At 39.6% G+C, this 72,089-nt stretch overlaps 1 long non-coding RNA gene across 1 annotated transcript; it reads right to left on the reverse strand.

The window, feature by feature from the left end:
- Positions 1 to 33,552: 33,552 nt before the first annotated feature.
- LOC123367041 lies at positions 33,553 to 51,887 on the reverse strand. Its single transcript, XR_006578273.1, has 3 exons — positions 51,757 to 51,887; positions 46,714 to 46,782; positions 33,553 to 33,639 (listed from the first exon to the last, which is right to left on the reverse strand). It is a non-coding gene; the product is annotated as an uncharacterized LOC123367041 (long non-coding RNA).
- Between the last annotated feature and the right edge of the window lie 20,202 nt (positions 51,888 to 72,089).

Below are 72,089 nucleotides of genomic sequence, written 5' to 3' on the forward strand. Positions count from 1 at the left end.
CATTACTCTGCATTGTCAGCAAACTTTAGTGTGACCACAGTGAGGGAGATGCTAAAATGTCAATTCATGGACAACGTTATGTGCTGCTTACGATTAATATTCTGGCCATGGTTTATTACATTTTTGATAAATTGTAACTTCTTAGACAAAAATTTGGTTAGTTTATCTCTAACATTATTTAATGATCTTTAAAAGACTGAATCTGCCCCAAAGATGTAATCATCATTCAGCAGCAGTCTGTAACCATGTGGTACTAATTTAAATTACTGTAGCAATGGACAAATCTCTTTCCAGAAATTAATAAATGCAATTTATAAGGAATGTTAAGTAACAACTAACAATTTAATGCTTTGCGAGTTTCAGCCAAACTGATTAAACAATTAAAGCAGATTTCTAGGGTTAGGAAAGAGGCTTCACCATAGAAAGAAAGCAACAATTTGTGAATTGCATGCATTCTTTCAGACGTTCAGCATGATTAAACTCCAAAACTATGTTAAAATAACACTAACTATTTAAACCAACAAAGGAAGTTTCAGAGTAAACTCCAGCCTTGCACAGCCCATTTTGACAAAGGATTGCAGAGATCTTTGAATGTTGGGTCATTTCATTTGCGGCATAATACAATACCTAGGCACAATAAAGTTGGCTGTAAGTAGAACTTCTGCCAAAAAGTTGCCACAAATACATGTTTAGGTATTTGAATAAACTCGCTTTGATTTTGTGCCCTTTTGTGTTTACTGTCTGTGAATATTCCAGCAAATGAGGTTTCTGGAGGAATCTGAAAAACAGAAAATTTTAAGCAAATGTTGGAGAATATTTGTTAGAAGTTCATTTTAAATTGTAAGCAGGAGAATTTGCAACAGAAACCTGATTCAGAGTGATGCATATCTTGTAAACAGAAACGTTCCATGTGACATATATGTTCAATCAGAACTAACTTACACAGATCCAAGAAGACAACATCAGAAAGGAAGGAAGTGGGGCTGTGTGTGGCAAGGGAGGGATCTGAATTTTTTGGGAGTTAATTTGTTATAGTCAAGGGTCATGTGATCCTAGATGAGTGCTCTGACCACCAGGCTTATTAATTATTCAGGTGGGTGGTTGGCAGGGAGGGAAGCATCTTTCTCTGGTTTTCCATAGAAAAAACTTCAAAAGGATTCAGTTTCATCCTGACCCAGCATGGGAACATTTTCAAAATCTTGAAAATGGTCATGGGTCCCAAAAACTATTTCCCATTCAGTTCTAGTAATAAGTAGCATTGGTTACAGCTTTGAAGTACAGTGTTTATCTCTGAGATTTTGTAGGTCCTCCATCTAGGAAGTTGCAGAAAACTATATTCTGTTGTGGATATTAGCTTGATTTCTACTGGAATTCACTGAAGGGGAATTCTGTTGGTTTTTTTAAGTGTCACCACTATAACTGAAAAGTTGTTTCCTGGCACTATTGTATTTCCAAGGTTGAATAGGATACTCTTTCCTGTCAGAATAGGTCTGCTCAGTGGCAAGGTTACAAATATGAATATTTTTTTCTACTTTGTCTTGTGTATTTCTGGTGACTCAGTTACAAAACTTGTTAATTGAGCTATAAAGGTAGCTACAGCCTTTGCCTTTCAGTAAGGCAGTGTGTTAATTTGTGTTTGTCATGTTGGCAGGGGAAGGGTGCAAGCTGCCAATGTTATGTTAGGATTAGTAACGTGCAGTACATTTTAACATGCTCAACTTTTGTGTCATGCTTTCTATGTCTGTTTATTATCTTTTCAAATTGAGAATGCGGGGGTGGGGGGAGAGAAGCAAACTCATCACTAGAAGGTTTCTTCTGTTAGGCTGTTTATGACCAGATGTGTTTTTCACTCCTGCAATCTCCATATGTGTGGAGAGTTAGAAAGATAAATGAAGAAAATCATGCACACAAGATCACAGAGTTCAACAACAGAAATCTTCAACATGACTCACATAACCATACCTAGCAGTGGGAATTTTGTTATCCTCTTTTTAAAAAATGAAACTAACCAATATTCAGGGCTCTCTATTAATGCTTTGAAATATAACCCCCCTTCAGAATTTACACATTCAATTTTATATATACTATTTTTGCATTGAATACAACTATATATTGAGCTTAGAGGTCTATCCAAAAAACTTGGGCTACTGGTACAGTGCTTTGGCACAGTAATCTCATTGATGAATATTAGAAGACCAAAATGTGACAAAGGGAAAGTACTGTGTTTTGTGTTAAAGATGGATGAAACGTCTTCATTTTGTGGTAAACCTGATAATGTTTACAAATAAGACTGATTGTCACATGCCAGGTACGTTTTATCCAATTTCATAAATGAACTGGAAGTCTTTATGGAATTTTACTGAAAGCTTGTGAATGTCACTGAAAATGTAGATATTCTGCCCAAGTTTTTCAAAATTAAAACTGTATACACCAGTGGTGGGCAACCTGCGGCCCGGCCCATCAGGATAATCTGATTGTGGGCAGCGAGACATTTTGCTGACGTAGACCATCTGCAAGCATGCCCCCCTGCAGCTCCCAGCAGTCGCGGTTCACCATTTTCGGCCAATGGGAGGAGAGGAGCATCTACCGGCAAAACCAAAAGTCAGCTGCTGTGCCACTGACCCTGAATTATGATGATAGGGCAGTAGAAACAGGAGGTGTACTATATTATGGGCAGCAGATGTTTCTGGAGATGTTGAGATGTTGGGAAGAGGCCTGCTGATGTCAGTAAGTACCAGAGGGGAAAGGAGAGGAAGATGCTGCTACTTGTACTCTAAAGTTGACTGATTTATGTATGTGATTTCACAATCACTTAGTTATTTTGAGCTTCAAAGTATCTTCCTATTACTTCATAGCTGTCAACGATCAATAGATTTTAAAAAAGTGGAGGAACCTCACTACTCAGTGGTGTCAATCTGGAGAAACATAAAGAGATGCTGAAAGAAAATTGTGTCATTTTGAGCACACTCCTCTTTGATGAAAGGAGACAGTCTTCCCAAATAGTATTACAAAAAATCCTCACCAAAAGCAACAAAGGAACAAAACATGAAGCATAGGTCCTCCGTAGAAGCAGAAATCATTTCCATTAAAATCCTCCTCCAAAACTAGGGCCCTGTATTTTGACAGCCTTTCTCTTGCACCTCTACCAATACCTTTATTTAAGTAAACAACATTCATCACTGTTTTGTAAGGGAATTTGTCCATTTGGAAATAACCAGGCAGAAATATCCGTTCTCTTTCAACATCCTAATAAAATGTGGATAACAATATTGGCTTGTTCCTTTCCAGAGGAAGGCCAAAAAGACTCAACAGAGTTTAACATGGATGGGGAAAGTAAGAAAAGGAAATGAATAGGGTGCTTTTGGGAGGGCACTGAGCAAAGGATTCCACATTGTGAAGCTATTTAATATCCACTAGTTCAAAAAAAGTCTATGGAGCCAGGAGTTGGTGGGGTTCAAACTTTACATGCTAAAAAACACCGCCCTGAGCGCAGCAAGTTTCAGCGCTGTAAAGTGGCAGTGTAGACAGTGCACCAGCCCTGGGAGCTACACCCCTCATGGAGGTGGGTTCTTTTAGAGTGTTGGGAGAGGTCTCTCCCAGCGCTATGCCATGACTACACAAGCCACGTTAAAGCGCTGCCATAGCAGCTGCCCGCTTTAGTGGTACCAGTGTAGACTAGCCCTAAGTACAGTGAGAAACATCAGAAACATGACGTCACAGTGGAAGTGAGCAACCCCTGCAAACTTCTGCTTACAACCATAATCTTCAACACCACAAATCTGGTCCCATCTTGTTCCACACTGTACACCCATCTTTTACAATAAATCTTTGGAGTCAGTGACCGCAACCCTTTTCACTGAATAGTGGTATTGAATAGGTAAGCATACGGTCTATGTCAAGCCCTTCTCTTGACAGCGGTCAGCGTTATACTGTCAGTGTTGATATTGAGAGAGATTAGATAGATGTAGCTATCTGGCACAAATTATAAGGATTAATAAAACACAGACACTGCATATGTTCTATTTACTTATAATGGCCCAAATTCATCTGTCTGTCTACCAACCTGTCTCGGTTTTCATACTTTCCTCCTCACTATTGTGTCTGAGCATTCTTTCCCTCATTGACTTCCAGACAATTTCAGTGGAGGTGGATAGAGCTAACCGATAGCAAAATCTGGCCCCGAAATTGGAGACTGACATATATTAAAAGAACACATGTCAAATATAGGATTTCATTTATTAAAATATATTTCACTGGGAAATAATTTCCTTATGTTTCCCTTCCATATGGGAATCTCAGACCCTCTTTCTCCAGCTCTTGGATAGTTATAGCCATACATTGCCTTCTGAGTTTGATTTTTTTCTATTTGTCTTCTCTGTTGTTTTTTTTTCATTCTGTACATAGAAATTGGAGAGCTGGGATGAAGCAGTTAAGAGACTTTGTGCTAGCTACTGTCAGATAAGACTGCCATGGTTGTAACAGTTAGGAGAGCAGTCTGCCAAGAAACTTAAAATTCTGTTTTCACTTCCCTTTGATATAGAAATTGATCAGATTGTGGCTAGGCACAGTTACAAACTGAATTTTTCTAGACTGGGTCCCTGGAATTAGAATAAGGACACAGATACATGCGTACTGATTGTGTATGTGTGTTTTTGTGAGGCTCTGTGGACAGCAGAGCTTTTAAAGTGCCAAGTCAAACATAAAGCCCTGTAGCCTATGGTACAATTTTCTAAGTTGAGACCTTTACAATATTGATGTGTCACTAGAGAAAATGTAGCCACATAGTTGCACCTGTTTCAGGATGGTGCTGAAGCAACACCTGTGTGCATGTGAGTTCCCTGCTGACTAACAAGTCTCTCTCTCTAGTTTCTGCTCAATTTGGTGCTCAAATCAGCTTGCATTCTCAAGCAGCTTGTAGATCAACATCTGCATTTCACCTGGTATGAAACTTTGCAACAAAGCAGTATTGAGTCTATACTTTGAAAGACCTTTAGTTTTTCAAGCTGTCTCAGAATCCTGCACCAGAGCAGCAGTTTTGGGATGCACTGTAAAGCATGCTGGACTTTGGAACCAAAGGCAGATTTGGGTTAAAATGTAATAAGCCCCAGGTCAAATGTCAGGGCGTACCCCCACACTCAGTACCCTTCTAGAGGATTTATTTTCACCCCATTTCACTTCCTTTCCAGTTTAGGTCCTACCTCACCCAGCCTCCTTTTCTGCATCATGAACCATGATAGCTAGCCCTAATAGCTCAATCCATCCCATTTCCCCAGCTGCCAAACTTCTCATTGCTAACAAAAAACTCCTGGGGGAATTCTGCACCAAAACATTAAAAATTCTGCGCACAATATTTTAAAATGCTGCAAAATTCTGCACGTTTTATTTGTCAAAATAACATAGTATAATCAAACCAGTTTCAATTATTTTGGTAATTTATTTCAAAATACCTGTCAGCAAGTACGTCTGTAACAATACAGACAACAAACGAAGATTCAGGATATGTTTTTTGACAGATTCCTTACTAGACATATTAACACAGAATTTGAGTAATAATTCATTTCCTAAACACATGGAAGTTAAGTTACAAATACTTGGTAACCAATACCCTGCATTTCAGTTACAATCCTGGATTTTCATTTAAATTACATTATAGAAGACCAAATAGCAAAATAAAAATAAAGTAGAATGTCATTTTAAATTGCTCATTTTAATTACTATCAAACAAAACTGTAGTTAAAATTCTCAGTTCTTCCTACAAAAGATGCTGCACACAAAGCATATTAGTGCACTTTACATGAAGTGCTGTATACACATTATAGATCTGACCCGTGCCCTCATGGATCCTCACTGCAGGATCCAGGTACAAGTTACTCTAAAGTAGGAGAAATGGGGAGGAAGGCAGAGAGCAGATTAGTCAGTTGAGAGAATGCATTAGCTTAGTGGGGTCTGTCCCCAGTCTCTTTTCCCGGGGAAAGGTGAGGATGCTCCCTGCTCTCCGAGGGTTAATGGACCCCAAGACCCACTTAGCTACTCTGAACCCCTCTCACTTCTTCAGTTCCCCCTCCTTCAGGATCTTTGCCACAGGGACTCTTCCCCCTCAGCTGCTCCTCCCACGCTCACTGCCCCCTCCCTCAGGGCACAGCCCTATGCCCTCCCCTCTCCATTCCCCTGGAGATTGACTCTCCTTCCCCCGACTCCAACATCCCTCCTGCTCCTGGGGATCCTGTGTTCCCTTTGCTTCCCACCACCAATAGGGACCCTCTGCTCACCCCTCCTACCCTGACTGACCCCTTTCTTGCCTGCCCTACTCCCAGATGCCCTAGTGCAGCAGAAGAAACTGGCCACAGGAGCTGCAGCCGGAGAACCCTGGCTCCTGGAGGAGGAGACCTGGCTGCACTCTGTTGTAGGTAAGAGTGCCCCTGCCTGGGATATTAAACTCAAAGGGGACTGGTGCCCCCCTTCCCAACTTAAATGGCATCCCCAGCCAAGGTCCCCATGGCTGCCCCACAGCTGCTTGTGTCATAGAATCACGAACAATTAGGGTTCAAAGAGACCTTAGGAGGTCATCTAGTCCAGCCCCCTGCTGAAAGCAGGACCAACACCAACTTAATCATCCCAGCCAGGGCTTTGTCAAGCTGGGCCTTAAAAACCTAAGGATAGAGATTCTACCACTTCCCTAGGTAACCCATTCCAGTCCTTCACCACCCTCCTAGTGAACTAGTGTTTCCTAATATCCAACCTAGATCTCTCACACTGCAACTAGAGACCATTGCTCCTAGTTCTGTCATCTGCCACCACTGAGAACAGCCTAGCTCCATCCTGTTTTGAACCCCTCTTCAGGTAGTTGGAGCCTGCTATCAAATCCCCTCTCACTCTTCTCTTCTACAGACTAAATAATCCCAGTTCCCTCAGCCTCTCCTCATAAATCATGTGCCCCAGCCCCCTAATCACTTTCATTGCCCTCTGCTGGACTCTCTCCAATTTTTCCACATCCTTTCTGTAGTGGGGGGACCAAAACTGGACACAGTGCTCCAGATGAGGCCTCACCAATGTCGAATAGAGAGGAATGATCACATCCCTCACGGCACCTGATCCATGATTTTTCCAGAGACTGAGGTGAATTCCCCAGGTTCTCCTTCTTTCCTTTTTTAATGATGGGCACTATATTTGCCTTTTTCCAATCGTGTGCAAGGCGGACACAAAGACAGGCAAGGGGCATGCACTTGGGCTGCATCCCAGTGGGGAGCGCAGGCCACTGCCTGCACAGAGGTGGAGCATTACCCTGCATCCCCCCTCCTCTTAGGACACAGATTTGGCAGCGAGGCTGCACCCAACCTTGACATATGCCCCATGTCTACCCAAGAAACATCCTGGGGCCCTAACCCTCTGCGCTAGGTGCACTGGGATAGTGAGCAAGAGAGACAGAGTCTCACATGCATGCACAGCACCACCCCATGAAGGGGTGATTTGTGTCTCCCCTGGCTGCCCCCAATGCCTGAACTAACATGCCCACTTGGGATCATTGCCGGGTAGGGGCACGTGACCTCTCTTGTGGCTTCCCTTTACTTCCCCATCAGAATCTATTATTCTGTGGGGAAACAAAAATATCTGCAGGGGGACATGAATTCTGCACATGTGCAGTAGCGCAGAATTCCCTTAGGAGTAACACAAGTACCCCACAGCATCCTCCAACCTCCCCCTTAACTGGTTCTCTCCCCTTCTTCTCTAATTCTCTCATCCAATATTCTCTCCCCCTAGTATTTCAGATTTGTAACGTGGGAGTTAGTGATACCCTAGCAAAATCCTGCAGGAGTTGAGCACTTCCTTTCCTCTAGGCCACACGTGGGACTGTATTTAATTGACTCTCTGGCCCTTTTTGAATCCCATTTCTCTTCCTTAGTTTATGACGTCAAGGCCTTTCCAGTAATAAAACAAGAAAATCCTGCGCCACGGGCCTCTTATTTTCTCTGAATCATGGTCTTTGCATTTGATGTATTTATTCATCTTTCTATTGCTTTTCTATGTCCATCACCATAGTATCTAAATGCCTCACAAACCTTTACAAAACCCCTCTGAAGTAAAGAAGCATTGTTATCCCTATTTTGCAGCTGAGGCATATGACTTGACTAAAGTCACATAGGAAGTTTAACACAGCTGAGATTAGAAACCAGATTTTCCAATTCCCAGACTATTTGCTTTGGTCCATTATCTTCGACTCTTCTTCACCTCTGTTCTTGCAGATCAGAAGACACTATCTGCATGAGATATTGATACCTACATGCTTTCCTAGTGTGTTCTGAGACCAGATGTGAAATGTTTTGTGTTAACCTGTGAAAGACAATATTAATACAACCTATTTATTTCAGCTCTATATAGTAAATTAGAAAATATTGCAGTGTAAGAGACAGAGGAACATGCAGCATCATGTTCTACTGAACCTTTTAGGCCCTTTGAGCCAAATTCTGGTCTGTTAGTTACCTACCATCCTTTGAAGCTAGCGTGTTTAAAGGAGAACAAACTTTGACCCTGTGGTTTTAATGAGCAAAATGAGATGCTTTTTTATTGTTAATATTTCAGTCAAATTAAGAAAAATTGAATCTATTGTTATATAGGAATGCAGTTTGTGAAAGGTACCACCTTTCTCAGCTACTGCATTACTATCAGGAAACAGCTCTGGAAGATATTTTTGCCCCAAAAAATCATAAGGATAATATAATAGAAATTCTATATTCGATTCCAGGGATAGGCAACCTATGGCACGTGTGCCGAAGGTGGCACGCAAGCTGGTTTTCAGTGGCACTCACACTGCCCAGGTCCTGGCCACCGGTCCAGGGGGCTCCGCATTTTAATTTAATTTTAAATGAAGCTTCTTAAACATTTTACAAACCTAATTTACTTTACATACAACAATAGTTTCGTTATATATTATAGACATATAGAAAGAGACCTTCTAAAAACGTTAAAATGTATGACTGGCACGTGAAACCTTAAATTAGAGTGAGTAAATGAAGACTCGGCGCAGCACTTCTGAGACGTTGCCGACCCCTGTTCTATTCTAATACCTATAATACTGTGTGTGTGTGTGTTTGTGTTCATTTAAGTGTGATGTCTTGGTGAAATTGCTTTGGGCTATATAATAAGAAACCATTGTTTCCATAATGCACAGGATCCAATGTAATATGGCAAGTGTCATTAGTGAATTTCACTGCTGTATCTATTATTATTGCACTGAGTAGTGCCTGGAAGCCTTAGTCATGACTGAGGTTTCATTGTGCCAGGTGTTGTGCAAATAGCTGTACAAACAGATGGGGCTGGATTTGGCAAAGTGATTTGTGATGCCTCCATTTTTATAGTTGTACAATTTGAGACACCATAAAGGGGCCTAATTTTTAGAGTGTCCCGTGAATATTTGAAAATAAAGCCCCTAAAGGTGATTCCTACCCTGAAGAATATACAGTGTAGGAAGATAAATGGCACAGGAAGGGCAGGAGGATAAGGATACAGTTAAATCTGGATAGCAGTAAGATGTTCACCAACCATTCTAGCTCCAGAAAACAAGCCCTTCTAAGTTACACTAGTTCATTAGGACAGTGCTGTTCTTCAGAGTCATTAGATTTCCATTGAAGGGTGAACCTAAAAACATTTGTTTCCCACATCAGCCAGTTGCATTATACAGTAGAACCTCAGAGTTATGATCACCAGATTTACAAACTGACTGGTCAACCACACACCTCATTTGGAACCAGAAATATGCAATCAGGCAGCAGCAGAGACAAAAAAAAATTAAAAAAAGCAAATATAGTAGAGCATCATGTTTAATGTATACTACTAAAAATAAATGGAAAGGGGTTTTTTTTTTTAAAGAGTTGCCAAGCTAAGGAAACTGTTTCTGTGCTTGTTTCATTTAAATTAAGATGGTTAAAAGCAGCATTTTTCTTCTGCATAGTAAAGTTTCAAAGCTGTATTAAGTCAGTTGTAAACTTTTGAAAGAATAGTGTTTTGTTCAGAGTTATGAACATTTCAGAGTTATGAACAACCTCCATTCCTGAAGTGTTCATAACTCTGAAGTTCTACTGTACTATGAAGACTGCTTCTTCTATTGGTTGCCGTGATACATTGCCAGCATTTCCTTCTTCTCCGTGTCTTGGTTTTCTCCCTTGCAGCATCCTCCCCTCTGTATGGTCTACACCTGTGGTGGGCAACCTATGGCCCGTCAGGGTAATCCTCTGGTGGGCCGCGAGACAGTTTGTTTACATTGACCGTCCACAGGCATGGCCTCCCGCAGCTCCCAGTGGCCATGGTTCACCATTCCCAGCCAATGGGAGCTACGGGAAGCGGTGGTCAGCATGAGCCTGCGGACCGCGCCACTTCCCACAGCACCCATTGTCCGGGAACGGTGAACCATGGCCACTGGGAGCTGTGGTCGGTCAATGTAAACAAACTGTCTTGCAGCCCACCAGCGGGTTACCCTGTGTGTGTGGCCCACGGGCCGCAGGTTGCCCTACACACTTCAACAGGGGGATGGGACATTCTAACTTGCTTTTTCTTGCTCCTTCCCAGTGTTGATTTCTGCATTGGCCACTCATTGGTGATGTCACTCTCTATAATTAAAGAATGGTTTTGCTGTTCCTTCTGCAGGCTTTGCCTGGTACCTTTGGCGGTGGTGGGCAGATTAATCCCAGAAGAACCACATTGTATCAGCATTTAAGGCAATCTGAAAAAATCAGTAGTAATAGCATTGATTAGTGCCCAAGGCTCCATTATTCCTTTGTACTGTACATAGTTTAACGGACCAACATCTGTTGCAAGGATAAAAAGAAACAAAGAAGTTGTAAGAGCTCTGTGTATAGGCAGAGTGCAATACAGTACTACAGTACAATCCTGCTTACAGTAATTCAGGCAAAGCAATCTTCCTTCGCTGTCCACTGTAATTGATTCTTCAGTGTGATAAAAGTAGGAGGGTTGCCAGAGTCTGCTTGGGAGAAAGGTTGAGAAAGTACTGTTGTCTAAGATTTACCTAGTACAGTGTAACTGTTTCAGTAGAGACTTGAATGTCAGTGTGAAGTACTGCTTGAAGCATTGTAATTAAGAAAGCATGTATGGACTAAAAACTAATCAGTGCTATCCCTTTGTAAGCTGGAGAAAAAATATCTTTCCTTGTCAGCATGGGAAATTTCCACATTTGCATTTCTTTACAAATTGTCACTCTCTATACATATTGACTTTTGAACTATGGGCCTTGCAAGCAGGAAAATGCCTTTATTTTGTCACGTATGCATGAAATTAGTACATAAATAACAGAGACTATATTTGTAACTTAATTGATCTATGGGATTGTCAGATGCTATTTGAATGTTTAGAGCAGAATAGGTGGCAAAGGATTTTTCTTTCTGGTAATAGACTAGAAATGGAAATGCCTCATAAAAAGCTGGTGTTAAATGGTCATTTCTCAAGATGCAACACAGTGAGCACACTCCTGCAAAGTGTTGAGGATCTACTGGAAGATTCTCATAGAAGCTAATAAGAGAGTGCTCAGTATAAAAAGGATCAGGCCCGGAGGACAAAAATAACTTTTTTGTTTTTCCCTTTAACTGTTTAATGTTGTGAAATGCATATCACCTAATCGAGGTCAGATCTCACTGTGTGAGATGATTTGTTGCCTTCCACTGGTTTTTATATTTATTTTAGAGACTTTATTCTCTTTAACTAAGATTGCTTGTTCTCCTTTCCTGAACAATGTGGTTTTATTCATGATCATGGTCTAATAAATATATGTAAGGCCAAAGTTTATTTTCATTATGGAGATGCCATGTATTTTAATGGGTAACTAAGTAAGCTGACTAATAGCTAGAAAATTGGAAGTGTATTCAGAATTGTGAGGTTTTTGTTTTTTAAGCATTGCAGCCTGAATATGGAGAACTTAACCTAGGCTGAATAAAAGCAAAAACGGTGTTGTAAGCAGAGGATACTATTGTATAAAATTTACTGCAAAGACGAGTGATATGAATAGAATATGTATACAGTAGCTTACTGCATGCTAGCAGGTCTTTTCTAGGCTCCTAAATGTTAACTGGATAGTAATGTAAGTTATTACACTCATTAAATTAGGCCACAAACAAGTCAACAATGATTCAGCAAAATGGGTTTGTTTGTATAGTGCGAGGAAGTCTGATAGATATCCAGTCAAACATTTATGGCTAAATGGATGAAGATTTTAACATTACAGCCTAATAAAAACCCCATACTGTGTGATTAAATAAGAGGGAAAGCAGTAAAAAAGAGAAAGCATAATGATGGTAACATGTAGGTCAGTTACAATTTAATTGTCATTGCACTTCATTGCTAACATATCAATTCTCTGCTGCTTAGCTGAGCAGAAAACAACAACTTAACATGTACAGTGGGCCCACTGACTACTCGTCAAACCCCACTTCCATCACCTGCTTTTGACTACTTCCTTAACAACCACATGAAGTCTTCCTGCTTTAATAGGATAATCTTGCTGAAAGCTCCTGCTGATTGTGTCCTCCCTACGTTCAATGCATCAGTGATCAGTAAATTTACTTCACACTCTACATAGATGCTAAAATTAGATTGTTTGCATTACAACTTTCAATACTCCCGGAACACGAACACCTGCTTGCAGATTTATATTGTTTTGTTTAATGATTTAAAATAAAGATAGCCTTACAGTGGCAATACTCTGATGTACTATATTGGAATAACACAATGGCTGATCATTTTTCTTACTTATCCCATTTATACTATATCTCCTTGCCATATAAGGTTTAGCTTCATTATCATTAATTGCAGCTTTAGAGACACCATAGACATTTATTCCTGCCAACTTTTCCAGAATTTTATTTTTCAATGTTACTGAGTAAAGCCAAGCGGTTTAAAAGAGAAAGAGTGAGAGAGAAGAAAAAAAAATTGGTGTCTATTTATTTATGTATTTTAATCTGTATAATTCATAGAGATTTCAAACAGATTTTGGATTTGGCACCTTTTAAAAATGTTAGCTCTAAAGGACTGTCTATCTAGCACACTTATGCTGATCTATAGTAAAGATTCAACAGAGTACATACCCAAACTATTAATTCAGGCGCCTAAGGTGACATTTTTAATCCAGCTTTGCACAGCCTATTTTTATATAGAATAGAGCACTGCTCTCAGCTTTTTTTTTTAAGTGATCGAGCAGGAGCTACAGAACTTTATTAGGATGATTAGAAATGTCTGTTCAAAGCGTCATTTCATGTAAGTTTGCTGGGAAGCAAGACCACCGCAAAAGCATTAGTTCAAAATGTTGCTAGGGTTCATTTCCTCCCCCTTCCCTCCCCCCAAAAAAGTTTTCTTTTTTTTTATCGTAATGATTAAGTGACCATGGCTTTCAGAGCTATGGAAACCTTGGAGCAGCAAGGCTAATGGCTCTGTGTTGGGACAAAAAATGTGTGAAATTAATTAATTTATATTTCACTTTCTGTTGACGAGTGCAGAGTGCTCAATTTTCAATCGTGAGCACTTAGAGTATCTGGTTCCATATATGTGCACTCATTTTGGCATCTAATTTCTCAAATATCCATTTTTAGCATAGTAGTTTTACACATCCTAACACAGAAACAAGTGACCTAGCGTAGATGCCTACATTTGAAAATTAGAGTCCACATCTGGTTTCAGACAAAATACGCTCATCTAATAAGACACCATGTTACAAAACAAAAAAAATCCAGGCTTTCCCATAAAAACAAGTCCCGTAAAAGTGCAGATACCAAGACTTCTAAAGCAACATAGTAACATTCCATTACTGCAGTCACCTCAATGGCTTTTCCCGCATTATTGTCCTAAATATCTCATTTTACTCATCTCACTCTTTTTAACCTATCTAGAAATGTTATCTCGAGGGAAGTCTGATGTTTAAAAAAAATTGTGAGAGCTTAAAGAGAGATTTGTGGCCTGTTCCAATGATCATTGCTGTTAATGGCAGTCTGTCCAGTGATTTCAACAGGCATTGGTTTAGGACCTTGATTAATTTCAAGAAATGTATGCCTAAAAGGGATGCCTCAATACTAGATAACTCATGGCAATATATTTGCTTCTTAAAAGTCACTGTGCTGGGTAGGTGTAACTGGCTACTCGATGGGCAGTTTTATAAATATCATTTCTTTAGGTCATTGTCTGACAGTCTGTTAGTGCACAAGGACCCTCTTATCATCACTTGCACTCTGCACACCATCCTGTTACAACTGCAGCCCTTACGCTCTATGGAACACCGGGATTGTTTCTTGTGGTCATGCATCATCCCAAAAGGAAGAGAGCTCTAGACTCTTTGCTCCTTTGCACGGATCTGTAGAGCAGAACTAGCCAACCTAGCGTAATGTGCTGCATCCTGTGCAGGGCTGCCCAGAGGATTCAGGGGGTCTGGGACAAACAAATTTCGGGGGCCCTTTCCATAAAAAAAGTTGCAATACTATAGAATACTATATTCTCATGGGGGCCACTGCAGGGCCTGGGGCAAATTGCCCCATTTCCCCCCCTGGGCAGCCCTGATCCTGTGAAGGGGTTTAAGAGCAGACACATGCCCGTGTGCACTTAGGAACTCAAGGAAGCGTTCTGTCTTCCAGTACCAGAATGTCTCCTATAGCCTTATGCTGCAGTATGCCTCTACACAACTGCTCAACATATCCACTGCCTACTGGGCACAAGAGAGCCCTACAGAAATAATGCATACTGGTAGCTTTAGAGTAAGTGGCTTACAAAAGCCAGGCTAGCTAAAATGGCCAGATGTTGTGCTCAGAAGGTTTATTGGGAGTCAATAAGGGCAGCAAAGGCCCATTTTCTGAGTATGCTCTTGAGGGTTTAGTAAGATTAATACTTATGGTGCAGGACTATAAGGGACCAATCCTGTATTGCCCATAGTGGTTTGTTACAAATGGGATAAAAGATGAGGCAGGACCTAGTGCTTGATTCACTCCCGCTAGTGTAGGGGAAGGCAGTTTGTACCCCACTGTGCTGTCGGTGACAGCTGCACCCAAAGAGGATTCAAGCCTCTGAACACAATAGCAGGATGGTGGCGGCCCACTTTCTGCCCACCAGAAAGCCACTTCTGGACCTCCCCAGGAGTTAAGTATTGTGGGTTGTTTAAACATGACATCTCTGGTTTAGATAGACTTTCCACTGCTGCAGGCCGGCAGCCCATGTTCCTCTGGTCGCTGCTAATGTATTCCCAGGGTAAATCAAGCCCGCAAGTTGGTTTTGGACAATGTCTGTAATCATGGCTCAGCAGCCGCAAGAAACACAACAACAAAGGATTTGTCACAAAGTTCCTCCTCAAGTTTATTGAGGTTTTTAGGAGAGCAGTGCTTATAAGAAGAGGAAAAACTAGCTGTTCTTACTGAGAAAACAAAGAGAATTCCCAGCCTGAGTGACAGCACAGCCATGTAACAGCTGTTGTGAAGTTCTGCCTGCTCGAAAGCCTCCCCTTCATTCTGATTACCAAGAAGTAATTTTATAATTGTATTTCCTTTTGGGGCTATCACTCTCTAGCCCTATTGTGTGACTCTGCCCTGGTTGCTTGTTATCCAGTAAGGATTTTTTAACATCTCTCAATGGTGTAATGAGTAACTAGACCCCTTGGGTCTAGGTATTTTGGAAAGAAGAAGAGCACCTGAATTTTCCTATTAAGTGAAACTACCCACCATGACACAAACTTGCAGCAACTTTGACCTTCTTAGGCATATGATCCTCCGTTAAAAAGTTTGGCTAATGGGACTGATGCAAAGCTGATAAGCTAGAAGAAACAGCATTTTAGGCTAAGAAAAATGTGGTTTTTCCAAGTAGCAGGTAATATTTTCACAATTTGTAAACTTATTGCCTGCTGACTGAAGGGATGCCAGGCTTGGTTATAGTCACTCTTATATTCAGCATCATGGGAGACCAGAACAGTAATGTTCTAAACTCTGTACCTGTGTACATACCCCACCGCACATCATGCTTCTCCTGAGAAGGTGGATTCAACCTGCATTACCTGGTTTGCAAGTAGGGCACATGCTTCCTTAACCAGTGTGCTTGGTAGTTTTTCATATCTATGTGAAACTGTGACACAATTTTAGGTAGCTTATTAGATTGATGATTGATGACAGACAAAAAAGGATGTACAGTACTCACTGACATTCATGCTTGCTTTTTAAATATCATACTATATTGTTTCAGATCTTGATTTTACACTCAAGTGCTTAAGCTCCACATTAGCACACCTCTTCCACCTCCTCTAAATGAACACATCCATTTTAATAGACTAAGTATTCCAGTGTTTTTGAACAACTTCTGTATTTTCCTCCACTTCTTTTTCCTCTTCATTGCATACCTCTCACCCACACATTAACAACACTTTTATCCATTAATTGTAAGTATTTCCCTCTCCGTTATGTTGGACCCCAGCTATTTCTTTATTTCTTTCCTTATTAAATTATGTTTACCTGAACACATCAGGTTCATTTCACCAAGGCAGGATGTCCCATTAAGCATGACAAGTGGAAGGTTGTGAGATTAATGCCTTTCTTGAGCTTGAATTAGTGTGTCAGCATCTTTTCAGACCTGGGACCACAGAACATAGGAAGCATGCCATAATGGACCTTAGCCTTTAACTGAACTGCTCTAATATTATTCCTATAACAAGACTACTTTTAAAGAGGCTCATTATTGGCTTCATTAGATATGTTACTTGCATCAGTGGCTGTAGTTACTCGTATAATATGGAAGAGGTTAACATAGCATATTTTTTATGTATTATATGGCATATAGCTTGAAGTAGCCAAAAGGTTTATGGCGATGTAATTGGTAGTTAGTGTGAAATTTGTAAGACAAATAGACAATACCTAGGGTAACCCCTATAATCCTCTCCTTTCAGTTTTTTACAGCCACCAAAGGGCCTCATTAAAACAGCAGTCAGCACCTTAGTGAAAAGATACAGTGCTTATAGTGCCCAAATGTGACAGAAAATCTGCATTTTGTAAATCTGACACCTTTGATAGATTATACAGTGTGAAGCCATTGCTTCTAAGCATTATGATAACGCTTAAGGTTCTCTTCTGAAACCAACCGTGCTATATTCACTGGATATAACAATGTGAAAAAAGAACTAGTTGAATAAAATAAAGCAGGGAAGATGGAGATGGGCCTCTTTCTTTGATACAAAGCTCATCTCATGTAATGCGACTGGAAAGCAATAGTGGTATTCCCAAACATTACTTATATATGGGGATATGTACTTGTTAATATGGGCAAAATGACTGTTAAATGTATTAATGCAAAATATATGATAATTAAACAAAATTCTAGATCCTTGAATGGCTATTTTAAAAAAAAATCATATGTATAATAGTGGTTGGAATGAGATTTTTTTTTCATTTTAGAGGCCAAATTCTGCTCTCATTTACACTCTGTGTAAATACAGAGAGACTCCATAGACTTTAGTAAATTCACTTCTCTGTCACACTGGTGTAAATCTGGAGCAACTCTGTTGATTTAAACGGAATTATGTCAGATAGTTACCAGTATAAATCAAGGCTGCCCAGAGGATTCAGGAGGTCTGGGGTCTTCAGCGGCAGGGGGCCCCTGCTTCGGCGGTAATTTGACGGCGGGGGGGGTCCTTCTGCTCCGGGACCCGCCACCGAAGTGCCCCGAAGACCCGCAGCGGGGGCCCCCCGCCGCCGAATTACCGCCGAAGACCCGGCACTTAGGCGGCAGGTCCCGGGCAGAAGGACCCCCCGCCGCCGAAGACCCGGAGCGGAAGAAGGTCCAGGGGCTCGGGCCCCGCAAGAGTTTTCCAGGGCCCCTGGAGTGAGTGAAGGACCATAAAAATGCATAATCCAGGCTCCACATATCATGTATGTGGTATGTGAAAGCTCAATTCTTTAAATACATAATCTAGTTAGTTCTTTTTAACTATGTACAAATATATTTTGTAGAGAGGGCCATGTGGAACTGAACAAAAATGAGTTGTAAACATTATTCTAGGTGCCTTGGTTACAGCAAAATAGTTTAATCACAAAAAGCAACCTCAAACAACTTGAGCTCCAAAGTTGTAACTATGCTTCTCCTTTCCATTTAAGAGCTGGTGCCAACATTTAGAACTGCAAAAAGTGAAGAACTGATCAAAAATAAAATGAAAACTACTATTAATGTACTAATTCCCTCTAATCAGTTATAGTACAGGGGGTTCTTCAACATCTTGTTTGCTCAGTGGTTTGGAATAGAGGTTTGAGTATTTATTTGGGCTCTAAATGTGACAACTCTTTACCTCTTCGTTTAGTCACTCCAACAGTTCCCATTTAAATAAGAGCTGCTATAGACAAAGAATAGGGGAGAAGTTTCACTCAGGTCGCTGACAAAATATAACACAGCTATTTCTATCTCAATCCCTTTGATTATTTCTGTAAATGCACCTTTCTGTTGTGCAACAGTAAGAATGCAAAACAAAAAGGAGGTAAATATAGAACCCTCCTACTGCCTTTTCACTGTTCCCTAACACAGCAGGGACCTTATTCTGTACCCACTGATGTCTGACAAAACTCCCATTGACTTCTAATGGGGCAGAATCAGGCCTCATATACCTACGGAACTGGAAGTAAATAGTTCAAGGCACTTCCATTGTTATGCCATTGAACAAATAAAACCTGTTGATAGGGAATGAGTCTATACCAGTATTTGTGGACTGAAATGTATTACAGCTCAGTGTTTCATTTAAGTAAAAACAATATATAAGTCATAAATTTGAACACAATAGGCTAAATTCACCCTACTGTAACTCCCTTAGATACTCTATGGAGTTACTCTAAGGGTAAATTTTGCCCCATGTTTATTATATTATGGAATATTAGGAAATTGAAATGTTCTTCATTAATTAAATATTTAGAATTCAGAATACCAAAGTCTCTATCAACTGGGATCTACAACTTTATAGTGTCTTTAAAAAGAGAAATCACATTTCTTTTGGGATTGTCAGTTTTTGTTCATAACATTATATCGACTTGTGAGTTTCTTCAAAGAAGACTAATAATTTTCTGGTTACAAAAGAGGTACCTCCCTAAATTATTGCTTGCTTGTTGTTGTTTTGGTGAGTATTAGTATAATTGCTTGCAAAGGGGAACATTTCAATACACACCTCGGAAAAAAATGGTCTTTTGAGGGCAAAAAGGCCCCTGCTAATAATGGTTTGAAAATACGGTTTATATCTTCTGTTAAGTAGTCTATTTATTTTCAGATGGGCCATCAACTCTCAAGGTTTGGGAGATGTAGCTCCTCTCAGCTACATTCCTGGTTTAAAAGTTGTCTGGCAATTATTCTTTGCAAGAAGAGATGTGGGTTACAAAAATGCACTGTTTAAGACTATCAGTAAAGAGAGAGAAAAAAAATCTCACTCTTGTTTACTGTTGATAATCAGTAGGCTAGTTGTCTGGCTGTACCAAAAGAAGGAGAGGAGACACTTGATATGGATTTTAATCAGGCCGCAACTTTATTATATAGATGTCTGGGACGACCGGGCAAATAAAGTGTACAGTGCAGGCAAATCCATGTTTATTCAAATCATTACCACCTTTTGCAGCAGTTTCTGACATCATTCCCCCCTCCCCCCCCAGCCATAAAGCACAGCTGCCTTCCCTCGGCAAGCCCAGACAACATTCCCCCCACTTTAGGTGCAGTGCAGTCAATCTTGGCATTAAGGTTGCCTTTAGACTGAAAGGTGCATGGAATTCAGGTGGTAGAACTGGAGAGGCCTGCTTTCGTGTCATACAAAGTGCTGGCCCTTTTTTCTCAACTGCTGGTCTTATCTCTACTGGAGTATGACATAATTTGAATGCTTACCACAACATTAGTTTAAAAAATGATTAAAGCTTTGCAAATTCGAGATACCTTGGAGAGTCAGCCTAAGTGTATATTTGTGTTTCTTGTAAGGGAGTTAGCCATCCCTAAAAGCTAAAGAAAGGTTTTATTTAATCTTACATGAAAATATGGAGCAGTACATAACAAGTTGCCTCAGTCCTAGGATAACAGAACTGAACTGAATTTAAAAACAAAAACAAACCTTGAACTGGCTTATGTGTAGGTAATAATATTTTAATCAGACAGAAAAAATCTTTCAAATTAACTTTCCAGCAAAGTCTAGTTTTTGATCAATTCCATTACTTGCACTGCAAAATAAGCTAAAAGAGGGCATTTATGAGTATCATGTCTGGGTTTTTCAATTCGGTGGATTATTCACATCTGTTAGGTGAGAATTACAGAGTGCTGAAATAATGTATTCTTATGTTTTAGATCTATCACTGCCAAGGGCTACTGAATAGTAAGTATCAACATCTGTATTACTTCTGTGAGTTTTCTGATTAAATGTGTCTAAATATTTCAGATGCTATTGGAAATAAAAAATAAAAGTAGTTTCAAGCCGCAGTCTGATGTAGGATTTTAATGAAATATATTAACAGCAAGCATTAGTTAAGGAATTGTATGTGCAATTAGCCCTAATAACATTAACCTGGTGTTGTGATTTGTATTATTGAAAGGACGTTAGGCTCTTGAAACTGTAAATAATGGAATAAACATAAATAAAGGTACCTGTATTTTGACAGTGATGTTCCACCTCTGGTTCCCTGCACACACAAAAATCATTCAAATGCCTTTTCTTTCTCTGACAAAAATATTCATTAAAAACATTTCACTGTGCTGCCTTTTAATATAGCGCGGGCATTCAACCTGCGCAGGAAGCTTCCTGGAACCACACAAATACTGTGTAATTATCTCGTGGCTCCCTGCTGGCTGCTGCATATTCCAAGCACAAAGTGAGCAGCACATTTCTAGAGCCTGACTTCTGTCTTCATTGTCCCTGCTTGGAATATGAAGCTCCACTTCATTATAGCAGACCTGATCAAACTTGATAGATTTAGCCATTATTCTTGACTGTGTCAACTTTCTGCAGCTTTTTTTTTTCCTTGGGCTCTTTTGTTTTGCCACCCAGGGAATGCATCTTATTCCTAGGCTGTCTCTCTTTCTCTTTCTCTCTCTCTCTTTCTTTTTCTTTTTCTTTTTACTCAAACAAACCAAGCTTTCAGCAAATAATGCTCATTGTGCATCATGTGATTCAAGGAAAATAAGGCTCGCTATTTTTTCTCAGTTGTCCTTTATGATTTTTATTGACTATTTTATTTTCAGTTTGTTTCTATAAAAAAATTATGCTGCAATATTGACGGACAATACAGGAAAAGCTTTGAAAATCCTTTTTTTCTGTTAGTGGCACAATAAATTTGGCATTGTGATTTTTTTTTGTCTGATGACAACCTTCAAGTAGCACTTTAGAGTTCATATTTTTAAGAATCATTCAGACCAATGTATTTTGTCAAATTTTATAAATCATTAATTTGTTTAGTTAACCTACAGATATCTCTCTACATTTTTTTGCAAAAGGCATTAGATCATTCTCTGAGCAAATACAGATGTTGATACAACTGGTTTACCATAACGGATTGCTCTGTAGTTTTGGGGAGTTGCTATGCAACAATAGAGAAGTGCAACATAGCTATAACAAATGTTTAAAGTATTGAGTAAAATAAGCAGCATTATCATAGTTAGTATAACACAGATCCATCAAATTGCCACAGAAGAAGTTAAGCAATATGTCAGGAATTTACTACTGAATTTAAAATTCTTAAAGGGTCAATTCATAGTTAATGAACATTTTGTGATTAACTTTAAGCTTTAAGTTTTAATTATAGCACTGGTTATATTAGAGAATACATTTGACAAGCTTTATAAAAATGTGGAACAATGGTTTGGAATTAATTTTTGCTTATTAAGTAACAATTATGAATACAATTAAAACTTTGGAGAGAAAAAGGCTTCCCTTTTTTGTTCCCCTTTTGTTTGCAGATTAAAAGATAAAGGATGTGTTATAATTTCCAACAAGTTTACTAAAGGGTTCCTATTGAGGTTTATTATATAGTACCATGTAAATACTGATAGGAATTGGGATAGCTTAAATTTAGTATTATCCTGTTTAAATTTAAAAAAATCATTATTTTTAGAGTGGCATTTTCAGTCTCACCGAAAGCTTCTCGGCATCTTAAAATGTAAATTGCAGAGAAGCAACACAAAGGATAAAGAGAAGATTTTGAAGGCAATCACAGTGATCACTTAATTCAGTCTCTGCATATCCACTTGGCATAAGGTAATTAGAGTGCCACATTGCTGTAAAGACAGAAAGCTTAGGGTACCATTCTGACTCACCCAGACGATAATACATGATTAGAAGTCAGTGACAGATCACAACTGCTGAATGACCCACCAAGGTCTTATCAAGGGCAAATCGCATAATTAGCATGCACTTCGCTGGCAGAGGAGTACAGTGCTATTGTTCTGGCACAATCAAATTAGCCCAGCCAATGAGGTCAATGTTCTGTGACCTTAGAGACATTTCATGTTATATTTTTCTCCCTCATAAAAAAAGAAACCAAAAACACTTAAAACTGAGCTGAAGTTCTTATGGACACTGAAAAATATCTGTTATGAAGGCATTTTTGGAATACACTCCGCTGACTCCTTAGTTCATCATGTATGGAATAAAGGACTCGGCTAATGCAGTCTGACCCTGAGGGACACATATGTAATCGAGCCACTTTGACAGAAATTCAAGCATCTAGTGAGGCCTGGAACTCAATTTATTTGCCCTGAATGCATCCACAGCATCATGCACATAACCAAAAAAAAAAAAGCCTCCTTGCAAACATAAAATCTCTAGTTCATTAGGATAATTAGCACAATTATCTTGATTTGCTCACTTTATCTGTATTTTCCCCAAGGCTTGTCCATTGTATTTGCCTCCCCACCCCATTTCGTTAACAGGGCACTCAGCCCAGAGCGAGATTCACTGGGAATGGTAGACACCAACAATACTTCAGGCATCTCATCAGTGGAACCCTGCAAGCTGAGCACTGTGTAGTGCAATGTCACAATTAAATGTCACATAAATACTCCTTTCACTCCCTCCTACTAAAGGGCTGGGTCTTTCTTTCTGAAAGGTGAGGTATTCACCTGGTTAGTGGAGAACCAGAACTTCGCTGTCTACAGAACTAAGGCCTGTGGCAGTAGGACTGTATTGTGAGTCTCAAGGCAAGTAAGTCCCATGAACGTAATCCTTTGGTGAGATGCTGAACTTCTGCCTTGGATGTGGCTTTCTCTTTGTTTTCTAAGCTGAAATACAGTTTTCAATTTGTTCACACACTCCTTAATTGTACGTTCTGCAGGAAAGGTGTTTTGACATTTGGTATAAGTAGGACTGTGTACCATTTTTGTATTCTGGCTTCACCATTAGGTTGTGCACATTTTGAACCACATATCCCAGCCATTTCTGGAAAACTGGGCCAGAATGGGTCTATAATAAGCTCTCTCATGTGCACTCTTCATCGCTTAAACCTGCCACTTTCACTGGTTTTGCTTGTTTGTTTTTATGCTGGGCTAAGTTAATTTGAGATTGGAACTCTAAGATGTTTACATGTCATGAATTTAATGATGAACTTTCATGTTCAGTCTAAAGAGAAATGAAACCACAATATTCAAATAGATTTTCATATACTTTCAAGTATTCATTCCTAGGTCTTTTTCAGACATGATCATTGTTATCTACAGTATTTGTGCATTAAAGGTCTCTTTTCAGTCCTCCTGCTCATTAATACTAATCAACCACAATTCTTTGGTTGTGACATCATAACTATTCTCACAACAACAGATAATAATGTTACAAACAGAGGACTGTGACCCTGTAGTTTAACATGCTAGGGAAGAGGTTGTGAGGATGAGATCTACTGTTTATAACATTCTTTTCTTCTATAATTAGCCACCGTGGAAAGGATAACAGCCAATGAAAGCTAAACTGACTTATGTTTAAATAATATGTTTTCAAAGTGTCACTGAGCATGAAAGTTCATCTTTGAGCCAATTAAGTAATTCCAGCTACAACTCGACTCCTTATATAATTGTTCTACTTTGTGATGCTTGAGCTCTAATAGGCATATCTTTTTGCAATTGTACTGTGTGGCTTGACCATTTCTAAACACATCTTTATTGGTAAATAAACAAAGGTTCTTTATTGACCTATGATTTATGAAGCTGAGCTGCAAGAATTTATTAGAGAATTGAGTTTAAATTAATGCAGGGTTCTCCCCAAGAATTAATTCCTACAATGCATTCCATTTATCGTGTATGCCTAGGCCAAGTCAGCTAAGTACATCAACAAAACTTTTCCTTGTCTGGCATAAAGATTACTACTAAAGGTCTTGTTGATTGTGCACATATAGGATCATTTTTTCTTTGAGCATTAATATTGGTTGTCTTTAGAACTACAACAGTATTCAGTCTATCCATAAGTCATACACAAACACACACACACGTACAGAAAAGTTATTCCATTGCTGGGTATTTAACCCATGTGGTAACTTTTTTTGATTGAAAAAGATAATATGTAAAAAACCAGTTATTCTAATTATTCTAGACATATAAATAAATTAATCTAGGCTTTATAAATATACTCTTACTACTCAGACAGGCTGTAACTGCTTTTCAAATTTAGTGTATGTGTGTAAAGAGAGAGAGAGAAACTGTGTGTATGTACACACATACTGAATGTGTATATGCATGTACATATGTAATATATATAATAATTCATATTCCCGTAAACTTGGTAGACACTCTTTTCTTAGTCATACAGCCCACACCATGAAAGTCCCCTAACAAACAGGATTAAAATTCACTCCTTTCAACCATCCCAGGCATTTATTCCTTCCTTTTCATTGAGCTACATTTGTCTGATTTAACAAGATAAGATTTGAGTGCTGATGCAGCCCGTTGTTAATGTAGCAGCCGCATCCACCATACCATCGACACTCTGCATCAGAGGGATGCATAAATCAGGTATTCAAAAAAAAATTAGATATGCAGCACACCAGTTTTATAGTCCCAGCCTCAGAAATTGAAATGGCCCAGATTAATGTATTATATCTTACACACTGTCCGAGTGAATCAACTTTAATATATTGAACAGATTCGCAGAACAAGACTTTGTTATCTAAGGAGCACTCGGAAGAAGGAATTGACCTGAGGATTTGATTTGGTTCAGGTAGTTCATGTTGTACAGCAGCATTTGAATAGTTTCACATAAAAATAAAATTTGTATTAGAAATATTTCACATCATTCTGAGCTTGTTCATACTGGAGCTTTGCAGTGGGCAATATTATAGAAACAATGACCATCCGAGAGATGATTTTAACCTTTGCTTCAGATATGTCAAAACAATATAATGTAATTGTAATGCAAAGTGCTGTTTCATACCAAGGGAGCTTGTACAGATTGACTTTAACTAGTTTAGGTTTATACTGAAAATGAAATGCCCATTGAATTTCATATACAATAGAGTCACCACCATTTACACCATTCCATTCAGAGAACATGTGTTGTGTCTGAAGCCATGCAGTGAAATGGTTTCTTTTGTACTCTTTGCCAATCCAAAAAAAGGGACCTTTACCTGTGTGATCAAGGACAGAAGCACATTAAAATGGTGAGCTCTCCCCCTCTTTTTTGGGTTGGGATTGGCAACAATTGCCATGGCTAGAGCAGGGATTATGTGGGCATTTACCTACTGGCAAATAGAACAATAGCCTAATTGAGTGACATGGAAGTGGGAAAAGGCAGCAGGGAGCTGTTTGCTGAGAAGATGTGAAGCATTTCTGAGGCACAGTTTGCTCTGCTTTTTCCTTTACTCTGACTCTTCTAGCTACAGTATAATCTACTAGTAATGGAAAACAGAAAGAACATGCCCTTATCCATAGGCAAGTGTTTCCATAGAGCTTCCTGCTAGTTAAGGTCTCATTTCAATGCTTCTTTAGAGTGGGTTACTGGCAGGGCTGGATTTAGGGGCAGGTGACTCAGGTGACTGCCTGGTTGCCAGGCTTGGGGTTAGCCAGGCTCGGGGTGCTGTTTTTGTTGTTAGCAACAAAAGGGAAAACAAACAACGGTGAGAACATGAAGGAAAGAAACAGTGGAATCCTTGCGCTGAATCCAAGAGTTTTCTTCATGCCTTGTGGCTGCCATTCCCTCAGCCAGGTTCTGTCAGATGTAGCGTCATCTTCTTTAGACTCCGTATCTCTCTTTGGAGTACTGCAAAGGATATATGTCCTATTTTCAGCATCAGCTACAAGGTGGAAGATCCTCATGGACAATGTTACTAATCTGACCATGAAGCCACTAAGTGAGATTGCTGAGAGAGCCGCATTGACAGTGTAAGGCCAGTGAGGTACCAAGTGACTGAGGTTTACGATGCTCTGGTAGAACTGGTGCAATCAAGTAAAACCGAGGTCTGAATCTGACATGAGGTGAAAATCCTGGCAAACCAGATCACTGACTTCAAATTTCTGATCTCAATTGTGTTTTGGCACAATATCCTGTTCCAAGTAAATGTTGTGAGCAAGGCTTTACAAACTCAGTCGGTGGACATCGCAACTGCTACTACTTTGATGAGAAGCTGCCTTGATTTTGTTGTGACCTACAAAGACAATGGATTTGAACATGCCATCACTGCTGCCAGAGAAATGGCAAAAAACTTAGGAGTTGAGCCTATCTTCAAGGAAACTCATATTCATTGGAAGAAGAGACAATTTGGTTACAAGGGCAGAGATGAGGTGACGGGAAGCTTGAAAGAAAAATTCAAGAGGGAGGTTTTTTTGCTCACTCAAACAAAGGTTTGGACAAATGAAGCACCAAGAAAAGACCTGGAGTTTTTTTGTATGACTTTTGTAAGCTGACGGCAGACAGGAAAACACTCTTGAATGATTGTATGGACCATCACCAGATGCTGACACATGGGAAATATTTGAATGTCAATGATAAAGACCTTTATGTTGAATTGGACAACATTTGTCACATTTTGCCACACAGGAAGCACTCTCCTCTCCAAGTTCTCCAGTAATTCATGATGCAGAGCTAAAGGACACTTTTCCTAACGTGTGGATAGTTTTGAGGATTCTGCTCACACTGCCAGTCACAGTCAGGAGTGGTGAGCGCAGCTTTTTGAAGCTCAGGCTCATTAAAACATATCTTCAGTCGATGATGGCCAATGAGAGACTGACATCGCTTGCTATTTTATTGCTTGAAAATGCCATCAGACAATCTTTGGATCTCTCTGAAGCATGGTTCAATTTGTGAGGGCAAAGCCTAGAAATGTAACCTTTTGAACTAAAGGACTAGAGTTAACACTCTAAAGTTGTCACCTACTGTAACACTATTTAATACTGATCCACCCAATGTTGGTGCACAGTTTAATTTCTTAATGTTAGTACATTTCAGTTATTCTTAAAATTAAAAAGTTTCTATAAGCTTAGAGGAAACCATTTTTATTTGTTTATATATGGCCTGAATAAATACAGATTTACAGATCTTAGCATGCAAATGTATCATCTTATGAGACAGGGATAAATCATGCATGGAAATGGTGGAATGTGCTACAAATGCAATGAAAAATAAAGGTGGGGGGCATCAAAGTTGCTCCTCACTTGGGGTGCCATTTGGTTCTAGGGCCAGCCCTGGTTACCGGATGTTGTGCTGGAAGAGAAAGGTAAACCAGCTGTTTGAATTCACCCCAATTCATTTTCAATCCATGCTTTGGGAGTGTCCATGCAATGGGAAATGATAGCTTAACTCTTTTTCACACTTTTATTAAGGAGTAATTGTAAAGTGCTTGCACCAGTAATTTTGTTCTGTTAATTAGCACTGAAGAAGAACTCAAAACTGGAGTGATGAAAAAGTATATTTGGTTCTAAGGGCCAGATTTTTAAAGGTATTTAGGCACCTAAAAATGTAGGTAGGAGCCTAGTGGGATTTTGAAAGCATCTAGATACCTAACTCCCTGTTAAGTCAATGGGAGTTAGACACCTAGGAGCTTCTGAAATTCCCACTGTGGGAATCTGGCCCTAAGGGGATAAATGTTTTAAGCAGGAACTTTTGGAGCGGGGTCTTTATTTTTAATGTTGAAGGAATAGATCAGGATAGCTTGTGTTGAAGTCTAACACAGCCATGCAGTGGCTAAGGGGAGTAAGACCTCTTCCGCCTCTGGACAGCTATGCTACACTTAAGCCGATCATGGGTCCAGGTAAGTGAGATGGGGAAAGTACAGAGCACTGTCCCAGTGTTCCCCCCATCTCAACAAAATGGTCAGGCAGGGGAGGAGCCAAGGGTTTGATGTCCCTATGTGCTGGCCAATACATCTGGCTGGACATGGGGACAGGGGCCGTACCAAGGCAAGATGGGAATACTGGCGAAACTGTGCTTCAGCGGGGTGTGTCTGAGGCACAGTGCCTCCTGGGGCAGAGCAACTTACTCAGTACCTTTCATAGAATCATAGAATCATAGAATCTCAGGGTTGGAAGGGACCTCAGGAGGTCATCTAGTCCAACCCCCTGCTCAAAGCAGGACCAACCCCAACTAAATCATCCCATCCAGGGCTTTGTCAAGCCTGACCTTAAAGACCTCTAAGGAAGGAGATTCCACCACCTCCCTAGGTAACGCATTCCAGTTCCTCACCACCCTACTAGTGAAAAAGTTTTTCCTAATGTCCAACCTAAACCTCCCCCTCTGCAACTTGAGACCATTACTCCTTGTTCTGTCATCTTCTACCACTGAGAACAGTCTAGATCCATCCTCCTTGGAACCCCCTTTCAGGTAGCTGAAAGCAGCTATCAAATCCCCCCTCATTCTTCTCTTCTGCAGGCTAAACAATCCCAGTTCCCTCAGCCTCTCCTCATAAGTCATGTGCTCCAGCCCCCTAATCATTTTTGTTGCCTTCCGCTGGACTCTCTCCAATTTATCCACATCCTTCTTGTAGTGTGGGGCCCAAAACTGGACACAGTACTCCAAATGAGGCCTCACCAGTGCTGAGTAGAGGGGAATGATCACATCCCTCGATCTGCTGGAAATGCCCCTACTTATACAACTCAAAATGCCATTAGCCTTCTTGGCAACAAGGGCACATTGTTGACTCATATCCAGCTTCCCGTCCACTGTAACCCCTAGGTCCTTTTCTGCAGAACTGCTGCCCAGCCATTCGGTCCCTAGTCTGTAGCAGTGCATGGGATTCTGCCATCCCAAGTGCAGGACTCTGCACTTGTCCTTGTTGAACCTCATCATATTTCTTTTGGCCCAATCCTCTAATTTGTCTAGGTCCCTCTGTATCCTATCCCTCCCCTCCAGCGTATCAACCACTCCTCCCAGTTTAGTGTCATCTGCAAACTTGCTGAGGGTGCAGTCCACACCATCCTCCAGATCGTTAATGAAGATATTGAACAAAACCGGCCCCAGCACCGACCCTTGGGGCACTCCACTTGATACCGGCTGCCAACTAGACATGGAACCATTTATCACTACCCGTTGAGCCCGACCATCTAACCAGTTTTCTATCCACCTTACTGTCCATTCATCCAGCCCAGACTTCTTTAACTTGCTGGCAAGAATACTGTGGGAGACTGTATCAAAAGCTTTGCTAAAGTCCAGAAATAGCACATCACTGCTTTCCCCTCATCCACAGAGCCGGTTCTCTCGTCATAGAAGGCAATTAAGTTAGTCAGGCATGACTTGCCCTTGGTGAATCCATGATGACTGTTCCTGATCACTTTCCCCTCCTTTAAGTGGTTCAAAATTGATTCCTTGAGGACCTGCTCCATGATTTTTCCAGGGACTGAGGTGAGACTGACTGGCCTGTAGTTCCCTGGATCTTCCTTCTTCCCTTTTTTAAAGATGGGCACTACATTAGCTTTTTTCCAGTCATCCGGGACCTCCCCCGATCGCCATGATTTTTCAAAGATAATGGCCAATGGCTCTGCAATCACATCGGCCAACTCCTTTAGCACCCTCGGATGCAGTGCATCTGGCCCCATGGACTTGTGCTCGTCCAGCTTTTCTAAATAGTCCCGAACTACTTCTTTCTCCACAGAGAGCTGGTCACCTCCTCCCCATACCGTGCTGCAGAGTGCAGCTGTCTGGGAGCTGACCTTGTCTGTGAAGACAAAGGCAAAAAAAGCATTGAGTACACTAGCTTTCTCCACATCCTCCCTCATTCAGCAAGGGGCCCACACTTTCCTTGACTTTCTTCTTGTTGCTAACATACCTGAAGAAACCTTTCTTGTTACTCCTATCATCTCTGGCTAGCTGCAACTCCAAGTGTGATTTGGCCTTCCTAATTTCACTCCTGCATGCCTGAGCAATACTTTTATACTCCTCCCTGGTTATTTGTCCAATCTTCCACTTCTTGTAAGCTGTTTTTTTGTGTTTAAGACGAGCAAGGATTTCACTGTTAAGCCAAGCTGGTCGCCTGCCATATTTACTTTTCTTCCTACACATCGGGATGGTTTGTTCCTGCAACCTCAATAAGGATTCTTTAAAATACAGCCAGCTTTCCTCGACTCCTTTCCCCGTCATGTTATTCTCCCAGGGGACCATGCCCATCAGTTCCCTGAGGGAGTCAAAGTCTGCTTTTCTGAAGTCCAGAGTCTCTGTTCTACTGCTCTCCTTTCTTCCTTGTGTCAGGATCCTGAACTCGACCATCTCATGGTCACTGCCTCCCAGGTTCCCATCCACTATTGCTTCCTCTACTATTTCTTAGAATCATAGAATCATAGAATCATAGAATCTCAGGGTTGGAAGGGACCTCAGGAGGTCATCTAGTCCAACCCCCTGCTCAAAGCAGGACCAAACCCAACTAAATCATCCCAGCCAGGGCTTTGTCAAGCCTGACCTTAAAAACCTCTAAGGAAGGAGATTCCACTACCTCCCTAGGTAACCCATTCCAGTTCTTCACCACCCTACTAGTGAAAAAGTTTTTCCTAATATCCAACTAAACCTCCCCCTCTGCAACTTGAGACCATTACTCCTTCTTCTGTCATCTTCTACCACTGAGAACAGTCTAGATCCATCCTCTTTGGAACCCCCTTTCAGGTAGTTGAAAGCAGCTATCAAATCCCCCCTCATTCTTCTCTTCTGCAGACTAAACAATCCCAGTTCCCTCAGCCTCTCCTCATAAGTCATGTGCTCCAGCCCCCTAATCATTTTTGTTGCCCTCCGCTGGACTCTCTCCAATTTATCCACATCCTTCTTGTAGTGTGGGGCCCAAAACTGGACACAGTACTCCAAATGAGGCCTCACCAGTGCTGAGTAGAGGGGGATGATCACATCCCTTGATCTGCTGGAAATGCCCCTACTTATACAACCCAAAATGCCATTAGCCTTCTTGGCAACAAGGGCACACTGTTGACTCATATTCAGCTTTTCGTCCACCGTAACCCCTAGGTCCTTTTCTGCAGAACTGCTACCCAGCCATTCGGTCCCTAGTCTGTAGCAGTGCATGGGATTCTTCCGTCCTAAGTGCAGGACTCTGCACTTGTCCTTGTTGAACCTCATCATATTTCTTTTGGCCCAGTCCTCTAATGTGTCTAGGTCCCTCTGTATCCTATCCCTACCCTCCAGCGTATCAACCACTCCTCCCACAAACCACTCCTTCCCTGTTTGTGAGCAGCAGGTCAAGAAGAGCTTTTCCCCTTGTTGGTTCCTCCAGCACTTGCACCAGGAAATTGTCTCCTACACTTTCCAGAAACGTCCTGGATTGTCTGTGCACCGCTGTATTGCTCTCCCAGCAGATATCGGGGTGATTAAAGTCACCCATGAGAACCAGGGCCTGTGATCTAGCAACTTCTGTTAGTTGCTGGAAGAAAGCCTCGTCCACCTCATCCCCCTGGTCTGGTGGTCTGTAGCAGACTCCCACCATGACATCACCCTTGTTGTTCATACTTCTAAATTTAATCCAGAGACTCTCAGGTTTTTCTGCAGTTTCATATTGGAGCTCTGAGCAGTCATACCTTTAGCTTTGGGCTCTACCAAAAGGCACAATCTAGCCTTTACTGGTATGACAGTGTTGAAAAAGTGCAATGATTATCTCTTATCTTTATTTTATTAGATACATTATACACTAAACTACATGGTTTTGTTTTTGAATTATTTTTCAATAGCAAAAAATATAACTTATATTAATGTAAGGGACAAATACATTGGACCATACATGTTATTTTTTAACATAAATGTGACATAGTAACAAATTAGATATCTAATATTTTTCAACATCTGAAGCCACTTTGCATGAATTACTGTTCATCTCTTCATTGGGTCTGATCAAATATTATAGATCTATGCTGAATAGAGGGAAAGACATTATTATCAAATCAATGTCTATTGTATGCTTCCCATAAGGAAGAGTTTTCAGGGAAACCTTAGCGTTCATGCAACCTCAAAGAGAAATCTTCACATATCAGTGAATTCACCATTCTGTTGTATATTTAATATATAATCAACATAAGTGACTGTCTTTTTGTGCTGTACTTGTAGTGCTTGTAGCACAATAGGGTCCTGGTCCATGACTTGGATCCTAGGCACTTTAGTAATACAAATAATAAATAATAATTACCTTAAATACATGTACGCATACTAAATTTAAAATTTTTAAATTAGGCTTAAATTAGTGGGTACTCGTTTATAGTTTTTGAGTGGGTGGGTCTACTCCATTCCAATTCTCTGTTTGGACCCCAATTCAGTAAACCATTCCTATTCAGCAGAAGTGTTTAGGTCCTTTGCTGAATACAGATGGATTAAGCACATATTTAAGTGCTTTGTTGAATCGGGGTCTAAGTCATCTCAGCTTTGGGTATTTTTTCTTCCTTTGCAACGTATACCTCACAATTAAATACTCATGCTCCTTTTTGGTTTCTAGTAATACATGTTACTTTTATTGTTCCTTTTTTTCTCCCAAAAGAATAAGTTATCAGTTATTCAGAATAATAATAGAAACAATTATTCATCTGAGATCCAAAATATCTAATACCATTCACACCACTATTTAACTTCTCAAACAATCTGCTGAAGAACTGTTATTCCAATGCATTTAATGTAGCAGAGTCTGTATCTTCCATCTGTTCCATAAATTAAACCATAGGTTAATCTATAAGTTATTAGCATCAGTCAAAGTTCCAAATAGATCTGTTTTGCCAACAGAGGAAATCCTAAATTTATCAGGAACAATAATGCACATTCCCATCTCGGTCTAAAAAGTTCCATCTTCACATCCCCAAAGACTAGTATTTAGACATGTAGTCCAGATAGACTTTACCACAGAAGTCAGATTTGGTGGGGATGCTGGTGGTTGTACTCTACTCATATGTAGCCAGAAGAGTACCTGCATCTGTCTCCTAAAATGACCAGCAGAGAAATAGTTAACAGTACTGATAATTCATTTAGCCTAGGCAAAGAGGTGCATCTCTTGATAGTTTCTAAATGTGACCAAGGAGCACAAACAAGAGCTGTGCAGATTCAGTGCAGGTATCATGGGAAACTTCTGCTGATGGGACTTCAGAGGACCCAGAATCAACTTAGAGCTGCCCTGCTTGGTGAGTCATCTCTGGAAGATTAGTGGTGCACACAGAGACTGGCCTCCTTGGACGGGGTGAATCTTCTTTAGGTACAGTAGCTTCTGCTAGCCAGCAGGGTGCAAACTGCTATAAGAAGCCTGTTTCCTGTAGAAAAAAAATGGGTTTGGTAGTTATTGAAAAGTTTGAGGAAAAAGGTGTGTCCTGGCAATGTGTTAGAAATGTTGGCAGGCTAAGGATTACATGAATTTCTGGCCATAGTGAATTCCAGAGGTGAAGGCCTTCAGCTGAGGCCTGCTGGCTCTGAGGTGGCTGTTGAGACACAGCTGGTTGTGTGACGGGTCAGAGAGAGGGAGAGAGAGGGTGGTACTTGAGGTAGCAGAACAACCAGCCATTTGGTGCCTTGTTCACCTGGCAGTTTACTGGAAGACAATCCAGAGAAGAGGTGAAATATGCTCTTGTTGGTGAGTTTTGCTTAGAAGGTGGGTAGCCTCTTTCCACAAAAGATGAAATATCTGCCTGACTTCCTCCTTTAGTTCCAGTTTCAGAGCATTGCAACCATTAAGACTTAGAGTAACACAGAGATGGATGCATTAAAATGGAAAGGGGGGAACCCCTTGGCAATTCAAAGATAGAAATATTTTGCTGTTGGCCAGTTTTGCTCTCTGAGATGCCAGCAGTAGAGAGGTAGCATGTATGAGACTCTGAAACTGTGGACACTTTGACAATGGGCAGACTGGTGGCCTCAGGTAAAGGAGGAGATTTAGATATCACCAGTTCCTCAGATGTTTCCTTTTGACAATAAGCATCACTACCCACTTGCGTGGATTTAATTTAAGCCATACGGTTCTCATCCAAGTCCCTGTCTCTATTTGGCATAAGGACAGCAAGGACATTTTTCAAAGTCTAAGGAAAATAATTTACAATGATACAGCCCATATCACCTGGTGGCGTCACTTACAATATACATTGAACATGAAGGTTGACGAGATTGATCCCTGTTGCAGCCCACAGCTGAGACACCTTAGAGAAGAAGAGCAGTTGTCCATCACTGTAGTCTAAGAACTCTCCAACAGGATTGCACAGAATCACTCTCAGGTGGTCTCTTTCCCTACCACTTTTCCAGAGAAATCATACTTTATGAATACAAAAGTCCTTCCCATATTGGGACTCTAAAATCATTAAGGCTGAACTAGTGCTTGCTGCAGACCCTGAATTGAGGCTTTAGCTCCTCACCCAAGCACTAATCCAGCTCCCTGACTGCCGCTGCTGATAAATAGATTCCCTAAAGATTACTTTGACTCTCAAAGCTGCTTTCCCTGGGTCCTTCCTTACTGAGCCCCCTTTTAAAGGTCAGAGACTCCTTGTGCAAGCCCATTTCTGGTCTCTCATTTCCCAAGTTGGATGCCCAGAATCTCCCTCTCTCCCCTTAGTGCTGGAAAGCTGCCTATCTTTCTTTCTCATGCCTCCTGTTGACACAGGGTGGCTCTCCTAAACTTCTACTCCTCAAGAAATCTGATTAACCAAGAGGGAAGGATTCAGCTATCTGTCTAAACATCCTTTAAACATTTCAAAAGCTGAAGAAGCAGTTGGACAAGAAGTTATGGCCCTTTCAGTATTCATTACTTTACCATATGGGAAGGATAGAATCATAGATCTGTAGGACTAGACGGGAGCTCGAGAGGTCATCTAATCCAGTCCCCTGCACTCACGGCAGGACTAAGTATTATGTAGACCATCCATGACAGGTGTTTGTCTAACCTTTTCTTAAAAATCTCCAATGATGGAGATCCCACAATATTCCTAGGCAATTTATTCCAGTGCTTAACTACCCTGACAGTAAGTTTTTCCTAATATCCAACCTAAACCTCCCTTGCTGCAATTTATGCCCATTGCTTCTTGTCCTATCCTCAGAGGTTAAGAAGAACAATTTTTCTCCCTCTTCCTTGTAACAACCTTTTATATACTTGAAAACTGTTATCATGTGCCCCCGCAGTCATCTCTTCTTCAGACTAAACAAACCCATTTTTTCCGGTCTTCCCTCATAGGTCATGTTTTCTAGACCTTTAATAATTGTTGTTGCTCTTCTCTGGATTTTCTCCAATTTGTCTACACCTTTCCTGAAATGTGGTGCCCAGAACTGTACACAATACTCCAGCTGAGGCCTAATCAGCACAGAGTAGAGTGAAAAAAATAGTTCTCGTGTCTTGCTTACAACACTACTGCTAATATATCTCAGAATGATGTTCACTTTTTTTGCAACAGTGTTACACTGTTGACTCATATTTAGCTTGTGATCCACTATGACTGCCAGATCCCTTTTGGCAGTACCCCTTCCTAGGCAGTCATTTCCCATTTTGTATGTGTTCATCTGGTTGTTCCTTCCTAAGTGGATTACTTTAACTTTGTCCTTATTGAATTTCATCCTATTTACTTCAGACCATTTCTCCAGTTTGTCCCGATCATTTTGAATTGTAATCCTATCCTTGAAAGCATTTGCAACCCCTCCCATCTTAGTATTGTCCACAAACTTTATAAGTGTAATCTCTATACCATTATCTAAATCGGAGATTGGCAACCTTTGGCACGCGGCCTGTCAGGGAAATCTAGTGGGAGTTGCGACTGGCTGAACCCATGGACGCTGCAGGTAAACAAACCATCCTGGCCTGCCAGCAGATTTTCCTGGGCTGCATGCCAAAGGTTGCTGATCCCTCATCTAAATATATTGAACAGAACCAGATCCAGAACGAATCCCTGTGGGATCTCACTTGATAAGCCCTTCCAGCTTGACTGTGAACCACTGACAACTACTCTTTGGGAATGGCTTCAACCAGTTATGCACCCACCTTATAGTAGCATATAGTAAGTTGGATTTCTCTGGTTTGTTTATGAGAAGATCACGTGAGACAGTATCAAAAGCCTTACTAAAGTCAAGATATACCACATCTACTGCTTTCCCCTTATCCACAAGGTTTGCTACTGTGTGAAAGAAAGCTATTAGGTTGCTTTGGCATGATTTGTTCTTGACAAATCCATGCTGACAATTACTTATCACCTTATTATCTTCTAGGTGTTTCCAAATTGATTGCTTAATTATTGGCTCCATTATCTTTGTGGGCACTGAAGTTAAGCTGACTGGTCTGTAATTCCCCAGGTTATCCTTATTTCCCTTTTTATAGATTGGCATTATATTTGGCCTTTTCCAGACCTCTGGAATCTCTCCTGTCTTCCCTGACTTTTCGAAGATAATTGCTAATGGCTCAGATATCTCTTCAGTCAGCTCCTTGAGTATTCTAGGATGAATTTAATGAAGATATCTAACTTGTCTAAGTAATTTTTAAGTGTTCTTTCCCTATTTCAGCCTCTGAGCCTATCTTATTTGCACTGGTATTCACTATGTTAGACATCCAATCGTTACTAACCTTTTTAGTGAAAACTGAAACAAAAAAGTCATTTAGCACTTCTGCCATTTCCACATTTTCTGTCATTATTTCCCCCCCTACTGAGTAACAGGCATACCCTGTAGAATGTTTTTGTAGAATGTTTTCTTGTTATCCTTTCTTGTTATCCTTTATGTCTATAACTAGTTTAATCTAGTTTAATCTCATTTTGTGCCTTGGCCTTTTTAATTTTGTCCTTACATACTTGTGTTATTTGTTTGTATTCATCCTTTGTAATTTGACCTACTTTTCACTTTTTGTAGAACTCTTTTTTGAGTTTCATATCATTGAAGATCTTCTGGTTAAGCCAGGATGGTATCTTGCCATACTTCCTATCTTTCCTATGTAGTGGTATAGTTTGCTCTTGTGCCTTTAATAATGTGTCTTTGAAATACTGCCAACTCTCTTGAACTCTTTTTCCTCCAACCCGCAGAATTTGCTAAAGTCTGCCTTCTTGAAATCTATTGTCTTTATTGTGCTGTTTTCCCTCCTACCCTACCTTAGAATCATGAATTCTACCATTTCATGATCACTTTCACCCAAGCTGCCTTCCACTTTCAAATTCTCAACCTATTTGTAAAAATCAAATCTAGAACAGCCTTTCCCCTAGTAACTTCCTCCACCTTCTGAAATAGAAAAATGCCTCCAATACATTCCAAGAACTTGTTGGACAATCTGTGCCCTGTTCTGTTATTTTCCCAACAGATGTCTGAGTAGTTGAAGTCCCTACCAAGTCCTGTGCTTTGGATGATTTTGTTAGTTGTTTAAAAAAAACAACTCATCCATCTTTTCTTCTTGGTCTGTAGTAGACCCCTACCATGACATCACCCTTGTTTTTTTACTCCTTTTATCCTTAGTCAGGCACTACTAGTGGCTTCACATTTAGCAGTAGTCTAAATAATCTTGATGTCCCTTTGATGCCCTTCACTCTCCGGAGGTTTATGAAACTCTTTTGCTCTGGTTAATTTGAATAAGCATGGAGGACTCAGGGTTCAGTTCTGATATGTTGTATGTAGCTGTATGTCACTAGGTATCTTTAAAATAAGATTTTGTGCATATATTTGTCTTGATTTTTAAAAATCCCCCCCCAAAATCAATATCCATCAATGTGCACTTGAATATGAATCAAGATCTACCTTGTTTTCTTTTCTGCAAGTGAGGATAGAGATTGAGGCTGCTGTAGTACTGAGGTAAGAAATAGTCAGTAGTTAAAAGGGGAGTTTAGAACAGTGGTTCTCAACCAGGGTTACGTAGAGGTCTTTCAGGGGGTACATCAACTCATCTAGATATTTGCCTAGTTTTACAACAGGCTACATAAAAAGCACTAGCAAAGTCAGTACAAATTAAAATTTCATACAGACAATGACTTGTTTATACTGCTCTATATATGATACAGTGAAATGTAAGTACAATATTTATATTCCAATTAATGTATTATATAATTATATGGTAAAAAGTAAGTAAGCAATTTTTCGGTAACAGTGTGCGGTGACATTTTTGTATTTTTATGTCTGATTTTGTAATCAAGTAGTTTTTAAGTTAGGTGAAACTTGGCGGTATGCAAGACAAATCAAACTCCTGGAAAGGCTGAGAGACATTGGATTAGAAGAAAGGAATGGTTGAAAAACGTAAGGACCAAACACATAGTGCTATGTCTATGCGCTAGTCCTAGAATTGGGAGAAGTGACCCCCATGGCAAAAATCTACTTGTAGAGTAAATTGTGAAAGGAAAGATCCTTGCACATCCACCTCTTGGACTCAAGCAACAGAAATAAAAGGAAATAGATAGTTGGCAGAGAAAGTGGAGGCACAGAAACTAAGTGCATTTACAGAGAAGTCAAGAAATCAGTTCAGCTGGTCAAAATTAAATAACCAGTTTCAGAATTGTTATTATTAAACATATATGACAATGTCAACAATTTTATAATATAGATTCAATGATTATCCCTCCATCCATCAATATACCAGGTAATTTATTATTCTTGATTGTTCAGTAATACCATTCTTAATCTCAGTATGTCTTTATGCTAACTTATACTGAGAACGATAGCAAATGTACATTTTAACTTTTTCTTAAACTTTACACTTTTTCTTTTGTAAATGGGAATCTCTGAGCTGAATGTTACCTTTGAGGGTTTGGTGGATAACTTATCTGCTATTGCAAGGTGATCTTTCCTCAATTTTCTGTTTAGTTTTCTCCCATTTTTTAATACTCACCGTGAGCCACATTCGTCCATTTTGCCTTCTCTTTGGTTCCCTGACCCTTTCAGGGCTGTAAGTTCCTCTCCACAAAAGCAGTCAGAGAACTGGCATACTAGTGCATTTGCCTTGTATAGTGAGATTTTATGTGGGCATAATTCACTATATGAAATGTTCTGTTTTAAAACATATCCCCTTAATATTACATTTTTGCGAGTGATGGTCTTAAAGGCAAACTGTAATGAAATTCCGTGCCTCTCCTATCTTTATAGTAGGGAAGGGCCCACCTCACAACAGTGACCACAAAACAATACAGGAGGACAAAATAAGGCTGCATGGTTCTAGATTGGGACTGGATTCTTTTATTTAATGATTGAAGCAAACTAAATAGAAAATGGAGATAAGAATAGAATTCTTGAATGGAATTCCTAACCTCAAAGCTGTTTTGATTTATCCCCACCAATTCTCTTTCCCTTTCATTCCTTTTACACAGCTTCATCAGTATTTAACCGCTCTTCTTACAAACAAACCCCAAACTTTCCTTCAACCAAATCTCATCCTATCAAGTCCTTTATAGCACCCTCCTATAGCACAGAGATCATAAAATTCATCAAATTAAAAAGAAAAAAGAAAGATAGAAATGTTGACTGTAGTGTTTGTAGATGTCAGACACCTGGTTCTGAATCTTTGCAATGATTTTTGCCGTACTTTTCAAGGATAGCAATCTGGGATATGATTCAGCATTCTCAGAATGTTAATTGTATGTATCTAGAGTATTTTTGGTGAGCTTACCTGAACAGCAGGTGTCTCTTATATGCCTACTCTAAATATAGTGCTTTGCTAGCATGATACCTAGAAGGTAATCACTACACATTTTTGGAGTGTCTCACACAGATTGGATAATGGCTTCTTACTGGGCTGCAGCACTTCGGTTTCAGATGTTGCAGTTACCAAAAGAACCACCAGAGAGCTTCTACTTTCACAACACCAGTGCTGGCGGTCGAAATTGCTTAGCAAGTATACCTGTGTTGTTGCTGGCCCTTTCATCATTACCAACAGCACTGATAGGATGTAAGCAAGAAGAGAAAGAGACTCAAATGCCATAGTGATGATCACGGTATAAGCACTAGATGATAGTTGGAAAAATGACATCACATACTTTATACACAGATCACTTACTGAGAAGAGTGCTCTCTCTCACATTCTATGCTCTCAGAAGTAAGTATTTATATTTCTATATAGCTTGAAGATGTAAACTTGGTGCAACTTGTGCTAACCTGTATCTTGTATTTTCTTGTATTCTGGAGGCTATTGTGCAACCTGATGACATTTCAGGGAAGTGGGCAAGATGAAACTTGACTTTTGTGTAAACTAAAAAAGGAAGGAAAATGAAGAGGAAGAACCTAAGTGGTAGAAGAACTCATTTTGTTGGGGACCACAGTTCTCAGGGCTCATTGTAAATATGTGATATTATTACAGTAGGACATTAGTAGGATTCTGTGTAAAATCAGTGGGCTCCATAACATACTTCAGATACCACGCCCCCTTGTAAAGCTAGTTCAGAGGGGACCAGGGCATTCAGGAGTTGCAAAGAGAGAAGTAAACTCCTGTGCAATTTTCCGGAGTGTCTCTGAATAATCAGCAAAGAATCCTGTGGCACCTTATAGACTAACAGACGTTTTGCAGCATGAGCTTTCGTGGGTGAATACCCACTTCTGAATAATGCACTTTCTACATTAAATCTCACTCTTTTTGTTTTTTATAACATGCCACTCACCATTGTACATTATACATTTGAGTCCCTAATTGTGGTTGGTTGTGCCTACTTAATGCCTGCTTTTGTTTTGTCAAATCTATGAATGCATACTTAGTTGCTATTCAAGGAAAAAATTAGGTGTTTGAGAGAAAAGAGGAATTGGGATTAGATAAACCTAACAGTTCCTTTTGACTAATAAATGCCTTTCTTCTCTCATTTGTGTGCCAAATAAAACTCCTGGTACATTTAACTTTAGCCATCACCTATCTTTCCTGAGTTGAATAGTGACTATGCAATCCATGAACCATTTTCTGTTTCATTCAAGCCGTATAGTTGTAATGTTTGTGTCTGATGGAAGAGACACCATTGTGTAAAAGGCAGATATGGAATTAGCTTTTCCATTTGTTACCAGTGAAACTGGAGCTGGAAAGATTTTTTTTTCTCGTAGGGTTTAAGTTCAAGAAAAAGGGTGTGTGAGGTTTTTTGTTTTGTTTTTAATAAATGTGGGACCCTGGGCTGTGCTATTTCCTGCTTATTTGTGTGTGTGTATGTGTGTGTGTGTGTGTGTGGTTTGTGTTCTTTCTTCAATGGATAGTCAACGAATGGCTGGGGTAAAGCTCCATTCTCCATTATTTAGGTCATTTTCTTTTCTGCAGGCCTATCCAGCACCACAATATATCATGAATTGCTGCTGGCTTTCTTCGAAAATGGAGAATTTGTCAAGCTGGAAAAGTTTTGGTGCTTATTCCCAGGGCTTGTAGTACTCAGACTGTTGGCCTGCATTGTGGTAAAGGGGTGGCTGACTCTTGGAATGTTAATTGATTTGAATATTTTTTCATTAAACATAGGTTTGCTTGCGTTCGTGGACAATGTTAGTCTCATTGTTCTCTCTTTGGGATGCATGATTTGTGTTTTTACTAAGACATTAATAAAGAAGCAAATTCAGGGCCAGTGTTCATATAATAAACTTCACTGGTGGCTTGGGCCCAGAATAAGTGGTGGAACAAAGGCTGGAAATTATATACTTATCACCTCCTTGGAAAAAAAAAAGTATTTGCATCCACACACGATCATTTCTGAACACCTAAAATAAAATCAATCGACAGCAGACCAATTTGGAGCTCTTTCCCCTTCCCCAGTAGCTTCTCTGTGGTAACTCCACTGCTGCTCCCGAAAATGAATGTGCAGCCTGTGCTTCCTTAGGAGAAAAAAAAGGCAATGGCTTCAACTGGTTTGGCCCCTACTTCTCCCTGCCCTCTCCTGGCTGAGTCACAGTCCCCCCCACTTCAAACTCCCCTTCACCCCCCATGGGACCCCTGCCAAATTAACAACCTCCTCCCCATCTCCGAGGCACCTCACAGGGTCAGAAGCTCCTCTGCTCACCCTCTCATCTTCCACCCCCTCACTGTATCACTGCTCCCCTTCTAATTCCTTTCACCATATGGCAGACCCTCCCCGGCCCTTTTGATTTGCTGTGATCACCCTTTTGTCCTGCACCTCTTTGCTATGTCATAGTCCTACACCTGGTCTCCCTTACCCAGTCAGAAATGCCTATTAGAAATTAAGTACCAGTGTTCAGTTGCAGTTGGCAGTGGTTGTATTTCAGGGCTTTACTGATTATCTTTTCTCCAGATGGACATGAATTTCCGCAGAAGACATAGCCTAACAGAATGTACAGTTTCTGATATGTTCTAATGATGGTGTGGTAGCTTAATTGAAAGCAATAGAGATATGTCAGTGAAAGTGCTCCATCTAAGAAAAATGTGGGATGTGAGCACAGGAACACAAACACTGTGTACAGAGGAGAACTTGTGATTGGAGTAGTTGGGTAAAGTGAACATTTAAAGCCTTCCTCATTTGCATGCTTTAGCACTCTGCTCCATGTTCTGATATTTTGATAGTAAATAAAGCTGCAGTAAACCTCCATAGAGATGTAACTCTAGATACGTAGCCTTGTTTTAAATGTAAAAAGCAAAGGTCTTAATGCAGTGCTTACCAAATGAACATTTCAAACCTAAGAGTTCTTCTGCGCAAACTTTAAAATATCATTAAAGGACAAAGAGGTACAAATTAATGTCCATAATCTAGAGGAGATTAGTAATAATCAGCTTTTAATGGCAAAGAGCTAAGAATTTAAAATGTATGGCCAGAAAGTACCTTAGGAGAGTTTTCCTGCATGTGTTAATGACAAGCCTTCTGCATGTGAAAACTACAAAAGGACATTGCCTCTTTAACGGGGACTACTACTTGTGCTCCTTGGAGCTTTGCAGTATTAGTAAAGCAGCATGAAAGAGTTGATTTTCATTTTATGTTGTGCTTGTGAGGCATTAACATGATGTTCTAACACTTGTAAATGAATACAGCTCTTGCCTAATCTGTCATTTTAATGCCTTATAGATTTTATTTCACTCTGTGTTGTACCAGATTCTCAATAATAATAATCAACTGCTTTGTTGTTCTCTTGCAGAAATTAAATTTCTTTAGTGAGTGTGCAACTAATAAAAGATGTTGCTTGAGGAAACAAAAAATAAATATGATGAATCATAAAAGTTGTATGTAGGGGGTTGTTCATATATGAAAGACAATTACTGAACCAGTGGTAAATTCATCTGATTCTCATATTGTCAACAGCTTAATAACTCCCTCAAATGGGTTAGCCATAGTAGCTCTGTATATAGAGATGTCTGTAATCATAAACCTGCTTTGCTGTGGACAGTGAAGTGTATGCTGTTGGCATATCTATCTATCTATCTATCTATCTATCTATCTATCTATCTATCTATCTATCTATCTATCCTAAAAATAAAAGTAACAAGTACTTTGGAAAATCATGTTGCATTTTCCAAATCTCAGAAAACTTTTCCACTCCTAATTCTTGTTCTATCATAGTCTATCTTGTGGTGAAGCACTACAGTCAGATGTGCAGGAAGCAGAGTATTTGAAAAGACGTGAAAGTGGAAAATAAACAGTGACCAACATTCAGAATGCAAGAATGCAACATTTTCAAATGGTATATGGCTGTCAGAACTACCAGACAAAGTGGTCACCCATTTACAGTAGTAAATTTTTACAAATCTCTGTAAATGGCCGCAACCTTTAAAAAGAGGAAGGGAAAATATAGGCTTTGGCTTACACCCTCAATAGTCAGTGAATCCAGAGACAAGGTCAAACTTCTGAGGTGCTATTCTCGGATATTGGTGGTTTTCCCCCACTGTTGGAAAAAAATGTTCAGTGCAAAATAATTAATTTCACTCATATAGTAGGTGGGGTATGCACTAGGTTTCAGAATATTTGAAGACTCTATATATCATACAGGCTCCAGTGCCTACCCACAACAAGCTAGTTTCTGACCCAAAGGCCTGATTCTGTGCTGCCTTCATCTTGTGGAATCATTTACCCAAAATAAGTGTAAAATGCAACCAGATCAAAGTTAATGGTCTTTACACCCTACCTTACACAATGTCACACAAGGTGAAAAGCAGTGCAGAATCAGATGCCAAGGTACTTTCTCACACCAATGTGAATTGTAAGTAAATGGAGTTACACAAGTGTAAAATTAGTGTAAATGATGGGAGAATCAGACCCCAAGTGTCAGCCCAGAGTTTCATTTTTTTTCCCTCTGGTCAGGCCCAAACGTTTAAGCAAAGTTATAATGGTTTTACTGGAAAAATATATACATGCCCTGTCATACCAGGAAAAGTCTTCCTTTCCATCTACAAAATGGGAAAATGCCAAGGTATGTTCCTGTTTGTGCATGCTTATCACTTTTGCATGTGTGAGTGCTCGCTTTGCTTTACACAGCCGGCCTTTTGTGGGCTCAGGTCATGTGGTTCCATTTTTAGCTACACCTCTTGCATCCTGCTTGAAAACTTGGCCCTTAATTTTACTTTCAGGCAATATGTATATGTTAATGTTCATTATTTTCTAAGGTAAATAAAAAAAGAAGGAAGGAAGGAAGAAAATTATAAGTTAATATTTTGTAGAAATGTGGGGAGCTTGAGACGTGTTTCAAAAGAGCTCATCATCCAGCATTTCCCACTTAAGCATCTAAATGAATGGCCAGATTTTCAAAACACCTCAGCTTGTTCTCAATGGGAGCTGCTGGGAGATGAACACTTTTGAATACCTGGCCACATATTTGTGTATTAAATTGGGAGCTGAACTCTCTGAATATCTGGCCCCAGTTGTGGATGCTGAGCGCTTTTGAGAATCTGACCCAGATACCCTGTTTTTACGTGATATATTATAACAGCTTTTTGACTGTCAGTCATATAATCCCTAGACAAAGTACGGAACCATTTCAACATTGTTAATGTAGTTAGTGTTGTGTTTCTAACATAGCCACAGGTAAATAGTTACATCTAACTTACAGTAATGGTGGTGGTGGGGGCGGGGGGGTTGTTTGTTTTTTGTTTTTCCCCTTAGGAATTCCAACACTCAGTTTGCCGCTGTTCAGGATTTTCTTATTGAGAATTTCATTGTGGGCCAGTTTTCAAGTGACTTATATTTGGATGGGAATCCTGGAAATGGAAAAATATGTTTCTTTTCACTGCAGAATAGCACTACAAAAATGTACCTAGCCCTGTCTTTTAATGAAGAACCACCACTGCATGCCTCCCTACCTGCCAATGCACTAATTTAGGACAAAGGACCAGAATGAGGAACACATTGGAAATATTTGTGTAGAAAGTTTAAAATTATGTGGGATTTGTGTCTTTAGCATAGGCCACATTATCTCTATAACCCTCAGTTTAGTGAGTTAGCATTACATAGATATATAACTTAAGCAATAAAAGCTAGATAGCACCAAGTTTGTGGGGACTAGCTGGAGGTCTCACATGACTCTCAAATGAGGCATATATCCTTATGAGAGGCAATGTAGTCTGGTCTAGTGGACAGAGCCTGGGCCTGGGAGCCAGGAACCCTCTGAGTTCTAATTTGAGTTGTGCCAATGACTTGCTGTGTGCCTTCCAGCAAGTCAGTTTTTCTCTCTATGTCTCAATGTCTCCATTTGTAAAATGGGGATAGCAATACTTACCTACCCCACAGGGGTGTTGTGAGGATTAATTAGTTGTTGGTACAGCACTTTAAAAATGTAAGTAGCCATATAACTGCTAGGTATCGTCATTATAATGAGAAGCATGCAGCACCGTAAGAGAAGAAATATTCTCAAAATAGGTTATATAGGCCATTATGACCTCCTCCCCAAGAACAGCTTCTGGGTTTATTTGAAGCATCAGCAAGTATCAACATTTCAAATCTATATGTTGATACTTTGTTTTAACTGTTGGAATTTATTTCTCTGCCTCTTTTTTCTTAACTCATTGCAAACCCAGGTAAACATATGTAATTGTCCTGCTTGGATAAACACTTACTTTTATTATGTTTATGTTAAATATATAAGGATCATTAGGAGGCAAGGTGACATAGTCAGTTATTTTGATTGCCTCAAGGCACTTCACCACTGACACCTGGTTTTGAATTCCAATTGGAAATGACCCAAATTATTGTAAAAATATGAAGTTCATGTACCAGAAGCCTGAATTCTGGTAGATATTGAGAACTAGAATTACCAATGACAGTGAATTGCACTTAGGCAATCCTTTTTTAATTGCACCGCATAATTTAGAAATCAATGTAAAAGAGCAGGAGGGCTCATTAAGGTTACTACTACATACCAGAGGCTTACTGGTGCTGATAACCAGAGCTCCACTAAGCTATCTTAGTGGCTCTGTTAGCTAAACTCTGTTGCTAGGAATGTGAAAATGCCCACCCAAAGAGTAGAAACTCTGCTTTTATACTCATTGTACAAAGTAGGACTCTCACCATTGTCATCGAAGTCACTGGGTCAGATCTGATTTCTCTCTCTCTCTCTCTCGCGCGCGCTTTTTTTTTCTGTATGAAATGGAAAAAATGCTCTTCATCGGTTTCTGTTTGATAGTGTTTGCCAGACAAAGTAGAATTTTCACAGCACAACTTCTATAGCTCAAGAGACCTATTCACTCAGCATTTATTTTATATGCCTTTTATCCACCCTTTCTGGGTTTTTAAAAAAAACAAGGAATTTACCCACTCAGATTGAGCTTTGCACCAAAATTGTCTGGGTTTTTTTGTAATGTTAATGAAATCCCAAATAGACATCCATAAAGGTCTTCAGCCACATAACATATAAAGTGAATATTGTGAGCTAACAAACAAAGATGTTTGCCATTCGAACAGGAAATGTATACTTCCTCTTAAATAAATGCAAGTTCTGTTACAGATAATATTTGAGAGAGGTGTGATCTTGTGGTTTGAGCATAGGTTTGAGAGCTAAAAACCATCTAATACTGAATCTGTCTGTGGTTTTGGGCTAATTACTTACATCTCTGCCTAAATTTCTCCATGAGTAAAATGCAGTTAATACTTATCTGGGATACTTCCCAAAGATGTTGTAAGATTTAAATTAGTTTCATGTGTAATGCTTTGAGAAGAAAACAAGTAAAACTCACCAGCACTAAGCCAATAGTTTGGCTTAGTGAACACACACAACTTTAGGTACACTGTATCTGAATCCCTTTGAGTCTGCAAAACTGAGCTGAAAACCTTTCAAGAGCAACCTTTTTTACAACAGTTTGACACTTCCTCTTTCAATTCCAGATGTAACAAGGAAATGTACAATAGGGCCAAGTTCCCTCTGAGGATTCACAGACCTGACATTAAAACCAATGAGTTTTACCCAAATAGGAACCTCACGATATGGCCCACAATTATATTTTGATTTGTATAGTGTATTTTACAAGCATCCATGCCTCCTAGAGACGTGCAGACCAAACTGTGTTCCAGGATCATTTCACTTTACCAAGAACCATAATGTCACCAATTCTTGAATGGAACAAAGCCTTTATTATACGGCACCAACAAAACTACACAGTTTAAGGGAGAAGGACTTCAGAGGCATTTCTTGTTGAGTTAAATCCACAGGGGAATTTAGATAAGGAAAATTGAGTTGACAGAGTTGAGAGTTGGCCAGGGCAGCCAGGTTAACCCCAAAGTTGTGTGAAATGTTCACAACAAAGTCTGTAACAAGGCAAAACTCACTTCGTTTCCTTAACACACAAAGTTCAGACCAGGTTTTGTCAGAAGATTTGAGGTTTGTGAACCTTTTCAGAGAACATTGGCTGATTATTGGTCTCATGTTAAAACCTCAGTACATCTTTATGCAATTGCCCAGGAAATTATTTTTCATGTGCATTGAACTCTCACGGCTTGTCTACAGGCACCATAATGTGCTCTACTGGGGTGTGATCTGTAGAGAACTGTAACATTGTGCTCTAACTGCCTATGTTTCAAACAGGACTACGTTAACATGCACTGGGTACATTTTAGTTAACATCAGCAAGGGTCTACATGAGTCTATTAGAGCATAACAGGTGAGGGTGTTCTACAATTCACATCCTTCTCATTTTCACCGTGGTCCATGTAGACAAGCCCTAACTTAGATGTCCAAAATATGTATTAAAAAGAGTAATAAATGAACCAATATGAAGTTTCTCTGGTTGCCTCTAACATATCTTTTGGAGTTTCAAAAGGTTAGGAACTTTTGGGAAAATGAGCTATTAAAATTATTAATATTCAATTCTTCTCATTTGTTTCTTCTAAAATTATTTGTAACTCAAAGCTGGTACTTCTTATACTTCCTCGTTTACAAGAACACTGGTTCCCATGTGCTTTATTACTAGCAAAAAGTCTGGTACTACAGCACTGGAAATCACATGAACTTCCAGGAGTAATAAATGGGTGCAATAGGTTAAATGAGAGGTCTTGAAAGAGTAGCACGTAAAACATAGGAATTGCTATATTTTATCAGTCCAGCGGTCCATCTAGTTCAGTGTCCTGTTTCCAGTAGGAGCCAGTACCAGCTGCTTCAGAAAAAAAACACTCAGGTAGGCAGTTATAGAATCACCTGCTCCAGGGAGAGTTTCCACATAATGCCCAGTAGTTAGAAGAAGGCCAGAAGCCACACTGTGCTAATCAAGTGACTGCATAACACAGGTCATAGAATATCACCAACTTCCTGCATCAAGACCATAACTACTGGAAACTCTTCCAAAACTCTTGTGTATTTTATTTTAATATTTACTGTTATAATTGTGTGTGCTTATTATCCTGATAAATATCTAAACCTTGGTTTCAGTGGCAATGAGTTCCAGAGTTGAAATGTGCAGTGTGAAACATTATTTTCTTTTATCAGTTTTGAATTTGCTACCATCTAATTTAACTAATTACGTACCTTAGATTTATGTAGACATGCTAAAAAGAGCAATTTCCATATGCATTAGATGCCTTTGACATAACTTAAAAATACACTAGAATTAATATCCAAACATAACTAAACTACAGCAGTAAAATTCAGTACTAAAACACAAAAAGCTCATATTACCCACTCTTACAATAATTATCCTCTGCCACCATTTTTAGATTTCTAGGGGGAAAAGATCAGCTTTGCGAATGCCCTGAAGTGAATGGCCCCTTGTTCTTGTATTTTAAAAGGAAAGAACTTCATAAATAGAATGGCATTAGACTTTTAGTTTTTAGTACTGAAGGCTAGCTATGGAACAATGATGGTCATGGAGAGCTCTGTTGCGGGTGTGGTGGCATGAGGCTGGAGACAGTTCTAGGTGGAAATCATTGCTCATTGTTGAAGGGTGACAATTTTCTGCCTCTGCATGATATTTCTTCTGACATGCCATGATCTGCGTGTTATATTTTCCTCATTTCCTATGGTTAGTTTCTATGCTTTGCTTTGAGTTCTTTTTCTTATAACACAAAGCAGTGAATGAATGTAAACTATTATTTATGGTATATGGTATGGTCTGTTTATGAATATAGCTTTATATTGTACTTTCCTTAGTATTTTTAGCTCATTATAATAATGAGGCCATTCCCCTCTCTCTTAAATATTTGAAGTTTGACAAACTGTTTCAGGGATCATTGAGCAGCTTTTGAAAGATTTATCATTTCCCATCACACCCATGAAAACCATGCAAAAAACACAGTTTTGCATGGTTAAAATATAAAGCCAGGTGAACCTCAGTTGTACTTGCCCAGTTTCATTTTGGATATGAACTTGAAACTCAAAGCGAACCTTGGGGAGAAGGGTGCAAACCAACTGGCATGTATATTGAAACTGGAAAAAAATGCTTCTTCAAACCCTTGTGAAGCAATATTGCTTCAATTAACCCTACTTAAGCCCTAACTTGTGAAAAGGTTAATGGGATTTTTAATGACCTTGAGTGGTCAGGGCCTCAATTTTACATCTCCTCTGAAAGAAAATGGAAAATAGAACAAGAAAGCTATTCCAAGTTCTGTGTATCTTGGGAAAAAAAATCACGTTTACATCAAAGGTTCAGGTCATTTCCTGTTTTATCTGAAACGGTTCACCCTTTCCTAATCTTGAGTCATTATGGAAGTCTGGCTGCAGCCCTAAACTGCCACATGTGGGGTCTAACTACAGGTTCCAGTCTCTCTTGCTTGCAGGATGGGCAAGAGCTGGTTGTACTGCAGTGACAGCATGCTTAGTGCTTGAAACAAGTAATGCTTCATATTAGTATCTGGAGGCCACCCGCAGTTCTGTTGGCAAACACAAGGCGGGGAGGAATACTAAGATGTGGAGGAAGCTGTATTCAATCCTCTGGGCCAGTGGGAGGTTCTTTGAAATACCAAATCTCTGAGGGGAGTGGAAGCAGAAGAAAGAAGAGAGAGAACAGGGATCCTTGGGACTCTTAAGGGAGCTCAGAAGATCTCCCCGAGGGGAAAAATTTCAGTGCACCAAATTCTGTAGTCTTTGGGGGTTTTGTTTGACAAAGGATTCCTGAATTTGGCTCAGTGTCCTTACCATACAGATGCTATTGCTCCTAACTCTTCCTGTGAATGTTGCAAAATAAGGCCTTGCTCCTGCAAAGAGCTTCATGTGGATGAACCCTTCTGCCTGTGAAAATCCCCTTTGAGGTCAGTTCAGTTCCATGCCAGTGCAAAGGGCCACCTATGTAGCTTGCAGGCCAGGGCCTGTGTTACCAGATTTCATGATGAAGGAAAACAGAAGGCGGTTACCCCTAGCAAAACAGAGAGGGCCTATTTCTATTAGTCCTGGGTTTTCTAGAGGCTTATTACTTTTGGAAGAATAAATGTTAGTGAGTGCCTTATTCCACTTTCCAATATGAGCTCTTCAAAGAGCCTGTTCTTTATTTCTATACCCTTGCACTGCTATGTCAGTCCAGTGGTGGCATGTCAATCCAGCATCAGTTTTGTGCTTTCATAAGGACCTTTTTTCTCTCTGTGGACACTTGAGGCCACTTTCATAAGCATCAAAGAGGTTATAATTTTTATTTTACAAGTTAGTAAGCTACTAAGTATTAAAGTACAACCTACCATCCACTTATGTTTTTGATTCTACTACTAATTTTAATCACACTTCCATAGTTCTTTCTAGTTGAGGATCTCAAAATGTTTTACAAACCATCTTCTTAATGAAAGAATCCTGAGAACACCCGAGTGAGGTTGGTGAGCATTATTAAGGCCAAGATTTTGTCATGGTTATTTTTAGTAAAAGTTATGGACAGGTCATGGGCAATAAACAAAAATGTATGGAAGCCATAACCTGTCTGTGACTTTTACTGCTGCGGCTCCATGGTTTTCCCCACCAACATGGTAGCTGGGAGCTGTAGGGTTCCCCCTCTGCCCACAACAGCTTGGAGCTGCAGGGTGACCATATTTCCCAAAGAGAAAATGGGGCACCCCAGCTGCTTACCCAAGGAGTCCTCCTCCCCCCGCACAAGGCTATCGCCTGTCGCTGGAACCCTGAGGATGGCCCCCTCAAGAGTCTGTCACCTGTCCCTGGAACTTTGCAGGGGGGGGCCCTGTCATTTGTCACTGCTGTCGGCTATCGCTGGAACCCTGCCAGGGCCGCACTGGCTGTCAGCTCCAGAGTCCTGCAGCCCATTGGGCTGAAGCAGAGAATGTCATGGAACTCTCTCCAGAAGTCATGGATTCCGTGACTTCCATGACCTCTGTGACATAAACGTAGCTTTAAGCATTATTAATGAATTTTTGTATTTATTTTCTGGGCAGACTTTTCTGACATTCTCATCTGAGCTGCCCCATTGGCACATATTGAGTCAATGTAGCTCAAGAAAATATGTCTGTAATATAAAATTAAATCTGTTTTAAAAACTTGAACAGCCCGAGTTTAGTGACAGTGGGTCACAGATTTTTCCATGACATAAAAGCTAAGCTCTCACAACCAACTATTGTTTTTGCACATTTTGCTACTTTTCTTTTTTAGTGTAGTGATCCAGAAAGCGGCGTCAGACACATTCCTGCTTGAAGCTCCAACTTTTTAGTTTACAGGCCTGATGCATGCATGCACGTAGCTTCTGAATATTTTGACCCTGGAGACTGAAAGGATGCTGTACCTGAATGGACCTCATGGTATCTGCTGGGTTAGAGCTCAAGATCTTTCTCCATTAGCTGTAGTAATATTATGACTCGTTTCCTCTGTGAACTGGCCACTAGAGGGTGATATAAATGTTCTATCCCCCCGGAACACTGTGATGCCTATCACGCTAGTCAGTAGGTTACAAGAATAAATTAGTGAGAGAACTGCAGTGAACAAACTGTCAATATAGAAATTCATTCATCTATAGGGCCATGAGTGCCCTTTCTTTGTATATATCCAGTATAATATGTTATTCAGCACTCAAGGCATTACAAAATAACCTTAGACGAAGCTGTTAATTGAATGGAAAATCTGTGTCTACATTTAGCTTGAGTATGTAACTGTAGTCTGGAGGATCCATGGATATCGACACCTGCCAAGTGACAGAGGGGTAAAACCTTTTGTATCCTTGACCCATGCCAAGAAATAAAGTTCAGACCATTACCAGCACGCCAGTGTATCACACCATTGTTACATGGAGGACCGGATCTTTCAGGTTACAGGCTGTAATAAGATACTGTGAAATTAGAATTTATTAAAATAATCTTGTATTTTATTCCTATGGGCCATTTTTAAGCTGTGGTGTAATTGGGAGGAACTCCACTGAAGTCAAAGAAGTTATACCAGGGCTGAATTTTGCCCTACATTTTCATGCTTTAGCACTGGCCAGGGAGCAAAAGAATTAAATTTCTTTTCATATGTACATTGCTTTTTCAGCATGGCCTGAATTCTGACTCCATCTTCTTTGTGGGTTGTGAGTGTCTCTCTGAAAGAATGCATTCCCTGTGGCTAGTGATCATTCATAAATGGAGGAGACTGTACAATTGCTGTGTATAATTCACACTCCTGCAAATTAAAAATGGCTACAGTCTATTGTTCTGAAGCTACTCATTACAACTGCAGGTTTTGAAAATGAAAATCTAGTCAGAAAAGCCTTTCTTTGTGCATAGAAATGGCACATGGACTAGACTCAATGCATGCATATGATACATATATATATATAGGTTTAGACACATTTGTGTGGCTTTTTATATTTATTGATATTTATATATGTGGATGTTTTTATATATGTGTGTGTATGTTTATAAAGTATGTGTGTCTCTGCATATGCATACAAACACAGGGTGTATAGTGTATTGCAGTATGTATCCTTTGGTTACTATATAAAAATAAATGTGTATGCAGTCATGTAACTTTCCACAATTGTTTAAAAATACACGTATGCTGTACTTACTCTCAATGAATTTGGAACCTAACAATTTACTAAATCAAACGGAGCTTTTAAGACTTGCTTAATTTAAATTGTGTGTCGCTGTAACCTAATTTTTGGGAAGCTGTTAAACATGTCTTCTTTCCTCCCTGCTTCTCCCCCCTAAAAAACACCCCAAGGATCAGTTCTCTAATATAATATTCCACTGCCAAATCTTTATAAACAAGTATAAATGTTTAAAAAGTAAAGAATACTATTCAAGAGACACAAGACATACACTGCTTAATAAATCTTGCCTTCAATTTATTTGTCTAGTATTACAAAGGCAGAGGAGATATCAATTAATATAGGCAAAGAGGACCCATAATTTATAATTAACTGGCAAGTGGTTTGTAACAAACAGCACTGAATCTAATAGCCAGTAGAAAAATAACTAGTGTTGATTTGTCCCTCGGCAAATTAATAGAGTGCTTATCAATGACAGGGTTACATAAAACTGCTAAATAAATAATCATCAGTGAGTTAGAGTGAAGCAGATCTTTAACAAGCTTAATCTGAACCTCTTGACATCTGTAGACTATGAAGAGATTAAATGCTAAGGAAGAGAAGATACGCTATACACATTGTAAGCATGCTCAGTAGCTGTACGAGATCATGTTCTTAGGTAATGAGAAATAAGGAAACATTTTTATTACAAAATTACATTGAAAAATGATTTTCATTATAATTAGAGTGAAAATTATAAAAGATATATCAAAGAAATGCTGAATTGGAATTAACCAGATGAGAATTGCACTTCATTTCCTAGCAATGAAAACACATCAGTATAGTCAGATTTGATATATTTTGGCTCAACGTTTTTTTTCTCCTCTTATTTCTCACCTTTGCCCATTTCAGATTTCTGTAACACCTGAGCTAATATTTGCTGGTAGCTTACTTGAGCATGGTATCACTATAGCTGTGCAGTGCACTAGCAGTGCATCTGATTTTCAGAATGGATCTCATGTACTGACACTGGTATCGTATTTACTATTTCAGTTTCTAAATGTGTTATATTTTCTTAAAGGCTTTTTGGGAGCTAAGTCAATACATGGTGGTATGTCAGCTCTTGATTAATGGTGGTAGAAGTTAGTTCTGCATCATGGAAAGGCTATAGTTCAAATAGGGTCCAAATCTGCTGTTAGAAAGTTGGGGCCCCATAGTAGGTGTAATCTTTGGATGATGGTATCTGGAGGTGTTGTGCCTGACTAAGGGGAGTGTAGTGGAGAAGGTGGTTCATCTTACACCCTTAAAAAGGTGTAACTAGTTCTGTTCTCATGCTTGGGGGATAGGGAGATGGTCTTGTTCCCTGAGGGCCAAAACTAGCTGGTCCCTGCCATCGCAGGAAGACGGCTGATAGCTGGTTTCTGACAGTCTCTTGTGAAGGTGATCTGGGGTGGCCAGGGAGTGAGAAAGTCTCTACACACCTGGCCTCCCTCGAGAACACCCGTTCAGAGACAGACGTAAATGAGCTCATCACATGTATACCCAGGGAGTGAATTATTGCCATTATTTATTATTATTTGTATTACCTAAGCCCTCCGTTACTAGCACATTTTTCTTCTTTTTCTGAAAAGAAAAGTCAATTTGTGCAGGTGAAAACTAATATTTTGTTTTTAAAAAACAACAACAAAAAACCACAGTAGTTGAACAATTTGGCAAAGAAACCATGTTGGAAATTTTACAATTTTGTCTGGTGTGGAATTTTATCACCTTAGCTGTAAAATAAACCCTCTTCTCATTAATGAAAGATATTGAAGCGGCCATGGATTTAATTGGCAACTTCTGGTGAGTAGCATCCTTTGTCAGCTCGAGCCTTCTCCCAACCTTTTTTACCCCATTCCTGTGATCTTGCTTCAGCAGGTCAAAAAGGCTCCTGTCTCATCTCTAACTCAAGCACATCATTGCCTTAAACTAATTGTATTCTGGGGCATTTACCAGCCTCAGAGCTAATAATTGGCCCATCAGGAATCAGAAGGAAGATCAGTAGAGAGTCTGTACTACCTCACTAATCTGATGAACGGGGACTAGCCATCCATCCAGAAAGAGCACCAGCCAGCTGCTTTATGAAGGAAGAGGAAACTGAAGGCCAGCTGTTGTCCCCCTAAAGGAGCTACCCAATTCAACTTTTTCTAGCCCGTCCAACGGGTAGGGAACATGGATAATTTCTTCTGCTGGGTCTGGGACAGAACTAGCTTAGGGATCTTGTCTCCATTCCCCTCTTTGGCCAGGAAAGGGAGTTTGATGGACTAGGCAGGGGATTTCCTCACCACTTCTTGCTAGATCCAGGAAGAAGGATTTGACATGACAGGGACCTTCTTCTTTTACCCTCCCCCCACATCTCCCTTTTTTCTGGCTGCTCTAGTTCCTCTCCCCACTTAAATCAGGGGAGAAGGGTGAAAAGGCCCTACTTGGGCCATTGATGTGAAGGGAAATGTTGCCTAATGGGGGATTGTGAAAACTGCAACCAGTGTAATGGGAGACCAAATATACTGACTGTTTGGCTGGTATTTGCCTGAAGTATGTTTCTATTTGCAGGTTGGAATTAAACCAGGGCTAATATTGCCACCCTTGCAAAAGGGCCAAGTTATCTTCAGTGTGGACTGGACCTGGGTTTTACACTTGATTCATTTTTACCTAGATGAAATTGCCCTGCTGGTGGAACAATACACTTTAGTATCTTGCCAGGACACTGGTTCAGTACTGCTCAGAGGGAAGATAAACACCTATTTAATCACCAACACAACTTCTGGCAGCATCCAACTTACAGACCAGGCCCAAATATGCTTAGCTTGTGCAAGCTAAGTAGCTCACTTCCTCAGGAGGGTGCCGTATACTTGCTAACCCTAGCAAATTGTCTGGACATGTTTCATGCACTGACATGCTTTTTCTTTATATCCACACACAATCATGACTTTTGTTACCCTATTTCTCCTTCCCTAGATCTAGCAATAATCCCTCCCTGTCTTCTCTCTGAAGCCCACCAAATTGTCATGCTGTGTTCAGTTGCATAAATCACAATGGGCTACATCATTACCCATCGGCATACTGGGAACTGAGTTTCTCTGGTGGAATTTCATAGGGCTGGTCTACACTGCACAGGTCAACATAAGACAGCTTATGTCGACCTGATTATGTCAGTGTCTACACTACAGCCTTCCCCTACACCAACACCATAACTCCACCTCCATGAGAGGTTTATATTGGTGTAGTTAGGACGACACATTGTCTGGGTAGACGCTGCCTCCTTCATATCGGCAGGAGCCATGAAACTGTCAGGAAAGCCCTGTGACCCTGGAGAGTGAGGTGGCTAGACCCTGCTCCGAGCGGGGAGCCGGGGTGAGAAGCCTAGGGGGGCTTGGACCCCGAACCCAGCTGGAAGTCAGGCAGCTTTGGGACCTGATCCCAACTGGGAGCCAGGGTGAGAAGCCTGAGGGGCCCTGCCATCTTCCTGCCGGGAGCTGGGCAGTCTTGTCAGTGATCTGTGAAATTGAGAAGGCTGCCCGGCTTCCTGCGGGGAGAAGGTGGGGGGGGCAAGAAGTCCCAGATGGCTGGACCCTGCTTCTAGTGGGGAACAGGGAGGTGAGAAGCTTTCTCCTGCCCCCTGCAGGAAATGGGGAGCAAGCGGTGGCAGCCCAGCGGAAGCCCGGGAGCATGTGGGCAGCTAGGCTTCTGGCAGAGAGCTTCCAGCGGAGCTGAGAGACCAGGCTCTCAGCTCCCCATACTGCCCCTCTTAGGTCAGTGGAAGCACTCCTGGTGAGCATGTGCACCACCGACCCAAGGTGGGTAGTGTGGGCATACAGGTCAACTTAGGTTTGTAGTGTAGACATACCCATAATATCATTCTATCAGGAATGCCGGATTTGCCCATTCAATTTGCAGAAAACGCAGAAAGCTTCACCCCACCTCAAACCAGTGGATCCTCCAAGGTCCATGGATGCCCTCTGCCTCCTTGCTAACTCCCACTTCATGATAGCCTCCCCTCCTACATTAGCTGCTCTGCTAAGGGAACCTACCTTGTATGTTGCCCCTGGAAGCTACTGCATAGGGAGTTTTCCAATCTGTGGAGATGGCATCTATCCCAGGGAGAGAATTAGAAAATCAACCACACATCAGGTTTTAGTCACATCACTTAATACATTATTGGAATGCACTCAGGGTAGATACTATGGCAATGAGAACCTATACAGACTATAACAGCATCTGAGTAGATTTAAAGCTTGCCAGACTCAGACTTAACATGCCTATAAAATACTTGTGAGTTTACGGAAAGGACAGTTATTAATGCAGCCCTGCCCTCTCCTACATCTACGTGCCCCAAATCTGTGGAGGGACAAATGTAAGGTGGAGGAAGGAGAAATGGTGTTGCGGACATGGCAAGTTCCCCTTCTGTATCCTTCTGGTCTGTGATCCAAAGAATTGCAGTTCCTTCTACCCCAGTAGGTGGCATGGATGATATCATACTGTGTTCCCCGTAGCATGTGTCCATAGACTGTTTCTGGAGTTGTTGTTTTTTAAAGAAGATGTAGCTTCAGACATAATTCTTGACACTGTTCAGAGATTTCTATGTCTAAGAAGCTATCAGGAAGCTTACAGGGCATTCATCAAAATCAAGCTGATGCAAACATGAATACTCACAAGAATGAGCCCTTTTATGCTGAAATCTCCTGAAGGCTGAAAAGGGGCTAGTTTATTTAAATTATCCCTATACATGTCAAGCCCCATAGTTTCCAAATGAAGCTGATATTTGCGAGTTAAAGAAAGTTTGGCTTAAATTTAACAACAACGAAAAGAGGGAGAAAGTTACATTTGAAAATCTGAGTGACTGAGAAGTAATAATCATCTGCAGTGATGCAGATGTACAAAAATACAGTTTTCTGCTATTAAGCTTTAAATGTCAGTAAATGGCAGTTTAGTAGATCATTTGCTAATAATGATTAAATTTCTCATTAAAATGTTTCCTTCATTATTCTTCAGGTAGAAATGTGTAATTCAACGATTGTTACATCAATTATACTTAAAAAGCCCATTAAAATACTGAAATATTATCTCTCGTCGCCAGAGTACTTTAAGAGTACTGTACTAATTACAAAAGGAATAAACTCTTGTAATATCACCATTTGAATTGATGCCTTATAAATTCTTAATGTAAAGCTAACATATAAAGTGTAAATCAAATATATAGATCCAATAAAACAAAACCTTTTTAATCTTGTTTTACCTTCAAAAGGATTCTGATTATTGTAATTAAATAATGCATGATATAATAAAGATCTAGAATGTGTGATTATTTCATTGGCAATTGAATATTGGTGCTTTTTATTTATGCAAGAAATTTATCACAGGCAATATGCATCAAGCATTAAAATATTGATACAATTACACCTATCCTGCTGAACCAATAAAAACTTGTGACATGACTCTCTGCTGATGATACAAGGACAGTTTGAAATCCTTGTTAAATTTTAATATTCTGATGTGCTGGGTTATGCTAATTCCGGAAAGGAATAATGACTTCTCCATCCACTCTTCTGCCTTTTATTTCTAAGAGATTGCAAATCCAGCTTCACGTGGCCAACAAGTACTGCTATTGGTCATTGTTACTGAGGAAGATTAAAAGAAAACTTTGGGTGGATTTTTTTAATTTGTTTATTTTGCCAGGAACATGGCCATTTGATTGTGCTGTATCTGTATAATGTTAGTTTTGTAAATCTGTTACAAAGACAACTGGCCTGAATCCAATCTTAAAAGAGTAACTCCACTGAATCCAATGGACCTAGTGAGGATCATGCTCAAAGCCAGTGAATCTCCGTCCCTGACTCACTTCCTCAAGGTTACCATTTTAGTACCAAGGTGAAGGGTAAGGATCAGCTTCATGTAGTTGTAACAGCAATGATGTCTTAATAATGGGCCAGATCCTCAGGCGATGTAAATTGGTGTAAGTCCATTTGTTTCAATAACTTGTTTCTTACGTAGTATTTTCCTTCCCAAAGGATCTCAGAAAAGTTTACAAATTAATGAAGGACTTAATTATTATATCACTTTACAGGCAGGTAAAATGACGTATATAGTTTTTAAGTAACTTCTCAGGGCCACATTCTGAGGCAGTCCTTTGTCAGGTAACTGATACAAGACATATGCCCATCAAAAGCCACCAGCTCAGAAATAGAGGACTGGATGTAAACACACTTGCTGGTTGGTTGCCATGTATATAATTGCAATTCGGAAGACAATGGCACTGGAAGAGTTTGTGACGGGTGAACCTACCACACAATTCACATATTATAATTAAGCATTTTTGACATACCTGAAAAACACAACGTATTTCCATAAAGAAATGACACGCTTCTGAATAAACTGCAGTAAGAAGATATGAAAGGACTGACAAAATGTAGGTACTGTGTCACTGCACACCACTATAGGTGAAAGCCACTCTGATGCAGAGGGTCTTGCAATGTTCAGGACTTGCACAGGCCTTATGCTGACTCTCTAAACAACTGTGAATTTCACCTCATAAAAATATGGAGACACTAACTAAGGGCTTGATTCTGCAAGATGCTGAGCACCACTTGTGGGTGTTAAAAAATCCCATTAAATGTGGGGAGAGCAAAGAGCACTAGCACCTTGTAGAATGAGATCCTGTGAGTGTTTTCTTTTCAGATGTTCACCTCATGAATCCTGTCATATTTTTAACAATCTAATGTGGGTTTTTTGCTTTCATTTTAATTCATCTGTGGTCTTTATATGGACAAGTAGACATTGACTGGCTATGATATAATACAGCTGATCATCATGAATGTCTACACAATTTCATATTGATATGCTTCTGTTTAGCTTAAATTATATTCAGGTTTTTATAAGAAACAGTCCAGTTATAATAGGCTGGCATTATAGGGTATCTGTTCAGTTTAGATAAATATGACCAATGTGATGAAAGGGTAAAGTTTTAACTCAAATGAACCTAGTGTTTTTAATGAAAGATGGAAATTTTATACAGAATAATAATTTAAAAAGTTATTTGATTAATTAGCGAGTTAATCAATTTAAAAAGATGAAGTAGTAGGTGTATTCTGATGTTTGTTATTTATTTCTGTTTCCCTTGCTCCCTGCTTACAAGTACCAACTATGAAGGGACTACCTAATCACAATGCTGTCACATGTCTGAGATTCTGAGGACCCAGTGCATCAATGTACTTGTAATTTGCTAGCTCTCAAAAGCTATTACTGTTTGTATGTGCATGTGTCTGTGTTTTGTGTTTGTACATATGTAGGAACAGAAAAGCCCCCAACTAATTAATGTAATGATTTTTATGTTAATAGGTAACAACATTTTCATTTTTATATTTATATGTCTAATTTAATTTGGCATTTGGGGGGTCTGTAATCAAATGTCAGCTCTCTGATGTGCATAATTGGTAGATGGTTAAGAAAAAGGGATTGATAACATTGGACCTTGTGTTTTTAATAAATAAAATTCTTGATACTTAGCACTGAAATACTACATTAATAATCTCTTTTTCTGAGTTTAGTTGTTAAAGAAGCACCTTGCACTGAAAATGTATGGCTTACAATATAGATATTTTTCCTCTATAAAAGTAGCTGATTTAGTCAGAAAGGTGACAGTTAAGACTCGTTGCAGAAGAAATTTTTGCATCTTTGCAGAGTGACTTTTTTTTTATACTTTACCATAGTGGCTGTCCATCACAGTTGTTATGTATGCAGGCTGAGTGAGCCCGCGGGGGATCCTAGTTATTTACACTCTTTTTCAAGCTTCGAAGCTGTTATAATCATTCGCTGTCAACTTTGTGCTGACACTGAATTTTACTTTGTGGTTTTTTTATGCTCAGTTTGGGTCTAAAATACTGGCATCCATACCCTACACTATAATTCTATGGGTGACAGAGTTGACCAGCAATATACAGTATTACTAACAGAGCCTTAGAAACCTGCTGCATATGGAGATTTTTCAGGATTTGTTGATTGTGGACAGTAAACAAAGTCCCCAGGCTTTGTGCTTTTATCCTAGTAGTGGCCCTCAGGAATAAATTGTGTACCATGTTTCATCTCATTGCATTTTCATCTTTAGAAACATGTAAATGTTATTTTCATTTCCCACAAAGCTGCAAAGTTAGACAAGGAAAACTTTTTTCATAGCATTTTTATTTTCATGCTTGCTTGTTTTCTCTAGACCTGGGATGCATATTTTTTTCTGTGCTCATCATATGCTTAGCATGAGGCTGCTTACAGTAGTGGAGCTAGTAATGGACTAATACTTCAGATCCAAATTGAAATAATGTGTTGTGTGAAATGTTGAGAATAAATTATCATAAAAGAGAGTGCAATGACAAATATATAGGGTTTTTACACCCTTTTAGGTTTAGAAAGAGGGAATTTGCATGTCTACATTTAAAGGCACTGGGTCTATCATGCAGCAAATAAACACATTTCTTTCACATGTTCCTTTATGAACAGGCCCCTCAACCTTTAATGACACTGGATAGAATGATTTCCACATGTTTAAAATGTGAGATGTTACTATCCAACATACCAGCTCCAATATGAAATTTCATGTACATTGGGGCCCAAAGGGAGTGATCACACAAAATGATATGACCCTGTGCTTAACTGGACTTGAAATAAAGCTGGTCAAGGAGCTTGTGTGCTTGGCCAATGTAATAAAGTAGACAAATAATTACTGAGCAAATCAAACACACTTACACCTCAGATGATTTTGAAATATTATCTATAATCGGGCACTTCTGTGCTAGGAGGAAAGGTTAATAAAGTAATTTAAAAAAGATTGTGTGGAGTATTACAGAAACAGAAGAGGACTGGTGATCATAATTGTTAATCTCCTGAAACACCAGTTCTCTACTGCACAATGCATATATTTTAGTACAACTCTTTATTGTGTATTCCGCTTATTACTATTTTATACTGCTTAATTACCTTTTATAAAGAAATCTTATTTTAGCTTCTCCTTTTAAAAAAAAAAACCAAACTAAATTGATGGAATTATTCTAGCAGAGAGTCCATATGCAGGTTATTTAAACCCAAGTATGCAAAAGACTGAGATCAAAACTTAAATAGAAGATAGACTATTGTTTGGACACTAAATTCCCACAAAGATGCTGTACATCATGTTGTGGAATACCATAATGATATGGCCATAAGCTGTTCAGTGAAATATTGCCCCAATGCTCCCTTCCCAAAAGTGTCATAAGTAAATAGATTTGAGTGTAGAATGCCACTGATAGATTAAAGTATTAAAACGCACTTCGAGGTCTTGGAATGGGAGGCACTGGGGAATAAGCAGGAAGTACTCGAAATGCTAGTAAATAAACACAGTTATGGCATAGTTGGCATCATGGAGACTTGGTGGGATAATACACATGACTGGAATATTGGTATAGAAGGATACAGCTTGCTCAGGAAGGACAGGCAGGGAAAAAAGGGAGGAGGTGTTGCCTTATATATTAAAAATGTATACACTTGTATTGAGGTTGAGATAGAAGTAAGAGCCAGATTTGTTGAAAGTCTCTGGGTACGGATAAAAGGAGTAAAAAACAGGGTGATGTCATGGTAGGGGTCTACTACAGATCATCAAATCAGAAAGAAGAGGTGGATGAGGCTTTTTTAAAACAACTAACAAAATCATCCAAAGCACAGGACTTGGTGGTGATGGGGGACTTCAGCTACCCAGACATCTGTTGGGAAAATAACACAGCAGGGCACAGATTATCCAGCATGTTCTTGGAATGTATTGGAGACAATTTTTAATTTCAGAAGGTGGAGAAAGCTACTAGGGGGAAGCTGTTCTAGATTTGATTATGACAAATAGGGAGGAACTGATTGAGAATTTGAAAGTGGAAGGCAACTTGGGTGAAAGTGATCATGAAATGGTCGAGTTCATGATTCTAAGAAATGATAGGAGGGAGAACAGCACAATAAAAACAATGGATTTCAAGAAGGCAGACTTTAGAAAACTCAGGGAGTTGGAAGGTAAAATCCCATGGGAAGCAAGTCTAAGGGGGAAAATAATTGAAGACAGTTGGCAGTTTTTCAAAGAGACATTATTAAGGGCACAAGAGCAAACTATTCCTCTGCGTAGGACAGATAGGAAGTATGGCAAGAGACCACCCTGGCTTAACCAGAAAATCTTCAATGATCTGAAACTCAAAAATGGGTCCTAGAAAAAACAGTCAAATTACAAAGGATGAATATAAATAAATAACACAAGTATGTAGGGACCAAATTAGAAAAGCCAAGGCACAAAACGAGATCAAACTAGCTAGGAACATAAAAGGAAATAAGAAAACATTCTACAAATACATTAGAAGCATGAGGAAGACAAAGGCCCATTACTCAATGAGGGGGGAAAGACAATAACAGAAAATGTGGAAATGGCAGAGGTTTCTAAATGACTTCTTTGTTTTGGTTTTCACCAAGAAGGTTGGTGGTGATTGGATGTCTAATATAGTGAATGCCAGTGAAAATGAGGTAGGATCAGTGTCTAAAATACAGAAGGAATAAGTAAAAAATTACTTAGACAAGTTAGATGTCTTCAAATCACCAGGGCCTGATGAAATGCATCCTAGAATACTCAAGGAGCTGACTGAGGAGAGATGTCTGAGCCATTAGCAATTATCTTTGAAAAGTCACTGAAGACGAGAGACATTCCAGAAGACTGGAAAAGGGCAAATATAGTGCCCATCTATAAAAAGGGAAATAAGGACAACCCAGAGAATTACAGAGCAGTCAGCTTAACTTCTGTACCCGGAAAAATAATAGAGCAAATAATTAAGCAATCAATTTGCAAATACTTAGAAGATAATAAGGTGATAAATAACAGTCAGCATTGATTTGTCAAGAACAAATCATGTCAAATCAACCTGATAGCTTTCTTAGACAGGGTAACAAGTCTTGTAGATGGGGAAGCGGTAGATGTGGTATATCTTGACTTTAGTAAGGCTTTTGATACTGTCTTGCATGACCTTCTCATAAACAAACTAGGGAAATACAACTTAGATGGAGCTACTATAAGGTGGGTGCGTAACTTGTTGGAAAATCATTCCCAAAGAGTAGTTATCAGTGGTTCACAATCATGCTGGAAGGGCATAACGAGTGACGTCCCACAGGGATCGATTCTGGGTCCGGTTCTGTTCAATATCTTCATCAATGCTTTAGATAATGCATAGAGAGTATACTAATAAAGTTCATGGATGATACCAAGCTGGGAGGATAGGATGAAAATTCAAAGTGATCTGGACAAACTGGAGAAATGGTCTGAAGTAAACAGGATGAAATTCAGTAAGGACAAAGTTAAAGTACTCCACTTAGGAAGGAACAACCAGGTGAACACACACAAAATGGGAAATGACTGCCTATGAAGGAGTACTGCAGAAAGGGATATGCGGGTCATAGTGGATGACAAGCTAAATATGAGTCAACAGTGTCATGCTGTTGCAAAAAAAGCAAACATCATTCTGTGATGTATTAACAGGAGTATTGTAAGCAAGACACAAGAAGTAATTCTTCCGTTCTACTATGTGCTGATTAGGCCTCAACTGGAGTATCGTGTTCAGTTCTGGGCGCCACATTTCAGAAAAGATGTGGACAAATTGGAGAAAGTCCAGAGAAGAGCAACAAAAATGATTAAAGGTCTAGAAAACATGACCTAGGAGGGAAGATTGAAAAAATTGGGTTTGTTTAGTCTGGAGAAGAGAAGACTGAGAGGGGACATGATAACAGTTTTCAAGTAAATAAAAGGTTGTTACAAGGAAGAGAGAGAAAACTTGTTCTTCTTAACCTCTGAGGATAGGACAACAAGCAATGGGCTTAAACTGCAGGAAGGGCAGTTTAAGTTGGACATTAGGAAAAACTTTCTAATTGTCAGAGTGTTTAAGCACTGGAATAAATTGCCTAGGGAGGTTGTGGAATCTCCATCATTGGGGATTTTTAAGAGCAGGTTGGACAAACACTTGTCAGGGATGGTCTAGATCAGGGGTAGGCAACCTATGGCATGGTACACAAGCTGATTTTCAGTGGCACTCACACTGCCTGGGTCCTGGCCACCGGTCCGGGCGGCTCTGCATTTTAATTTAATTTTAAATGAAGCTTCTTAAACATTTTTAAAACCTTATTTACTTTACATACAACAATAGTTTAGTTATACATTATAGACTTACAGAAAGAGACCTTCTAAAAATGTTAAAAAGTATCACTGGCATGCGAAACCTTAAATTAGAGTGAATAAATGAAGACTCGGCACACCACTTCTGAAAGGTTGCCAACCCCTGGTCTAGATAATACTTAGTCCTGCCTTGAGTGCAGGGGACTAGACTAGATGACCTCATGAGGTCCCTTCTAGGTCTATGAGTCTATTTTTCTATGTTCTTATTATTTTATTACATAAATAACTACATTATGCCATTTACTAAATATACTTTACTGTTCTTCTAGGAATAGGTTAAGGGCAAATATATGGGTGAAAACTTGGCTTTTTGAGAGTGCTTGCGAAATTTGATCCAAGGCACAAATTTGCTATTTCTTCCAATGTACACAGATCATGGTGGCATTATTTTCAAACTCTTGCCTTTTCGCAAAATGGCGAAATTTCAAGAATTTGGCTCAGATGTACATTTGTTATTTCTGCAGAAAATTTTTTGTCCTTTTCTCTGCCTGCAAATAAATAAATAAATAAATAAATAAATAATTAGGCTATTGTCAATACCGGTAATTCAGGACAAGAACAAAAAATGTTTTGGCTTTGCTTGAAAGCATGATTTTTCACTGAATTATTTCATACTACTCAGATATTGTTTGTATCCCCATAAAAAAGCTGCATGCCTCTGAACAAGAGATAATCAAGCTTTGGGTAGGGCATATAATTTGATAACTCCATCAGTAGGCCAACATCTTAAAGTATTCCCCATTATAAAATCAACATTTGTCAACAGTTATCACAGGGAAGTCTGAGAATATCATATTTCTCCCTATAATTTGAAAAGAAGATAACAGTGGTGACTGTGTGTGGTCTGAATTGCACTGCAGAATGTGACACTGTGTGATAGCAATTGGCAAAATGTTGACTTCATAACAATTTCTTCTATACCTGTGTTATGTCACTTCTGTCATGAATGGCTATATCTGGAAATATTATAGCACCTTCCTGCATATCTTACTTCTGAAGAAGACTCCTTCACTCCAGGCACTATAGCGATGTTGTTGGTTTTTCTAGGTAGAGTACCAACAATATAAAAATTCTAGTAGACAATTATTATTGATTCATGTTTCCCAATAACTCTGCTGTGGATATGAATAACTGTTTAAATTGAAAAGTATCTACCCCAAACAAGTTTGACTTTTGTAAGCCTCCCATTGCGTATAATTCTGAAGATGTCTCAGATGTGAAATCTTGCCTCACGCCAATTAATGTGGACTTAGATTATGGCTCTCCTTTATTTATTTATTTTTTTAATTCAACTAAGTGACTAGTTTTTTATATAGTCATCTCGCTCCTTTTTTTTTTCAATAAAAACATCAAAGTACACTGTGCAATTTTCTCATCTGTACAGTGCTACACCAAGGTGAGTTTTCCTGTAACATTTTGTAGATATAAATCATACAGATGATACAGATGGAGAAAAAAAACAGGATAACACTTGTGTGGGCTTTACATAATTAAGGTAAGAGCAGAAAACAATATGACTTTTTTTGAAAATGGGGGTATAGAATTTCACACTATGAATAACTTAGATGCAATACACTGAACAGGTTAGAAAAGTAATATAGTCATAGTAATTACTTTCATCTGGCAAAATATTTCAGTCAGCAATGACTAACAATAAAGTAAAATGATCACCTTTACTATATCTATTACAAAAACAATTGTCTAAAATAAGAATGGTTTAAAATATCCACTGGAATATAAAGCATCTGTATTGGAGTCACACATGACGACTCTGTTTTCATGGGCTGTGGTAATCTCAAAACAATTTCCTTGAAAGGCAGGGCCTGGTTTCCAAACAGTGGAGAAAAATTACTTCAATTAAGGATTTATAAATAAAAAGAATACTATCCATCAAGTTACTGTAAAAATAAAATCTAGTTTTTGGCTTTCAGGGTTTATACAAATCACTTATATCCTCCTTAAAAGAGATCTCTCTTTTTTTTTAATAAATATAGTGAATGTGAAACACCATTAATCCAGTAGTAATATCATCTGATAGGAGTTAATCCCTTCTTAAGGATGGCTTTGCCTGGTCCTTTGGAATATAGAAATGTGCTTTTACCGTTTAGGCATTTTGTTTAAGCATCAATCAGTTCTTAATGCTTAATTGTCTCCCTCCTTCCCCGTTTCTCCCACCCCTCAGTAAAAGACCACCAAGTAAAATGAATACTGTCTTCAAAGGTATTTCTTGGGAGTCTTATTACATTCTTTAGCCAGTTATTTTGTATTCTAAGGTTATGGATCAAGGGCAGTCCCATGCCTATGGTTTTGACTTGGCTATCTGTTGTGACAGGATGATGCAGATGTACTAGAAGATCCTAATCTGTCAGAGGAAGTCTATTAAGCTCAAGCCCCTAAGCTGTCGCAGCCATATCAGTGATACCAAAGTTACATTTGTTTTTGTGATGACCATTCATTTTGGTCAAATGAAGAAATTGCTAGTGTGGCTTCAGGGGTGAAATCTGTGAATGTCACGTACCTTTTAGCCTCTCTGCTCTTTCTGAAACATTATTGAGAATGCTCTTGTATGGAAAAAATCATTTTTATTGCAGCTGTTTATAAATCACCTTGACCATAGAGTTGGGGAAAAGAGGCATTAGCTTAGAGAGAGAATAATAGATAAAGTTGGAAAAAATCTAGACTTTTTGCAGATGATTGGGTTGAAGAAAGAAAGCAATCTTGAGATACAACCAGAAGTATTCACTGAGTTCTGGGACAATAACAAGTGCCGTTGCAAAAGCTGTGAGTCCTAGTATTCTTGATGTCCTTCCAGTGCTAACAAATGCAGGCAAGTAAAGTAGAAAAACTTAATTTTAGATATGTTATTGTTTTAGCGGAATGAAGAACAAATTCTGAGTTTTTGTTTAAATACTTGATTATTGCATTTCAATATGTTGGATGATGAGCTCTTAATTTGGTTGAGCTCTTAATTTGTCAGCCATAAATAGTATAAGGCAGCTATTGTGGCCACATCTATAGTGTGCAAAAAGACAAGCTGCTTACCTTTTTTTTTCTTCTTCAAAGAGCTCATCTTTAGAGTTTATAACATCTTCCTCTAGCTGAAGGATGTGTGATATTAAGGGTTCCCCTGTTCTTGTGAATTATAGGTTTGCAGTCCTGGCCTATTGAAGTCAATAGGAGTTTTGCCATTGACTTCAATAAAGCCAGTATTTCACCTTAGATGTTGTTTCCTGAATTGACTTTTATTGGGCCTGATCTTGCAAACATTAGATCCACTGTATTCAAAGTGTTCTATTCTTTCATGATTTAATTTTCAGGACTTCAGTAGGGCTGCTGAAGTGAGTGGTGTTACTCAAATAAGTGTTTGCAGGATCAGGCCCATGACCAGTGGAGATAATAAAAAGTCAGTCCTACCAATATATTAAAATAATGTTAAGTATCAGCAAGTGCTACTACTCAGAAGAGCAGCAGCATCCCTTCTGCAAAATCAGTGACTTTTAATTTATTGTTTAATGAGAGCCTTATGCCATATATCTTGTGGACTGGAGTTTGATAATCTTCAACCAAGTACATGTGCATGGAGTGCAAAACAATGGAAAATTAAAAATCTCATACTTAAGAGAGGATGATGCTAGGCTGTTCTCAGAGGTGGCAGATGACAGAACAAGGAACAATGGTCCCAAGTTGCAGTGGGAGAGGTCTAGGCTGGATATTAGGAAACACTATTTCACTAGGAGGGTGGTGAAGCACCTGATTGGGTTACCTAGGGAGGTGGTGGAATCTCCTTCCTTTAAGGCCCAGCTTGACAAAGCTCTGGCTGGGATGATTTAGTTGGTGTTGGTTCTGTTCTGTGCAGTGGGTTGGGCTAGATGACCTCCTGAGGTCTCTTCTAACCCTGATCTTCTATGATTCTATTATTCTATTTTTGGGTAGACCATACTGAGCCACAGATTTATTAGCTCGGCTCTCCTACTCTTTTATCTGCATTCCCACCTCCCACTCTCCACATGAAGCTTGTGGGTGTGATTTTCCAGCCCTCTCTTGTCGCCCCTCCTTTCCCCATCCTCCCTCTTGTTTTCTGTGTCTTGCCTTCATGTGCCAGCTACCCATACTTAAGGGCAACACATTCTTTAAGAAAGTCTGGTTCCTCAGGAATGCAAAATGCTTTCAGAATCCAGGGCTAATTCACAAACTTCTGCGACTAACAGTTACATCTGGAGGCAAAGCGTGTGAAAGGAAAAGCTCCTGTGAGGGGGAAAAGCTGCATGTAGAATGGAAATTACACAAATATGAAAAAATACCCGCACTGTCTTTTTCATCACAAGTGCCAGCTTTTCTTTCTAAAACTTAGGCTGGGTTCAAACATGACAATTTTTTATCTAAGGAGGTTGCACTAGGAGATTTACCTGTACACACTCCCCTTCATCTGTGATGAGAGAATAACTACAGAACTTTTCCTGTAGCCAGTATAAAATGCCTGATTTTAAATTAATTTATTTTAAGGATAGAAAATAATACAGGTTGTATCTAAATAGGTTTTTTGGTTTGGTTTTATTAACAGCATCTAGACAGGGTACCTGTGACTTAAAACTAATTTCTTCACTGAATCCCACAAATGCTAACCACCTTCAATTAAAAATGCTTTCACCCGTTTATTATTATTTTGTTAAAAATTCTGTAAGATACACACTTCCTCTGGGTGTCCCAAAATGAATTATTTTAGCTAATAATAATAAATAATAATAGTTAGTACACATTATCCTTGCAAAATTACAAACATCAAAACAATGTAGCTGAATGCTGTTCATTTTAATAGAAGTACACTGTAAAGAAAAAAAAGAAAGTTGTTCATTCTATTTATGCTGAGTTATAAAAAAAAAGCTTTTACTTGGGGCCTTATCCTGAATCCCTTATTGATGTGACTACTCCTTCCTCAGATGAATCGTTTAATTGACAGAAACACACAGGAGTATTTGTTCTCAGGACGGGGGACTTTATTTGTTAAAGGCCTGATTCTGCAGCATTCCTAAACACGATCCTGTCTTTAAACTTAATAAGTTAAGGATGTGCTTAGGAACCTTCCTGAATCGGGACCCTATAGTGTAAAACTTTGAATTGCATAACGGATTTTTTCTACTCTGGGATAGTGTATTAATCAGGTCACAACTTTATTATTAGATGTTTGGGACTACCTGGCAGATAAAAGTGTACAGTGCAGGTAACCCCATGTTCATTCTGTAATTACCAGGGGAGCTTCCGCCATCTCCCCCTCTTTTTACATTTTGGTTCCCCCAGACAATCCATTGCTGGGACCTCAACACCGTAGGAGGGCTAAGGTGGGCTATAAGAAAGGGGGCCCCCCCCGCCGTACCAATCATAGGAGTCCCCAACGCCTCCTCCCCATTCTGTTCCATTAACAAACACCTCCTTTTTAAGTCCATTTCCAATCCATTTATCCAGTCACTGTATACCTTCCCTATGGAGTACCTGCACACTTACATAATGAGTTGCAACAAACAGCCTACTGACCTTCATGCCATGCATGAACAGAGCCCACCTGAACCCACTGTGGGGAAGGTGAAAAACCCCCGACTTAGGCCAATCTGGTGGTGAGGGAAAAATTCCTTCCCAGCTCTCCCTAAAAAGGAGTGACCCACAGCAGATCTTGACCAAACCTCGTATTTTGCCACCTAAAGAGGAGGGAGGGTCAGTGCTGCCTCAGCCTGTTCTGTGTAAAAGGGGGCTTCAGGCACAGGACTGCCCCTTTTAGACCCTTCTGCCCATCTGGTTCCAAGGGGATGAGTCAGCATCACCATGCCGGCCCCCTGTCCCATTTTGCAGCAGTTTTCCTTTCTTCCCGCTCCCTCCTCCTGCTCCCACCATGAAGCACTGTTTCCTTTGTTCAGCCAGACAGACAAATTCCTCCTCGCTTAAAAGTGTGGTGCGGGCAATAGTGAAAGTGTCATATATCATAAGTCTCCTAGAAATGTAGGGCTGGAAGGGACTTTGAGATGTCATCAAGTCCACACCCCTGCAGTGAGGCAGGACCAAGTAAACCTAGAGCACCCTGATAGGCATTTGTCAAGCCTGTTCTTAATAAGATGGGAATTCCACAAATGCCCTTAGAAGCCTATTTCAGAACTTAACTACCTTTATAGTTAGAAAGTTGTTCCTAATATCTAACCTAAATCTGCCACGCTGCAGATTAAGCCCATTATTTCTTGTCCAACCTTCAGTGGACATGGAGAACAATTGATCACATTCCTCTTTCCCGCAGCCCGTAA

The sequence above is a fragment of the Mauremys mutica genome, chromosome 3 (assembly GCF_020497125.1).
Source record: "Mauremys mutica isolate MM-2020 ecotype Southern chromosome 3, ASM2049712v1, whole genome shotgun sequence".
Taxonomy (NCBI): Eukaryota; Metazoa; Chordata; order Testudines; family Geoemydidae; genus Mauremys; species Mauremys mutica.